Here is a 72,089-nt window from a genome sequence, read left to right as displayed (position 1 = left end):
GTAGTCAAATTATCATAACTGTTGGGTTATGTCTTCTATTCTTGTATATGGGAATGTTGTGGATTTCAAATCGGATCTTTTGATGATCTGTTAATAACTCACATGACTCGTTTAATTGGTAATGTGTGGGGTTTCCCCACCATTATCGGGGGTCCGGGGGCGAAGTCCCCAGACAAATTATTGGGCCCATTTGGTTTGGTTTTGGATCCGACCCGTTTAACCTTTTTATAACCCTAAGTATATAAAGGGTAAGAGATGAATCCCGAAAGGATAGAGAAAGATATACGAGAGACAGAGAGAAATTTTAACCTTATTCTTCTTTGATTAATATAGTGAAATCGTCGTTTTCGCCCGTGGACGTAGTTCGCAATTAGATTAAAAAATATAAAATTGTAAATATGACCAAGTCTAGTTCTAATAAAGACAAATACATATAGAAAACGATATATTGAATTGCTCCAATGAAACAAGGTCAAAATTTTTGAAAAAGTCAATCATTCACACCTGCTCATGAAGAATCTTTGTTTCATAAATATTTTAAGAGGAATGGTAGTCCCATGCATCCTTTCTAGTGGTAACGTCCCTCAACTTGAGGACACGTCTGTGAGGAGAGTAAAATTGAGATTTTGCTTTGATACTTTATAGTTGTTATATTTAAATAACTCCTTTTTTTTTTTTTTTTCTTGGTGGTGGTGGGTGGGGGGGGGGGGGGGGGGGCACCTTCATTGTCATCATCATCATCTTAGTACATTGTCATCATCATCATCTTAGTACAGAGGATGAAGATGACCGGTTTTGAGAAGAAGATTCATGGGTTTTTCGGTCATTTTTATTAGTCTACGAGATAAGACCGAGGTCCAAACGCATGCAAAGAATTAAAAAAATGAGTCGTGCTGGGGTGACGCAGGATTTACTGTGATTCTGACGCGGAGATGCATATATAACCATAGATGATTTTTAATCGGATCGCTAAGAAACACATCTATGGTTATGTAAACATCCCACGTTAGACTTGTAAGAATTGCAGTAAATACCCGTGTCATTCCAGCATTTTCCTAAAAAAAATACACAATCATCGTCATCTTAGTAAATACGTTCAATAAGAGGACAAAGGCAAGAGACATGTAATTAATCCTTTGAAAATATAAAGAGGTATATTAAATGTCGGCAAAGCTAAAGGATCCAAGCAAAATCTCAATTTTTTTTTAAAAACAGAGACGAGTCTTCTGGTTGAGGAAAGTTATCGTCACCCACCCTTCTACCAAGGAGTCTGACTTTGACGAAGCCAGGCCGCTTCGAAATTTTGAAGGAATCCTAGGATTTTTGAATTTATTTCAAGCCCCAACATTTCTGTCAAAATTTGAAATACCTCATTGTAACACATGTAATCCAATGAACAGGGTTCCTTCAAGATTTTAAAGTGGCCTATACACGTCAAAGTTATTTCATCTACAGATGAGCATTGGGGTGTAGGAGCCATAATTAATGACCCTAGTGCATAATTGATAACTAGACCCATAGTTAAATTGGTTGGCATATTATAATATGCAGCTTTGAGGTCGTGTGTTCAAGTTATCATCAATAATAATAATAATAATGAGATTTACCGAATTTCGAAGCAGCCACCCGTAGGTAGAGATCTTGGCTACCTTCAGCATTTCGGAGATCAATCAGATCACCAAACCATACTATACAACCATTTCCTCCTCCATGAACGTCTGACTTCGCATAAGCTGTACATGAGCAATTATTTCTGCATTCTGCTTCACATTCCTTAAGACTCATGCTCTTGTTAAAAATCGAGCTTGAAGTATCAGGCATTTTGATCCCCTTCAAAACCAAGAACTCATCGTCCTCGTTGCATTTTAATTCCGTTTTTCTAACACATCCACCTGACCACTCTCCCGAATTCCAATTCTTTTGGTACTTGGGCTCAAACCCTTTCACACAGTTGCAAACAGGCGAGTTATTCGTGTCGCAAATGCCATGGGGACCACACTCTATAATTGTCACATTGGTCTTTTGGGGCATACCAGAAAACGTTCCAGTTGAAAATAGTCGTGTCATTCCATAGAAGGTGTTGAAGCACACCAGATTCATTGACAATCAACTTTGAAACAATAGATTCACTATTGACATCAAATTTGTAATATATCTCATCCTGATTAACCACAAAACTTAAATTTAACCCATCAAGAGGCCTCATTTCCGGGACACCACTAAATTGAACCCCATTCCAAGGCCCACTTCGATAATTCCGAATCTGTCGGTTCGACAGAAATATTTCTGGAAATCCATGAGGATCTACACTGAAAGTATAGTCACCTGTTGATGGGTCATCAGTATTTTTCCATGATGTAAGATATCGATTCATACCGCTCTTTAAGTCCCACCCTAGCTTCATTCCAGGTAACAATGTATTAGTCGGGAAATCGAAACTCTGCCATAGATAATTCTCAGGATTATCATTGTTTGTTTCTCTAATAACAAAATTTCCTGAGTCTAGGAGCTGTGCAATTGGGTTCTCGGCCTTGGACAGATTCGTGGACCAAATAACTCCGGACCCTTCATTTAGAAGAACAAGCTGTCCGCCTTCATGGATCTTTAAAATTCCGGATGAATCTTCAATTGGGTTGTCTCTGTTTAAGATCCAAACTACTGTTTGAATTGGGATTTTCTTGTACCATATTCCCAAGTATCGATTCTTCGAATCTCTAGGACTGAAGAATCCTAATTCGAAGAGATTTCCCTCCGAAACAAGAGTCTCGCCATCTTTAATGGATTGTTGTGGAGTAAGGATATAAGATGCAATGGAAATACTTGAGAAAAATGTGAGTAAAGTGATGAATAAAATGACGGGAAACTGCATACCAGTGATGCTTCTCATTCTTTCCTAACCACAGTATCTCAAACTTTGGGTTTATTTATTTATTTTTAATTAAGAACGTTGACATTGATGGTTCATTTCCTTAAGTCTTCTTTGTTTTCTTGTTTCTTGGTGTCAATTATTATTCAAATTTCAAAGAAACATTGTGAACGAGGCAGCCAGACTTGACAAGTTCAACACAATTTGGTTGGACGCACTGACAAAAATCAACCAATGACGCAGATTTTGGACATTTGAGCCAAGAAGGAAGACTAGAAATTGATCCTTTTAATTAACCACTCAAAGAAACTTTTCAATCAAAAGAGCCCCTACATCTTCAAGCCAGTATTAATATTGGGCTACCTATAAGTTTGTACTTATCAATGAATAATGTGGCCTCGGCCAACCCATTATTTTAATGGGATTCAAAATAGACTGCTTTACCATCACATGATCTGAAAATGGAAAAATTCCCAAAATAGTAGATTATTCATTTTAATTAATGTGGGGGAAGTTTTTTACCATTTTATGAAGTGGAATTTTTTTTTTGACTGTTTATTGAAATTAAAGCGAGAAAAATACTTACTATTTTTATAAAATTGGTTTACCAATATGTTTCAATTTATCAATTTTGAAATTAAAATGAATAACCTAATGTTTTAGGAATTTCAATTTTCTCCACCTTTTCGAGATTTTCCCCTTTCGTAATATGGTTAAATCCCCAATACACCAAGAAAGAGCACAAATGGCCCAGACATGGAATCCAAAAAAGTTACCCTAACCATCATAATTTTATTTTTACTATTCTTTCAAACAGAATTGCTACCTTGTAGACTTGGGGGCACTTCAAACCCATGGGCCATGGTATTATTCACTTATAATATCTGACAAGAATATCTTTTATTTTTTAGACCAAAAGTAGAGATAGATATAACATAATTATGTAGGGACACATTCAACTGTGAAGCATGTGTTGCTTATGGAGCAGGTCGGTATGACATTAATTGTGCAAAGACGTGACTCGTTACCTTAAGTAATACACAGAATTATATTAGTAGATGTTACTTTGATACCCATTGGATAAGGTTAGTCGTGAAATAGAAAATTCTAATGGTCCTCTTGCCCTATGGGCTTCAATAAAAAATTAAAAAAAGAAACATTTAAAAAAACTATTGATAACAAATTTCACAATCTACCTCGAGATGTGTGAACTAAGAACACAAATAATTTTATTGAATTTTGATGTTGAAATGGCATAGATCTTAATACACTTTATTAACTGAATGTTCTCTTCTAATTAACAGTCAAATACAAATAATAATGGTGTGTAGCTTTCTTCTCTCAGACTTTCACGCTTGATTAGTTGACAAGGATTTTTGCATTTGTGAATAATTTGACTGGGATGCTTGATCTTCAACAGTGGTTTTATGTGGGTCTTCTTCTCCCCGAGCTTCATGCTTGATCGGCTGAGAAAGAACTCTGGATTTTTGAATGATTGCTTAGGGTGTTTGCTTTTCTATAGAGATTTTGTGTAGGTTTTCTTTTCTTCGAGCTCCGTGCTTAATCAGTTAAGAAGGATTTTTGTGTTTATAGAAAAAGACTTTAGTGTTGATCTTCTCTTGGGGTTTTGTATATGTTCATCGTACATATTTTTTTTTCTCTGTGGACTTCGTGTTTTACTAGTTAAGAATGATTTGTTTGCTTTTGAAAAAGGGCTTCTAAGCTTAATCTTCTCTGGAGGCTTGTTGTAGATTTTCTTCTCTTCGTACTTTGCACTTTATCAATTGAGAATAATTCATCGGCTTCCGAAGAAGGAATTTTAGGCATAATCTTCTCTTTAATAGGAGTCCAAATCTCTCTTGAAGAATATTACTTCTTCTTTAAAAGAGGGGCAGATAACGTTTTTCTTATCAAGAGGGTGAGCTTCTATGTTCTTAAAAAAAAGTGATCTAAGGATCCTACCAAATGAGGGGGTCTTTGATATTTACAGTCTCGAGGTAAATTAACTTTTCCAACTATGTCCTTGACTTAAAAGGCTTTGACTAATTGATTTAAAAGTTAAGTTCGTCTGATTTCAATTTTGAGGTCTCTACAAATTCTTGGTGGACCAAGCTCATTTATTTGGATCTTCCAATTTATCTACGAAACCCAAATCTAGGTTGCAGGAAGCTTGTTTTCAATCAATGAGCCCCATTTGGATATATGGGCTTATTTATGACTTTAAAGGGTTTTATTTTGATTTATAAATTTTATAAGGGCCTTACTAAAATTTTGATGCGTACAAGAACATCCATGTATGATTAAAAAAAATGGAATATATACCCATAATATCAAGCAACTAAGGATCTTTAAAGGGATGGCAATGGAAAGAACCCACCAAGTGAAACATACTTGATTTTTTCCTTCCAAAATTTCATCATGTTCTACTTCAAAATCATATTATGCATATGTTCACGAGGTTTGAAGGTTGCAGAAGAAGATAGAATCTTAACATTGAAGAAGCTAAGAAAGTTTTTTGAATATTAAATAAATAAATTCTTAAGATTGATTATTAGGGATTTCAATCCAAAATTCCATCATCTTCTAATTCGAAATCATATTCTACTTATGAGGTTTGGAGGTTAAAAAAGCAGATAGAATCTTTGATTTGAAGAGGATAAGATTTTTTTTTTTGAAGGTTCATTACATAGAATTGAAGATCAGTGTGAAAAAAAGTTATTGGTCAAGCAAGTTTGCCATATAGGGTTGGGTTCAAGAGCCAATAACATAATCAACGTGTTTTGTCTTATATAGTCTAGAAGTTTCGAAATTGGATGATTTTTTGTGAGGATGATCTATATGATGAGGAGATTATCATCACAAAAAAACAGCTCATTCTGAAATTTTGAACCCAATTTACAAGTTGATGAATAGTAGACCATTAATTTTTACCATTATCTTGTAAACCACTTTTTATAGGGCTAGAAGTTTTGGAATTGGATGATTTATTGTGAAGATGATCTCTGATTGATACTTTGTAGATTGCATAAATGTAAAATTGAATAAATAATGAGATAAAACTTTTGGTGAGTAAGATTCGTTCCACAGGGACAATTGTGATTCAATTTTTTTCTTCGAATTAAAATCAAAATAGATTTTTGAAAACAAATTAGAAGAATTACAACTAAGAAGTGAAATAAATTGAAATAAAAACAAGAATAGAGATTGAAAACAATGTAAAAAAGCTTATAGATATCAAATTAACTTTTGCAAGTCATCCTATTGCTGAATAATTCTCATTTAAACTTAATTCATGTAACAAATCATTGTTCGTGAATTGAAAGATAAATCGATTAACACTTGAAGGTAACTAGAAAATATCTATTTGAACTCTGAATTTAGAGGAGATTATCCAACTTATATCTCAAATTCATCATAAAACATTATTAAGCTTGAACTCATATAAACAATAATCATCAAAGTTAGAATTGGAGGTGCAAAGTGGATGATCTCATCCTAAAAGGCTTCACAAGAACACAATTAGAGCAAGAACAATGGAATTAAAACAGCAATATTAAAATGAGTTCACTCTGGCGTCATTGACCTCTCTAAGGAGAGTCTAGCCAATCATTGTGAGGAGCAAGTTACAGTAATAGCAAAATAAAAAATAAAAACATGGTAGAAAAGAGGATGAGATAAGTATATGTTGAAATTCAATTCCCAACTTGATGATCTTACAATAAAATTATAAAGAAAAATTAAAGATGAAAGATGAAAGAAAACACTCTTGAGATCTCACTTCTACAAGGATTCTTTCTCTCAAAGAAAAATCAGAAAAATTGCATAAAAATTAAGAAGAAGAAGAAGAAGGCTCAAAAGGGACACCTTCCTTTAGGGACAACCCCTCAATTTATAGTTTTTCTAATCAGGTTATGGGGTCGGATTTTTTTACTTGAGTTGATTCGAAAAGGGCCTTCAGTTACAACGGTCAAAGTGTCTAGAATGTTCAGCTCGAATCTTGAGGTATAATTTCTCGAGATTACCACGGAGCATTAGGGGTCTACTGTCGCGCAGTGACGTGGCAATGATTTGCTCTGAAATTTGGTTGGATGCTCCCTTTTGGATTGTATAATATTTGCCTCCGAATTTTGTCATTTTTACCTACAAATAGTAAGAAAATATATTAGCTTCAATAATTTGAAAATTTAATACAATTTATATTTATTTGGGATAAATAACAATTAGGTGTCGATAATCCTTGTGTAATTACGATCCCAAAAAATGATTTTATGGGACCTTATCACACCCCAAACCTCGATTTTACTAGTCCCGAGCAAAACTTAAATTAAACTACACCTCTTTCGTGAGGTTCCCGACTGCATTTAGCATATGCAGTAAGCCTTAAACCCCTAGTGGACGAGTTTGACTCGTAAGAATTTGTAGAGAATATACCCACAAAATTTCAATACTTTATAGAAATATCAAAATCAAAATCAAAATCAAAGTATGTAATATGAAAGCTTGACTATTAATTGTAAATTTTGATACTCATCCTTAATATAATTATGTGTATGTGTGTGGAGCCGTTACTACTTCCATTTATCTATATACAATAGTGTGGCCAAAAGTTCTTGGCAACAATAGTTATTTAGCTAAGGTGATGATTAAAAATCTCGTAAAAATAAGGAATCAAGACCTCTTAGTTGAGACAATTTGAAAAAAATGAGAAAAAGGACCATATCTCGGTAAGCAAGTATGATTAAATTATTTCAAGAAAACCTCAATGAATTATGTCTTAACATATTGTATCTCTTGTATAGTTCTTTTAAGTAATGTTTTATGTGTAACAATATTACAAAAGACATTTATCTTAAAGATAACATTTCAATTACTTTAGGTTTTGTATAGACCTTAATATATGGTATACTGTACCTACACAAAATGCAATTTCTCAACCAAGTTCAGATGTTTCCATAATTTTTTATTTCACATTTTTTTAGGTGACAGTTTCCCCACCCATTTTAGAAGTGAGACTAATGCCTACAGATAAGCGTTGCCACCACAAAAAGGTGTATCGGTTCTATGATTTAATAGTGAATAATATTGCAATTGTCTTGGCCTACCTTAATGGTTCACTTTTAAACAATCAATTAGAGCATATAATATATTCAAGTGGGAGAAAAAATTTGAAATTTCTTACAATTTTTGGACTTTGTTGATGTGATGTATCAGTCTTATACTGCCAACTTAGTTTTTGTTCTTCACCATTTGAGATGGACTTTATTTACTAGATGGATTTACTTGGGAAAATACACATTATAGACCATGTGATTGGTAGGAAAAAGATAATGACTGAGATGTGTTACAGGTGCAAATAAAGTGGAGATTATTTTTACTATTTACTTTCCCATTGTAAGTTTGTGTCTTCTCTTAGGCAAACTTTCATTTGATTTTTTAGCATCTAGAGGGTAATCCCTAGCCATCTTATTGTCTCAATCATCAAAGACACACATCTGCAAGTAAAGAAATTCATATAACGATGAATGGATCTATAAAAAAAAATTTGTTTAGTCAACTCTTTAAATAGAAAAATTAAAACAAATATTAAAATCCATAAAAAAGAATTGAAAGTTTTTTGTTCTCAAGTATATCAACATAAAAAATAAAACTTATTGATGTCTCAATCATTAAAGACACATATTTACAAATAATAAGATTTATATAGCGAGGAATGAACAAAAAAAAATACATATATTTAGTTAAATCTTCTAACTAGAGAAATTGAAATGAACATCAAAACCTATGAACTTTTTTAAAAGTTTTATATATCTTAATTTCAATTGCTCATCTCAATTATACATCTTTCTTTGAATTCTTCATTGTTTTAGTCATCTAAATCAACAATTGTGATTGATTTGCAGAATAAAGATGGTGAGAGAAAATATCAAGATCACTGATTTTGTTCTACGTTTTTTCTTTTTTAAATACCTAGATCTCTTGATTGAACTTTTTTTTATATTTGTAATACCCCAGAAGTTTTTACACTATCTCGAAAAAATTCATAGATCAACTAGTAGGAAAACAAATTTAGACTTGGAATTCAATAATTTCCATTGCACCAGTAGATTCGTAATTAAAAATTAACCAAGATAGACTATAAATTTGTAAAAATTGGAGCAGGGGACATTTATGTTCTAATATAAACTGATAAATGATCTTTACATCATTTTGTCCCTTTTAAATACAAAACCTAATAAAAATTTATTAGATTTTTTTTACGCACCATTTTTTTTGGAAAATTAAAATCCTTACCTTCGAAATTTTTTTACTCGCTTTCCAACCACCTAGAAGATTCGTTAGGGCTCGTCATAGGAGAAGAGATAAAGTTTCGAAAAGAACCGTAAAGTTAGAGCTTCTGGTTACTCTTGAGAGGAAAAATTTAGAATTTAACTAAGATTTCTACGTTTTCACGGATTCTTAGCGTTAAACTATATAGAAAATTTCTAAACCTGATTGATAGTTATAATTTTTCATATATCGTACTTTCCACTTTAAAAACATCAAATATTGTTAAACTTTAGGAAAAATATGTTATTTTCATAAAACTCATAATTGATTTTGTCCTATGATGATTTTGGGATAAAATCACGTTTTAATTTTTTTTTAATTAATCATAAAAAAAATTGAGAATTGAGTTTAGAAAATTGCAACTCTATAGAACATTTATTTCTGGAGAAGGTTCTATCGGTGCCATTGATAAATTCCATTGGTACCACTAATAGACCCCTTGGTGCCATCGATTTTTTTTTTTTTTTGCCCTAAGAATTATTTTACATTTTGATCAATTTTAGCCATTTTCTTTCAAATAATTTTAAAATATGATTCCCAACGTTTAAATTTGTTTAAAACTTCAATTTCAACATGTTCAAAACTTTTTAAGAATTTTGAGTGAAATCTCAAAATTTTCAAAAACAAGCGTTTAAATTATTTATAAGTTTGAGAGATCGCACTATAGGTGCGTTGTTCTAGGAAATAGAGTATGAACTCTCATTGTGTGTAAGTGTGTGTTAGCGAGTGGATATTTAGGGTAAATTTTATTTTCTATTATTGCGAGTGATGTTGCATGTATATTTAATTTCTGTTATTACTAAACGATGAGTACTGTTGTTTATTTTGCAGGTTGGGTCATTGCATGGTAGAAAATTGAATATTCATTCCACATACTTGTATACTTTGTTTTATTTTATTTTTAAAATGAAAGTATATATACATAGCTATTTTGGGTTCGTTGAAGAGTTTGTGAAAGCCTTAAGAGATAATCTAACATATCACGTTCAAAGTGACATATTATCTTAAGATGAACGATTGTGATGGTAAACTCTTATGTAGTATGAGATGTATAGGAGAATAACATCACAACTGAGATCCAGGATATTTTCTTTCTATCTTTATCAGTAAATTATGTGATGTAACGGTAGCTTGTGGAGGTATAAAGAAAACTTAGAGCCATATGTTTTCCTGATAAGCATAAATGAAGATGACTAGTCAATGATCATTAATAGTCTAGATTAGTTGAACGTATTGATACTTCGTGAAATGACGTGTACCTTATGGTCATAGTCAATGACCAACCTAAGCTGAATAAATGGTCACCCTAATGTGGTAAATGTTGTGATCGACCATAAAATTAAGAACTAAATATAAGATTCTACATCGGTGAAGTTTAGAACAAATTAAATCTTGATTAGGAGGCATCCACTCATAGTTCTCAACAGTCTTAACAAACATACTACCTCTACTTGTACTTAAAACAGTTTCACATGCTTGTTTGGGTTTTGTTGGGATTATTTTGTAACATGTTTAATACTGCTTTAATTATTTCTCCATATAATTATAATTTTGCCTTACGTTTACTGTTATTTGAAAACTTATATGTTTTTTCAAATGTATTAGCATGATTTGTTCATGTTAGGTGCCTAATAGTTTGGAACAATGGTTTCCTGCTGAGTAACTTCCCCTTTACTTTGTCTATTATTTTTAGTTACAGATCATCTCCCATCAAGGATCATTTAGAAGAAACTATAAAGGAGTTTCAACTTGATAGTAATTATGTTGATGATCAGAGTCCACTTCCAAACGAGCGTTGAGGCTATACCTATTAGTTCGTTTTACAATTTAAATGTTAGGAATTTTTTACTTTTATTTTTATTTGCATTGTGAGAGTAGGGTTTGATGTTAGACCAAGATTTCACCAACGTTTGTTTTTGACAAATTTTGAGTTTTAATTTCTGAGTATTACTTTCCAATTATTTTGTGGATATCAATACTTTTTAATTTTATATTCATTCAATCTTTTTACTACAATATTATAAAATATCATTGTTTTATTTATTATTGTTATCATTGTGGGATTATCATTTTAGTACCTTGGATTTTACCATGGAATAATGAGGATTTGTGTTAGAATTTGGGGGCGTTACATTGTTTCGGATTTTGATTGATTGTTAGAACAAAGTGATTGTTTGACCAGTACTAAGAAAGGTTTAAGGAATCAATCTACGAAACTCAATTTTTTAGTTTTGTTAATTTGATTGATTTTGTTTTTGTTAACTTGATATACGAAACTAGTTTATTTATTGGTGGACTTGCAGAGGAAGTAAGAGAATTTGAACAAACAGTTGGAGATTAATATGAGAGAAATTAGAAAGTTCACACTGATCCAAAATTGAAAAGAAACATACTTGTGAGAGAACGAAGTTGATCAGAGGTTGATTGAAAAAATTTGCAATTGCTTTCAGATCGTCATCCTAATCCTCAAAACTCAACAATTGCTTCTATTGTAAATAGGAACTTATTTTATTGATGATAGGGTTTCTTCTAATGGTGTTAATTTTTTTGGAGATGGTATGGATGCTAATGTCACCCTCGTATATTTTTCAGTTTACAACTTCCCACATGTGCAAAGCACCTCATAAACTGTTTTAGAAAAACACGATTTTTAACTTCCATGAAAAGTCACAAAAGTAGTTGTAGTTATATCAAACGTCCAAGATCGAGTTTTTGTGGCTCAAAGCGCTAAAAGCTTTGAGCCTCAAGTAAAGGAGAATCAACAAGTTATTTTTTGCTACATTACAAAGTTGCATCACGATTCTAGAGACATTTTTTTGGCTTGTTTGGTATGTTGGGGTGTTTTCCAAGTTCTATTCGTGATTTAGGCCGTGTTTGTGTGTTATGATATATTATCCAACCTTAGGGTTGAACTCATTAAACACAAGTTTTAGTGTTTGTTTTACAATCTAATTAAAATAGCGGCTCCTACATAAGGTTAACGTAACACTGCAAATTGAGAAAGTTGAATCCCACTAAAGACACGGGATTCGAGCGTAACTTTTTTCTCTCCATATTACTTCACTTTAATTGAAAAACACTTTCCTTACTAACATAGTAAGATTTCATGAAATCTTACTAAGGGTCCTTAAGCTAACATTATTACCCTTTTGACAATGCAACACCACAGTCTTCTAGATTTCATGAAAAAACTCAGATTAAAAAAAAAAAAAAAAAAAAAACCATAAGTCTATTTTGAGTTTCATCCAAGGTGTTAAAAATGGATGATTATCGAACTCTCAAATTTAAAATTAAAATTCAATGGTGAAAACTAACATATTTAAAAAAATCGAAGTCCTTAAAAGCATGTGTCTACATTCATGTGACATCAGATCATTTTTTTGGATGCGACAACATGAGTTCATCCAAAAACGTGATTGGGTGTGAAAGAAATGTATATATTAAAATTTTAAGAACTTTAAACAAGAAAACAAATATAAAAAACATATTTTTCACCTTTGATCAATCATTTTTTTTTCTAATCCGTGGGTTTAATTAACGAAAGATTTAAAATAATAATAAAAAATCTCTTGCTTATAAAACATACCATAGCTCAAAGAACAATTGCAAAGACCTAATGAAATGATTTTCAAAAACATGAAAATGAAATATTTTTTTTATTTTAATAGATATTTAATTTTTTGCCTTTAAATTTTATTTTCAATAGTTATTTTAAACTAAGTTTTATATAAAATTTAAATATAATTTCTTTATTGTATCATAATAAACTTGCATCAGCGTCAAACAAATATTATATAGACTAAATCTATGTCAGGATCAATGTCAGACAAACAAAATGAAAGTTAATCTATCTCAGGGAGTACCACTATAGGTCAAGGAAATTTTAACTCAGGATATCTAAATAATTTTTGTGTGGCCAAACAACCCTTATTTGAGTCATTTATGCTTTCTGGTTATGCATTCTCAGAGGCTAGGAGGCTCTTGTAGAGTAATACTTCATTTGCAATTTGTTGGAAAATTTGGAAAAAAAAAATAAATAAATAGGTGTGCTATTTAGAGCAAATCACTAGACATTTAAGCAATCATCATTTCTATTTTAGGATTTGTTTTCTTTTAATCAAAGATTTCTGTTGAGTTTAGAGGAGTTGTATTTGATGATTTTGCAACAAATTGGGAGAGGGTTTGCTATTTACAGGTTGTCTAGTCTCTTTATATCTTGTTTCGCTTAGTTGCTTATCTTGTCCGACCTCGCTTTCTCCTTAATATTTTCTTTTTTGCTTATCAAAACAGCAGTAACGAACAAACCTTCAATCAATGTATACTAAAGCACTATTGTGTTGTATATGTAATAATTGTTATAGTATATCATGATACATATGTTGTTAATTTAATGAGATCACACTAACTCTCTAATAACCATATAAATAAATGACCCAATTTCATCCATAATCGTGACAACATTAAATGTAAAAAGTTGATTTACTACAACTTTTGTATTGGCCTTAAGCCAATCACATACTCAATCTATAATACATTTGAGGACATTACGATATCATATTTCACATTGATAAACTCATCAACCAATGAAAAGTTGTCACGAACTCACAATACTCTTAATTACAATTAAACAATAACAATGATATTAATCTCACAAATAAATAATTTAATTCATATTTAGTTATCTTTACATAAGTCCACTTTTTTCAAATGAAATTTTTTAATAGGAAGTTGGTGTCATTAGCAAAAAATCATTGACTTTTTTTTTCTTCTAAAAACCTATCCACTTTGATCTCCGAGGTAAATGTTTTCAATTCAATGTCAATCCCAAGATGAAGTTTTTTTTCCCATACGACCAATTTTCACAAACAATATTAGCTTGATGGGATTTTGATTTTGGCTCATAAATTTAATTTTTAAAAAGAGTCCGGCTATCCCATGCTTGTTCGTGGGAGGGAATCGTGCGAACTACTTTTATAGTCATTGAATTTCATTAGCATGCATCTCGAACTTCACTGCCACATAAGTCATTTGCTACATCAAACTTCTTCTTCCATGCACTCTCAACTAAGAAAAAATAACTAAAAAACTCAATTTTGTGTCTCTCCCAAAACCTTAATAGAAACTATAACTCCATTCATCTTTCTTCGTCACGAACAAACGCCGATCAAGCTCCAACAAACATAATCTAAAATTTGACATCGAAAACGAAGCTCCTAAATCAAGGTTCTCTCATTCATCTGGTTTGGAAACACAGTTGGGTTTAATTGAAGATGATGGATTCTAAATAGTTTTTAAGGGTTGGACATGAAGTTTTGTATAAATTAGTGTTAAGGACCTTTGAAATTTTCTAAGTTTTGTTTTGTTTTATCATTTTTTTCTCATTTTGTTTAAGGGATTATACTTATGTTGGGAAAATTTTGGTTTTCTTTCTCCACTTGATTATGAAAATTATATGGGCCTCATATCGGATTTTATCTGGCTTGTTAGCTCATTATTTAACTCATATACGTTAGATTATGAAAATATTATTTGGAAAATATCAAATATCTTTATTTTTATTTTTCTCTTTGTACATGCTTCTCTATCTAATTTGTTTTCTTTTTTCATTTTTCAATTTTTTAGTCTTGGCAGGCTTGTCATTGATAATGATGTTTGTGAGCGTACCACTGTCATCCTCATAAAGTTTAAAAACCTTGAACATTTTTATTAATTCTTGTTCTAGTTTTTTAGAACACGATCGAATTGTTAAACAGGGTTCATCTATTATTAGCTTCTTTTGTTTTACTTTTTATGCTTCTATGAAGTAAGGTATTCCATGGAAATTATTAAACAACAATTCTCTTAGGTGGATAGTGCAATAAACATGGAATTCTCCTTTTGTTATTATAGACACCTCAGTTTGCACGAACCCCTTTAGAAAAATCCAAATTTTCTCGAATTGATTCCAACTAAGAATTTAAGTCTTTCGACGAGCCCGCATTGTCACTTAGCATCATTTTCATGCATACATACATGCATGCATCATGTCATATAATTTTGCATACTCAACCTTGTCCTAATCAAATCTAATCCCATACCACCTCCATGATCCAATTCAGATCCATATTCGTTTTCCATTAACCGATCCATCACCCACACCTTAACCCAAAATCCATAATACCATTATCTATAAACCAAGTCTATCTCCAAACCCATTATCCATTATCTAAGTCTATTCCCTAAGTTCATTCTAAGCCCAATACTCAGCCCACTCTCTCACACTCTCTCAAGGGATGACACATGTTGATCTCTCATAAGCCCCCAATACCTAATGATTCAATCTAATTGGAAGTCAATTCCCCCTTATGAAAATTCAAAAATATTCTTTCCAAAAAGTGTGGTCAAACCAAAAAGGTGTTATGGTATTTGGTAATAATCCATAAAGTTGAGAGAACTTCCAATCATACCCTCAAAATGTGAGAATCTTCAAGTACATATATGGAGCTCTCTCATTAGCCCATTTAAAAAATACATATCCATCATTGCTTTATGAATTATTTACAAATGAACCAAGGTTTACTTTTAACCTATCATTTCACATTTACACATGACACTCCCCTACTCACTTTTCCAAAAATACTTTTGTTCTCCCATTAATTCATTTAAAAAATATACATTCACCCTTTCCTTATGAGTTATTTACAAATGAACCAATTTAAAATCCTAAGTTTTTGATTCGTATCTCGAGGAAATAATAAAATTTTGATAAAATCCTGAAAGTAGGACTTAGGGTAAAATTATAAAACTTTGTTCTGATCATTTTTAATAAAATCTAATCTTACTATTATATTCAAAATAATTAAAAAAATATACTTTAGCCTGTAAGCATGCTCAAATGCGAGTTTGAACATAAAAGTTGTAAAATCCTTGATTATTGAGTCGGACCAGGTTAAAACAGTAATTTTTTGTTAGAACAATAATTATTAAGATTCGATTACATCATTGGGTTCATAATAAAAAATTATTGAACATGTACTATTTACTTGTCACTTTTAAAGCCTAAAAAGTTGAAATATCGTCAAAAACGAAAACGACGTCAAATTTTAGGGTCCCATTGGGCCAAAAATGTAAATTTTTGCTAGAGATAAAATTTATAGAAATTGACCATACTATTAGATTTAGAACGAAAAATTAGATAAAATAGAATATTCATTCGTCACTTTTGGAGTCCGGATTGTTAAATTATCGTCGATCGAAACAATAGGCAAAATACCGATTTCATCCCAAGATTTATATAAATAAAATAAAATTTTAATTTTTTTTCACTATTCATCGTTTTAAACCAACCAAAACCAGTCGACCTATTTTTTTTAAAAAAAATCATTTTTTTCTCCGATTTTCAACCTCAGATTCAAGGCGAATAGCTCACCGTGGACTTCCAACGTAAAAGGGAGAAACGTCCGCAGTCTCGTTCTCTACAAAATCCACCCAACTTCTTTTCATTTCACATTATTTATTACCTCGTATCATCAAAAATTAGCCGTATTTATATACGGAGGTTTTGAAACTTTGACCTCGGATTTTCCCCGTTTCGGGGTCAAATCATCTTCCGTGGTAGAAAGGAGAAAGTACAACGACGTCGAGATCTTCGAAACTATCAGGTCAAATTCAAAAATTAGCCGTCTCAAAATCCGATTCATCTTGATTTTCGTGCCAATTTCCTTGATTTCTACGCACGTGCTTTAATTCCGTCGCACAGAGATAGTAAGAAATTCTCAATTTCTATTAGTAATCGTAGATTGTGAAAATTACATTTAAGATTTTATTAAAAATTTGTGATATGTTTCCAAAAATATAGAATTCAATCGGTTATTTCAAATTCACGTCAGAACTTGTATATTTGATATGTTTAATTGTATTTTATAATAAATTATACATGAGTATGATATTTCACCGGGTTATTTCTGTCAGTTGGGTCTTGTGCACCGTTCGGACCCCGTTTTGATCTAAGTTTTATATATTTTTCTATGTTATTGATGAAAACAAATTTCATAGTTGGAAAAATATTTTAATATTCAATGAACTCATATTGAGTTGATGAATATCAGAAAGTGGATATTTTGTTTGATAGATTGAAAACTGTAAAAATCAAAAAAAAGAAAAAAGGGTATGAAACGGTAAAATGTCAGAATCATGCCTGATGGGTGATGTCTATATTTTACATTGTTGTGTTGTGTGTAGGTTGGTGAACGGATATCCAGGGATAATGTTACTGGTTGCATGTTTATTTACTTTTTATTAGCGCGAGGCACTGTTTACTTTTCCGTTATGTTATTTATTTTAGGCCGGGTGGCCACAGTTGCATGGTAGAAAACTGAATATCCATTCTCAACCTTGTATTGTTAATTTTTCTTTTGTTTTCAAATGAAAATAATATTTATATGTAGCTATTTTGTGAGCTATTAAGGAGTCTATGAATGCCTGAAGAGATAGTGCATTATATCATCCAGAGTGGTGTACTATCTTGGGATGTACGATAGGGACAACCAAACTCATACGTGGTATGGGACGCGTATGAGAATGGAGTCACAACTGGAATCCGGGCTATTTCTCTCTATCTTTACCAGTGAACTCATAATGTAAAGGTGGTCGTATACGAATGATTTATATATTTGGGAATCACATGCACGCCTGATAGGCATAGACGAAGATGATTAGTCAGTGATCACTAACAATCTATAGTAATCGAACGTTCTGACACATCGAAAAGAGACACATTGCTTACGGTCACGTCAAACGGCTAGCCTGAGACGGATAAATGGTCAACCAAGTGTGATAAGTACAGAAATTGACTACAAAATCAAGAACTAAAAGCCAGTAAAAAATATGAAACATCAAGTCCCTACTGGGAGCAATCCAGTCGTGAATCCCAACTATCCGATTCCATTACTCCACCATTGTGTATTATGTATCTGTTACCTTATTTTGATATATAAAATAAAATGCATGTTTCATGTTTTCATTTGATTAATTTGATTTGTATAAAAAGAAAATATTATAGTGAGTATTGTTGATTGACGAAATGTTAGTTTTAAAATATTTAGTTGCTCATCCCTAACTATATGTACCAATTTATCGTAGTTTTTTCTGTAAAACTTTGTATTGTTAAAATGATTTAGTATACTTATTCATTCATGTTAGGAGGGGTTATTGGCAAAAATTGTTTGTTTTCTTACTGGGTAACCATTGTTACTCACCATTTCCTTCCTATTTTTTTAGTTTCAGAGTCTACTGTAGGTGAAGCGAGCATAAAACCAACAAGTGGGAACCACCTGGTGGGTTAGATAGATGACCAGACTCCGTCACCTGGTGAGTACTGTGATTATTACTCCTACTAGTGTTGATTTGTCCAAGAGTAACATAGATTTTGGTTTTGAGCGATAGGACTTTTGTTAGAGTAAAGAGTTTTGTATAATCCTGTATTTTATTTATCTTTCCGCACTCTGATCTATCATATGTTATTAGATGTATATAGGCTTTCGCTAGTATTATATTTTGTATGTATATATGCAGGATTGTATGTCGTTTATCAAGTGCAGGTTGAACGCCTTGGAATGCTAACATAAATAGAGGAGACTATGCCAAAATTTCAAGGCGCCACCTTGTGCCTCGAGATCTAACATGGGGCTTTGTATTAGTGTTTGGCGGAGCGCCACAACCAAGGTCTACTTTTCACTTACTACTTCACCTTTACACATGTCACTCTCCTATTCACCCTCCCAAAAGTATTTTTTGTTCTATCATATCTATTTACCAAAAAATCAAATATCAAATAATATTTTTTAAGTTTCTTCACAAATGTCATCTTTACCCTCACACAAATGTAAAATCCAAAAGAAATAACATAAATCTCAAGTCCATTCTATTTATTTTTAGGATTGGACCACTTTATCCCCAAAAGTTTTCCAAAAGCTCTATAAATACTCTCACTTTCTATTAACAATTAATGCTTTTAAGCCCCCATTTCTCTACCCTAAACTCTACCCAAATTTCTACTAACTTCAATTTTCTCTCAACCTAAGCTTCTACTTAAGAACTTTTACCTACCTTTCAACCTTCAATCAATAAACTCCCTCATCTCTAATCATCAACCCAAGCACTTAACTCTTAAAGTCATTTCAAGACTCAAGCTCATTTAAGAAACCTCAAGGGACAATGTGGGTATAGTTTAGGCTTATTCTTAAGTTGCATATTCTTCTTCTAACACTCCATTTTATTTTTACTTTTAGAGATCCCTAGGATGTAATGCACACCCTCCCCTATTTCTGATAGGTTGGACTAAGGTTCGATCGAAAGGGTAGGGGTTGAAGCTCACTTTCCCTTTACTATATATCTCATGCATTATGTTGTACATAATGAACACACTCACATATGCATAACAATGATGAAGAAATATATCACCCTCTTGATGAGGTGAAACACTAAGTTTTTAGCTATGCATACATACATTAAGGTTGTGGCCTCAAGGGAACTCCATCATGGAATCTCTCTAATAGCTCAAAACCAACATTCACATACATAAAAATAATGTGGATATATGGGTCATCATTTCTCATAAGATGCCCTTAAGGTCACATTGAAATCAAAGCCCTTTGGTTAAATAAACATTTCACTCAATGCACATACTACTCCTACCATACATCTTCATGCATTTCTATTCATGTTCTTAAATTTTTATAAAAAAGAATGGCCAAGCAAAGTAACCACCTTTGGTGAAGAGGATAGGTGCCTAACCCCTTCTCTACCCTTTTATCGGACCTCCTTACCTAGATCCTAGGTAGACCATGCATTTTCCAATAAATGAGAGTCACTACAATGCAAAAATAATTTTCAAATCATTTCGAGTGCCCATTCACATCCATTTCCAAAAAAGAATGGTGGCGACTCCTAACTATGTAGCATTGATGTTCAAATATGAACTTCTCATGTCTACAGTTATAATTCAAATTTTATCAAATTTGAACGTTATCATCATAAAGGCATACATATCTTCTGATGGGGAATGGTATATGGATGGTATGGTTATTTTATCAAGCTACACAAATAAAAATTGATTAAATATTTTTTTTCTTTGTTTATTATCTTCGTCTCAATCTAAAACTATATATCCCAGTATTCAAAATTTTATGTCCTTGTAAATTATCTAGACTTTAATATTGTATGATTTTTTTTTACTAACCCTTATAAAATTCTTTGCAAAATATTTATGAAGGTGTAGACACCCTATTTTTGCACTCGCCTGATTAATCAACTCATCAACTGGATTACGACGATTCCCAATGATGGATGAATATTCTAAAATTTTATTTGTTACTAGATGTGTTTTCAAAACTTTGATGAGATATTTCAATCAAACTTTAGAAATCACGATACACTAGGAAAATATTATCCAAAACATAGAAATCATCATTTTGAGATTAAAAGAAGTTTTACGAGAAAAATTATCAAAAAATGATCAAATTATCAAAATACCCCTGACACCAAAACATCCCTAGAGACTACGTTACGTTTAGGAAAACCCTTCCAAACACATAAAACATTAAACTAAAATCAAATAAACTGTTTCGCCAATTTTCACAAAATTCAACAAAATTACCAAAAATCCCTCATAGGGTCCACGATCATTTCATGCCAAAAATCTATGAGTGACACAAACCAATATTCTTATTGAATTCCTTATAAAAAAAATTGATTTCTAAATATTCCAAAACGTCAAAAATGTTGATTAATGTAAAGTGAAATCTTAATAAATCAAATTAAAACTTTTGAACAAGTAAACTCAATTAATTAAGCCCAATGGCCAAATTTCAAGTAGTGACTCATTTATTCAAGTGGGCCCACCTGATATTTAATAAAGAATCCTCCATCGGGGGTCCCAAAGAATTCAGAATAATTTAATAAAGAACTCTCCATTTGAGATTTTCCAAAATTTTAAAAATCCATTCTATTTAAGTAAGAAAAAATCAAAATTTAAATAAAACTAATTAAAATCTTATGTAAACCATTTAACAGATTAGTTAGAGATAGATCTTATCTCTAAGAAACCTAATCTTATCATTAAAACTCTTTAAAAAGGAGACTCCACCACCTAATTTCGGAGGACTTGAGAAATCCTACAAAATAAAGATAAAAAAACTCTCCCTAAAAATAAAGGTCAAAATTTTTTCCAAAACCTTAAATTTGAAATCCCAAGTAAATACATAACCCTCAAACCTTAATTTTCAACCTAAAAAATACCCAGAAACCCTAAAAACACTCTAAAAAGTCATAAAACATTTAGATCTACAAGAAAAAAGTCTTATCGATGATTGAAAGCATATCTAATAATAAAGATAAATTGAGAAGATTCACATGAGGAACACTCACTGTCAATTTCTAAGAGAATCGATCGTCATAATCACTCAGGTAAAAGAAAATATAATTTTTTATTTTATTTTTATTTTGAATTTAGGTTATTTTTTACAATATAAATATTTGAGAGGAGTAGAGATCGATTTTCGCTATGCAAGATTGATGCCTAACACCTTCTAATCTCGTAACCTGATCTACGTACCCATAATCTATTCATTACTTAGTGTTTTTTATCTGTTTAGAGTCATATTTGGTTCCTAGAGCATAAAACTAGGTGGCCACTCAAGTAATGGCACTTTCAGAAGGAAATATGTAAGGGATGTGTTCAATGTCCTTGTGAATCATTTAAACCCTGTAAATGATTTCTAGGACTTAACTTTATTGGCCTTTTCACCGTTCTGTTTGGGTTCGAATGAATTTTTCTATGTTAACGCAATGTTTTTCTTATTTTTACTCATTCTTATAGTCTGTGAAAAAAGAATTGTATCAAATAAAGGTTTCTAACATATCTACCTCAAGTTTTGTTTATTTTTTTCACAAATATCATTGTCTTCAAATTAAAGAAGTACCCAATTTTTTTTTTTTCGTAGGATCCATTTGATACATTGTCTTTTTTATTTTTTTTCCTCAATTTTTGAGTCTTGGACTTCATTATAACCAAGGTATTCCATAGTACCCACCATGAATTTCATATTTCCTTTTCTGTTTTTAGTCAACTTAAAATGGAAGTTTTTGTATATGATTATTTCCACTATGCCCACTTATTCTTAGCATGTCTCTACTCAATTTTGAGTATTTTTGACAAATGATAACTACATTTCAAATTTCTTTGTTCACTTGATAACTTTTATAGTTATTGGAAACCAATGCTTGCTTCCTACCCTCTCTGATAGGTTCAGCTGAGTTAATGTCCTCTAAATAACACAATTGAATTGAGCTAACCATCATTGATAGGTCAGGTTTACTGTCTAAAGTGTTCATTGTATAGGCACACCTGCATTGCAATGTGGTAAACACTAAGATCTGGACACACAATTCTAAAGCAACTATGGTTTGTGCCAGACAAGTACATTAGGTGTGGTATCGAAGATCCAAGGGCTTTTCTTCTTTGGATTTAGAAATACTATATCCAACACTTTTATAGACTTCCCATAAGCTCGGAAGCAGAGCAATAACGTGTGACCTAATATCTCTAAGAACCTATTGAAAGACGAGCCTCAAAGGTATTACAAGAACTTAAACTATGACATTATATGTACTTCAAAGTTCAATCACCTCTTGACATTTTTTTTGTTTAAAATGGTAGGGAGTATAACTAGAAATATGCAAAGAGGATATAGTTGGACTCCTCTCATAATATTACCAGGATTTTCCAATTCAAGATAGCAGAGATCTCAACAAAAGGTGGAAAAGCAATAGATATATTCTATGTCCTAGAAGTGTCTGGTATCTCTGTAGACCCCAGTACTGTTAATTTAGTCCACTGACAGATTGGACAAACGGTATTGCGAGACAAATGGAACTTCAGTTTCTCTCTTGAACCTCAATAAGATGACAAAAAATTTCCTCTTGGGGAACCTTTCTAAAGCTTGAATCATCCAAAACTTCAAACTAATCAGATCTTACTCTTAAAATCTTCATGTATATTTGAAGAAACTGTCAGAAATATCACATGTTCTATTTTACATGATAAAAGAGATATCTCATTTTAGTGCTCAGGGGTTAATATTGTACCCCCATACAAAATAGAAGAAAGTCATAAATAGTATTAAATTATTGTAGTGTTTGGTGTTTGTATCTCTTTCAGCTCTGTAATTAAATGGTATATAGAAATATTATACTTGTAAATGGATCTTCATAATACTCGTTCGTGAGAAAGTAGTATACAAAGTACTTTTTATCATGTTGTTATTCATCAATAAACCAACTTTTTTTTTTTGTTCTTTTTATCCACTTTCATATACGCCTTCACAATCTTATCAGCTCACTTTCACCAATAATTTACCCTAAAATCAAGGTGAAATATATTATATGTCATCACTTTAATAAATTCTAAATGGATACAAATGCTTTATTTGCTTTACAAGTAGCATTTAATATTATGTCAAAGTTTTCCAAGTTCTCTTAAGCTTCTAATGTTAAAGGATCTTAAGTATCTAATGTTAAAGAATCAAGAATTTTATTTATCAAATTTGGAAGGTGGTATATGATCCTTTAGCTTACTTTGGCAAAATTTCAATTGTATTCTCTGGTACATATGGTGCCAAAACGAGATAAAGAAAAAGACATTCACTTCAATGTACAAGAGTAAAAAAAGATAGACATAGACATCATATCTTTCATAAACGAGTTATTACCTGTATGTTGAGAAAGTAACAAATGGGTATCTAGATTAGTTAAGAACTAGCTTCATATTATGCCTCGATCATATATTTGTCAGATACAATTTTCACCAGTGGCTTGGCACTCAGAGAGGCAAAAGTCCATGTGTTATATAATATACTATATCACTCCTTCGCACTACATCAAAGGAGCTACAACTTTCATCATTACCAACAAAAATCATAGTTCACAACTGAGTTTACGAACCATTTACAACAAGTGACTAATAAGAAACAAAAAAAATAGTTAAAAGAGTATCACAATGAAGCCTATAACAGCAATCCAGTAGATACCAAAAAAAAGTAAAAGAGATCTATAAGCTCCCTATACCCTATAAAGGCAATCTTCTGCCGACCCAAAAATCAACTAGAGAAATGAAGCGAACATAAAATCTCCACTAACTAGGAAATCTACTATATTCTCGATTTCTCTTGTCGACCACATTGAAATCTTGTCGATATACACCATGACTTGCTTCTAATGATGCATCATTGTTTATAAGAAATATCAAGTTTAGAATTGAAATCTTTGGCACAATAACTAAACTTTATCATTACTCAATTGTATGAAGATCATGTTAATGTCTTGCACATACCAATAAAAAGAGATGAATAAGTACCTAGTTATTAAGATCAAAAAACATATTTTCATGAGGTCAATGTGAATTCAACGCGTGAACTGGATTAGTGGACTTTCCATCATGTCGGGGCTATACAAACACTATTGCCAATCATTGAGGATTCCTATACGACCATTCAACCTCACTATACTCTTTTAAACTAATAATAAGATTTAAAATATCAAAGAATACAAGTTTGTATGGTACTTGACTCAAAGAAGGAAATCCAAAGCCTAATGCATTTGAAGATGATTGCATAACATCAATGTAAGAGTCCGTCAAAATTCATTTATCAATAAATTATAATAAACGTAATAACGAATGAAACCAAGTGAAGATGATCACCACATTTAAAGCTTAAACCAAGATCTAATTTTTAAGTAGTATCTTCAAATTCTTTTTTTTTTCTACCTAGGTCGACACAAATCAAACTAAAATAAAGATCCGGCAATGACCAAAATAGTTAGAGAGAGATAGAGATGTAGTATACCTTAGCATGTTTGTCTTCATTGAATCAAAGACCAGTTGGAATAAAGTACATAAATGATCTAATTGCATCGGCAACTAACCCCTTACTGAAGATTTTAAAGCTTTTACCTTATTTATTCATTTCTTATTTGTGAGTACTAGTTTAGTTCTAACTCACATACTCAAGTTTGTGAAATTTGTGAGGGACTTGGATCAACCAATACTTGAAAAATCCATTTTCTTTAATATTGTAATTCTATGTTCTATATTTTTCTGTAAAATACATTCAATTACAATAACAAGATATGATTTTGGATAAAGAGAATGTTAGAATTTTGTTCTCTTTAGAGATTTTAATGATCTTTATTTTTCTATAAATTACATTGAAATCAAATTTACATTAATTTGTTAAAACTAGTACAAATCTTTTATTTTCCAAATATTGTTTCACATTCATCTCACTAATTAGTTTAGTGGATGATCAAATATATGCTATCCACATCGATATTTGTTTGAATTTCATAGAGAGAGGAAGAGAATTAGACTAACCTAAGGGTTGTAGGAGTTTTTTTTATGTCAGATCTTAGATTATGTTCGTCGAAGCTTGATCGACGTCCGTGACAAGAAATGATGAATGGGGTTATCGTTTCTGCTAAGGTTTTAAGAGAGACACAAAATCTAGTTTTTTAGTTGTTTTCTTGGTTTAGAGTGCGTGGAGGAAGTCTAATGTGGTAATGAAATCGAGATGCGTGTTGATAAAATCCAACAACAATAAAGATAGTTCACACAGTTCTCTCCCACGAACAACTGTGGGAGAGCTGGAGTCTTTTAAAAATATTAAAATCTGAAACCTAGAGCCTATTTGGATTGACTTCTCCAAGTGATTTTGACTCTTGTGGGGAGTCAGAAGCACTAACAGCACCATTTGGATGTTCAGCGCCAAATAGAAGTAAATTTTGCATGGAGCCAAAATAAGTGTTCTCGAAGAAGTACCTGATTTGGTGATTTTAAAAAGAAAGATTGCGGGGAGTCAATTTTACCGTAAAAAAAAACCAATGGTTCCAATTATACCCCTTTCCAAATTGGATATTTTTTGCATTATATCCTAACCCACCAATAGATCATTCGATCTGTTTAGCCCTAAAACCCAACACATCCCCATTGAATCCTTCTCTTCCTACAAGTGTTGCGATAATATTGTCACTCATCTCCAATGATTACAGAGACAAATTTGAAGGATTCCCTTAGGCGAAATCTTTAAGGTAATCCACCTACCACTTTGCAAAATTACAAAATCTTTCTCTCTTATTCTTTTTCTTCTTTTTTGAATTTTTTTGTTTATTTGTATTTTTTATGACAAGTAATTAAAGACTACATATATCCTATGTTAAGATGAAGTCCTCAAGACAATGTTGTCTTACACTAAGAACAAAAGAAGAATTTATCCCCAAATCACGAAAAAAAACTCATAACCTAAAAAAAAATCCAAATTTAAGTGAAATTTTGGAACATGGTCTATGTGGCTGATCCGCTAAACGTGTGGTGAATTGCTCACTTAATATTTCATATAAGAAACTGCAAGCATAGGAACCTCGAAATTTAATAAATAATTTCTAATCATCTTCTTTATTTGATTATATGAATTTTAGAAGTTACAACATTTGTTTAATGACTAATGTAGCATTTGACCTGTTTCAGTATGTTTTATGAATGTTTTGAAACATTCAATTTTGAGTAAAAGATTTTTTTTTCTATACTTACTAATGTGTTTCGAATATATTTTGAAACATTCGAAAATTCTACAATGTCTCGTTGTGGTATGTAAAAAACCTATAATATTTTCGAACATTTTGAAATATTTCAAAATATTTGAACATTTAATCTTTAGCAAAAAATTTTTTTTGTACACTCATGTGTTTTGTGAAACATTCAAAATTCCATAATTTTTCATAAGAATATGTGACGTTTTGTCAAAATATTTCAAAATTGAACAAACTTTAAATCATGATTTTGCACCTATTTTTATAAAGGGTCTGGCTAGTTCCTATGCTTTATTGCAATTCCAACCAGTTTTAGTAATTGTTCACTATTGATGGAAAATCAAGTCCATTCTGAATATTCAAAGATTTTGATTGGAGACACTACCTATATCATCGATGCAAAGATGAGTGCTAAATAGAGAGCGAAAAAGAGCTTTTTTTAGTTCAACATATTGGAGTACCATCATATGTTTTACTTATCCACAAGCAATTATAATTATGTTATCTAACTATGATTTTGACCTTAAAATGTGACCGTATGTTTGTTATCTTCATTATTTAATTATTATATCATTTGATTGTGTTTTACTATTATATTTTCGCAGGCCTTGATTGCTTTGGGATTAAAAATATGTTACTGTTAAGTAATTGTCTGAGAGGCTCCTTTTTACAAAGGTAATTGATTGCACCAGGATTTTTTCTAATTTTTAATTTTTGTGCTAATTTCTTATGTTGGTTAGACGGGGTAAAATACTGTCACTCGTACTTCAATAATATTAGAAATTGCTTATGTACAAAACTAAGTTGCCTGAGTTGTTCCGAGTTCTTTTTTTTATATCATAACTTGACATACATATTGGTTCTCTTAAATTTGAGAAAGCCCCTTAGCTGTTTGTGAGGAATTTGAGATCCAATTGTAATAGGTCACGTCTAGACATACTCTTCAAATCAACTTTAATTCCTTTTACATTATTGTTTCTATCAATTATAGTTGTTGAGCATGGATTGCATGTTAGAATATGTTAGCTTCCTTTTTTTCATTATTTTCCCAATACTTTCATGGATTGCATGAGATTACTATTTTATTAATATTTTTTTAGTTCTTTTTGAGTCCTTTTATACATATTATTTTGATCTATAAATTCTCTCATTTTATGAGATCACCATTTCACTACTATTTATTGATTTTCAAAAAATGTTGAATTTAAGTTTGATACTAAACATATGTTGACTATCATAAAATATGTTTTTTTTTATATATTTTTATTTCAAGATTTCTTTTCAAACAACAAATCTATAAAAGGACAAACAAGCTACAACACAAAATGACAAGGGTAAAGCACATTGGAGCTCGTATTTACACAAGGCTTTTGTTAAAGTATGTGTCAAAGTAGCCGCGCGAAGCCGTAGGAATGGCCCAACCCTACACAAGTTAGGATAGAAGTTTGTTCAAAGTGAATTTATCAAGAGAATGAGATTTCAATTCGAACAAAGACAATTAAAAAATCATTGGAGCAAAAAAAAAATAGATTAAAAAGCTTGGTCCAATCTAATGAGTGTAACTGGAATTGGTTAGAACGGTAATTCCATTAACATGAGTATGAATGGTGGAATGATAGAGAAATGTTAATAAATATTTTTTAATATATTTAATCTCACTTATTTATAGATTGACCTCTATCAATAGTATTCATCATTTTTTATAGCAACATCCTAAAGATAATAAGTATCTTTATAAGGCATTAGAGTACAAAGATGAATTTGACAAGTTATTTGGTGGTACCACAATTATCAGATCTTGTATGCGATCATATACAACGACAAACATGACGAATGAGTCAATTGTTGATGATGTTGATATAAATACCCCTTAATACATTCCATCGACATAGGAAAATGGACTCCCAATTCATCTCATTGACGATGATGATATTGATGAGTCATCAAATCTAAGACTACCACAAAGATAATTGTCAATAAGTGAGGACTTTAGATGAAAACACAAAAAAAGAGGAAAAACTAAGTTCTTCAAGATTAAACGTAGTCGTTTGGTGGATCTATTTAATCAAAGATTCATTGGGAAGTTCTAAACGAACAAAAAAAAAAAAACTTACTCCCGGTGAATGCATGGTACTTCTTAATGAATTACCAATGAAATTTCTCTAGGTAGCGATCGTTATTGTCACATAGTTTTAAAATTCGTAGAGAGTGTAGATTTCAAAAATACCTTCTATAACATGTTGACAAAGGATGTTCGCCTATCGTACATTGATTTCTAATACTGTCGTTATCGTGGTTATCAATAGGGGGTGCAGTAGTTCTAGAAGTTGAGGGGTTAATCTTTTATGAAACTTTTTTTTATGGTTTATGTGGTTGGTACATGTTTATTTCATGGATTATGGTTTGAATTTATTCTGTATGGATTAGGTCTATGTATTTATTTTTGGTTTGTGGATTGTCGATTATGTTTTATGGATTATGGTTTGATTATTAACAATGTTTGTTTAGATATTCTATTTAATTGTTTATATGAAATATTAAATGATATTTATGTGATTGTTCAGACAATGAAATTATACATGGCTGCATTTGCTGCAGTAAATCATTATCGTACGAGTCGTAAAAATAAATTAGTTCGACAATCCAAGACTAATTGTAATTTTACTAAACAGAATTATATAAACTAAATTTTGTTTGGGAATAACACAATATATCACGAACAAGTTCGGATGGAGAAACATATATTCGAGAAATTATGAAAAACTCTACATGAGGTAGTGGGTATCGAAAGAAAATGAACGTTTTTTGGAAGTATCTTTAGGAATGTTCTTAAAGATATTGGGATAAAATGAAAGTATGAGAAGTGTTGGTGATAAATTTCAATGTTCCGAAGAAATCATGAGTAGATATTTTTATAGAATCTTGAAAATTGATTTTGAATTGTGCATCACTCTTTAAATGAGACTCCTCATCAAATTCGCACAAATAAAAAATTCTAACATTTCTTTAAGGTAATTTTAAAGTTAGATTCATAAAAATTTATAATGTTTAATCTTTAATCTAAAATTTTACACAATATGAAGGGTTATGTGAGAGCGATTGACGGAACTCATATTGGGACATGAGTTCTAATAGCGGAGCAACTTTGATATTTAGGTCGAAAGTGTATAGCGCAAAATGTAATGACTGTATGCTCTTTCGATATGTTCTTTACATATGTAGTTGTTGGTTGTGAGGGATAAACAAATGAAGTGAATGTGTACTTGAAAATCATATATAATCTCAATTCGAGATTTTCTCATACTCCGTCAGGTTGGTATTCAAAACTTTACTTATAAGTACATTCAATTATACGTTATACGTTAAGTTTTGAATACCAACCTAGCGGAAGGTGATGAAATCTCAATTTCAATTATACGTTATGTATTTAAAATAATGAAAATATTATTCATTTGTAGGCAAATATTACTTGATTAATTCTAACTACCTATTGATAGATAGGTACATGACACCATATATGGGTGTCTATTATTATTTACAAGATTTCTAAAGGGGTGCATGACAAAATGAGAAGAAAGCTTTTTAATCATCTTCATTTCTCATTGCGCAATGTCATAGAGAGGTGTTTTGAGGTATTAAAAGCAATATAAGCAATTCTTAGGGACATGCACACGTACTCCATTGATATACAGAGGGACATCGTCATCATTTGCATAAGATTGCACAATTTTATTCGAAAGGAAGTTTTGGTAGATGTTAAGTTTGCTCCATACGACAAAATATATTATAGATTAAACCATCCTTAAGAGTATAGATAAACTTGGACCCTCAAGACGTTCACAATAGGAAGAACATAAAGAAATGAAATGCAAGAGAGAAGTCATGACTAAAGCTATAAAAGAAGCTTATGATCGACGTGATATAGTTATATAATTTTATAACTTAGAAGTATTATAAATTAAACAATTTATATATTTGAGTGAATTCAATGTTTCTATTATATGAACATTTTTGTTTATTGGTATGACAATCACATGTATATTTTATTATTTGATGTTTTCTTTTCATTTTACATCTGTTGGTGTGATTATTACAGTTTATTATAACTTTTGATTAGGGGTGCAACTTAATTATGTTCAAATCGAGAATTGAATCAAACCGTGAAATTTGGATTGGTTTGATTCGGTTTAGATTGGTATTGGTTCAGTTTCGAGTTTAAAAAATAAAAAAATCGATGAATTCGATTCAATTCTCGATTCAGATAATATAAAAAATCGAACCAATATTAATTTAAAATAAAATTTATATTTATATTTAATTTTTAATTTTTACAAAACCTCTCTCTCGTCTCTACGACCTGCTACCAGTGGTTGCCATCGACTGATCTCTCTCTCTCTCTCTGCGCGGCTACGACTTGAGGCTGCGACCTGCGACATGTTCATATATATATATATATATATATATCTCTCTCTCTGCGATTGCGATTTATGACCAAACCGTAAATCTCTTGGTAGAAATGAGGGAATCTCTTAGTAACCCATGAAACCGAACCAAACCGAATTAAGGTCAGTTTGGGTTGGTTCGGTTCTAAAACAATTTAGTTCGGTTTGGTTCTGGTTCTCATATGATGTAACCAATCTTGATCGATTCAGTTCTGATTTTACTCTAACCCGAACCAAGTTGCACCCCTACTTTTTATTGCTTTTGTGGACGAGAGATGTGGTTGTATACTTCCAACATAAAAGTAACGAATGTAGATAATTCTATAGGTGTCCATTAATAAATAATTTGCAATAATTTGTATTAGTCATAAATATGATATTACATATTTTAAATAAGTTGTAAATATTTTTTTTTCATTTACATAATCATAAACATGGTTTCATATGATTTGATGAAGCCGAGAAGATTGATTATGACGATAATAAGTATGCGAAAAAAAAGATAAAAATAATTTTTTGGGGATGAGATTGGGTCTTATATGCATTAATATGTTGTAATATATTACAGTCTATAATGATATTAATTTTGTTGTTTTTGATAATTGTAATGTTTTTTTATTAGATAATTATATGTATTATAAAACATGTTATTCTTACTCGAATATAGTTGACTATGACATACAATAGACAATGATTAGTTATTGATGCATATTTTTTTCTTTATATAATTTTATGTACGATGATACAAGTTTTATTTTTCATATATCCAATATTTAAGAGAGGTTCTATAGAATTATTTTATAAAAATAATAAATATATTTTAAATTTAAAATGATAGTATAATGTTTTTAAGAATAAAAATAGTAACAATTATTTTTTTGAAGCATAATTTGTTGAGTTATAATGTTAAAAATAATAATTGATAGACGTAAATATATTTTGATCATTTTAACAGAATTCATAATAATTTTCAAATACAAAATTCTGTCAGAAATATTTTTCAGAACCTATATCCAAATGTATAACACGTATCTAGTTACTTCAGATAATATTTCAAAAAATATTTTTGACATTAGTTGTGTTTTAAGTATTTCAGACTCATGTGTGACTTCAGTGGCCGCTAGTTTCAAAGTCTAACATCTATGATCAAAATTGAGAATCCACTAAGATTATCACCGGTTCCCACTGTTATCCATTTCAATGTAAACAAATAAGGACAAAGGAAAAAAAGAGAAGAAACCGGTTCCCTAGGTTTCCTGACCCTTTATGCACATGTGAGTCAAAAATTTTCTGTCTCGCTCTTTACTCCGAACTCTGAAGCCCTTCTCTCTCCTTAATCCCTAATTCCTTCTCTTTCTCGCCATTGAAGTTTGTCTGCCCATGTCTCCATCTGCATAGTCTCTCTCTCTCTCTCTCTCTCATTCTCATCTGCAACTCTGTCAATCGACTATTTAACCCTAGCAAAACTTTGACCTTCGTAGGAAAGAAACTCTCTATAAACCCTAGCTTCCAACTACTATGATCTGTGCTAGTAAGTCTCTCTCTCTCTCCCTATCTTTCTATCTCTCGTTCTACATATAGGGTTTATACTTATTGTTTGATGCTTGCTGTCTTGGTCTTTGTTTGTACAGTATCCGGCGAAGTGCCGGAAGATCCAGTAGTCTCGAAGAAATCTGGGTTGCTTTTTGAGAAGCGTTTGGTCGAGCGACATGTGAAGGTATCAAGAAATTTCTAGGGTTTACAAGTGTTTCCTTACTTGTTGTAATGTAAGTTGTGATTTTGGAACTGTAAGGGGTGTGTTTCGTTGCAAGTTTCGACATTTAGATTGCACATCGCAAGACCAACCTGTATAACTCACTCTGGGTCTTGGTTGAACAAGTGGTCGGGGTTGGGGCACTTATAATATATCTGTTTATTTATTTAATAGCGAATTTTCTTCTTCAAGTTTTTTATTTAAAGAATATTGTAAATGTTGGTTTTCTCTTTTTTAGGAGTATGGAAAATGCCCAGTTACTGGGGAAGCACTTACTATGGATGACATTGTGTCAGTTAAAACAAATAAGGTGATTTTTTTTAAATTTTTTTAAAATTTTTAATGTTGTTGTTTTTATTAAGATTATGATCTGTAGGCAGGTCTTCTTATTGGCATTGATTTATCGTGCAGGCAGTGAAGCCCAGGCCGTTACAGGCTGCAAGCATCCCCGGGTTACTTGGAATGTTCCAGAATGTATGTTTATGCAATTTCAGTGTTTACTTTCTATTTGAGCTGTGTTTGTTGCTTTAGAAAATCAAGGAATAGAGCAAAATGTAAAAGAAAAATAGAGAATATGACCAGCTACAATGTTTTATTTTTTTTCACTTATATAAAAAAAAAAGGTATAAGAAGAAACTAATGGAAGGGTAGAGTATAGTCACCCAATTCGGCATCTTTTATTGAAAAAGTTGTGATAAATCGTGACATTTTTCCATCACTGATTTTATCGTGACTTTTTCAATATGTTGCGACTTTTACGAAATTCGCAATTCAATAAAAAATGAACAGGGAGATGGCCAGTCCTAGAAGATGACCTTAATGAAGATGCTTGTGACCATTTTACCTATGAAGTGCCAAATAATGCGTATGCAAATGAGGATGACGTTGAAATGATAATGTTGATTGGTTGAGAAATCATAACCTGGTTCATGATTTTAGTCTTCTTATGTTTTTTACAATATAAACCTTTAATGTGTTGTGGTTGTTTTTTGTGGTTGTATGGATGATAGCAACATGGGATTTGGTGAGTTACTATAGAAAGGGGTTTTAGGTTCAAAATATTTTATTGGGCCATTGTAAAAGGTTTCGCAAGGCCAATTGGATATATTTTAAAGGGAGTTACAAAGATATACAATAGGGTCTAAATTTAATTGAGGTAGGTTGAAGAAAGTTGTAGATTGGGGTGCGGACTTTAAATCTGAGTTTTGAAGGGGTTTGGATAGATTTTATATGTATTGGGGTAGGTTTGAGTAGTTTCTCGTGGCCTTAGAAGGGCTTGACTGGACTGTTTTATGGGTTTAAAATAGAAAAGAAAGGAAAAAAAAAAACAAAAGAAAGAGAAGATTAAGGAGGTGAAGATATATATATATATACACCTTTGAATCACCCCAATGATTTTAATGGCATCACTAAGTTGATGGTTTGACATTAAAAAAAAAGCAGAAATTTCTGTAATTTATTTTTATTCACTCGTTCATAGTCTAAAAATAATTCCTTACAATGGTTTAAGTAACTCTTAAGACTTCTAATTTGACTCTACTGTGTACTCCAAAGTACTTTTTGGAAATAGTTGCTTTCATGAAATTGTAAAATTCCAAATTTGTGAAAAACTCTCCTACTAATTTAAAATACCTAATAGTAAACTTTTAAAATAATTAAGACTCAAAAAAACATAAAATAGGTCCATAACTAAAATAAAATAAAACACTAGAACTAACTATGGTCCAAATATGATAGGCCCACAATCTCTGATGTCCCCATCATGTAGTTTCCACTCACATTATTTGATTTACATGGACTTATTGTACCTATTAGTTTGGTCTTCTTTGTGTATTTTTTTATTGTTTTGGTAACCAAACTTTTTACATTTTTTTTAATTATTATCTTAACAGGAATGGGATGCATTGATGCTATCAAATTTTGCATTGGAGCAGCAATTACATACAGCAAGGCAAGAGCTGAGTCATGCTTTATACCAGGTACTGATAATTGGTGTGCATGTGCACAATCTGCACTAAAATTTGGACCTTTTCTAGTATATTTGTCCCCTGGTAGAGATTGTTTAGGATTAAGTTTATTCAATTAGGTAATGTCATTGTTGAGTATGTTATCTTTTAATTTCTGAAACATTTTTCTATCCCAATTATTTTGCAAAATGAGCATATATTTGTCTGTAATTTTTGTGTGTACAATTTTGGGACTACAAAAAGTACCTATCTGATCTGATCTTTGTTGAATACAATCTATTGAGATCTAAGCATATCCTATATACCCCCCTTTCTTTTCCTGACAAATATAAAAATTACTAATCAAAGACATGACAGAGGAGGTTGAGGAGACCTCACTGTCGTTAAATTCTTGTGATGCATAAAGACTTTGAGTTGAGATATGGTCCCTGGTGCGGCACCTGATACTGTCCTACCTCTGGCAGCCTGATTTCTAACACTGAAGCTTTGATGTTTGGATCCTAGTAGCAGCAATATTTTGCTCTATGTGCCACTCTTGATTTGGAATCCCTTTCCTACTCCCAATATAGGGCTGAAGATTTGATGTTTGGATTCACCACAAAGATGGCTCTGGTTGAACTTTGAAGGGAGCACTTAAGATTCGGTTAGTCATTTAGGAAAGCCTCTACTGATGGGACAGGGTTTCCCCACCACTGTTCAAACAATCTCTTTTGGAAATCTTGTATTGTGGAGTTATGTATCTGCATGACCTCACTTCCTCAATCTCATCTTCTAGCTCTCGGAATGAAGGAGTTATCCAGTTGGGAACTTTATGGTTGAAAAGAAGTGCTCCGCGCTGGCATTTTTCTCCATGTCTTCCAAGTGATGGAAATATGTCTTGTTAATCACATTGATGAACTGCTTATGGCATTCTTTCTTTTGTTAAGTAACATATCATATTAAAAATTAGAAGATAATACAAAGAGTTCTGGTTGTCAAGATGACAAAGCAAAGGGAAATACTACATTGACTGAAAAGCAAAACCAAAGTAGCCCAACTACATTTTACACACTATAGAATCCCATCTAAAGACTAAATATTCAATCAGCATTCCAAATCATTCTTAAATCAATGACCAGTAAAAAAAGGAAAAAAAAAAAAGAGCCCCCTTGACCTAGGTTTCTAGAGATTAGTATAAACTGACGTAAATGCCCCTTATCTCCAATACCCCAGAAAATATGCCATCCTCAAGTTGCTAACTTGAAGGGTAAACTATGTTTAACCTATTCAACCTCATCTTTAATCCATCATCTTCAATAAACTGTAGAGAAGCCTTGATTTTTCTATCCTAAAACCCATCTTTTACCTTCTCCAAAACAGTATCTCGTTCTTGACGTCTGAAGATTGAAGGAGATAGCCTATTCATTGTCTTCAATGTTTAGTGTAAATCCTTGATTTTTCTACCCAAAACCCATCCCATGAGTTCTTGAGGTTTGAAGGTTGGAGGAGGTAGAATGCCCATCATCTTTAGTGTCTTGTAGAACCCCCTTGATTCTTAAGGTGAAGATTTCACCCTAAACATCTTTCATCTTCAAGTTGTAACTCTCTAGACTAGGGTAAACTAATTTTTGCCTATTCAATCTCATCTTAACCTCATCTTCTCCAATGTCTTATAGAAACCCTTGGTTTTTCTACCCCAAAATCCGTCATGTACTTCTATGAAAATCGTACATTGTTCTTGTGAAGGTTGAAGAAGATAGAATCTTAAGGTTGAATTTTTATTTGATTTCAGAAAGACATAATTTGTGATAAGGATTTCACTTATTGAAAAAAAGGGTAATAAACCTTACCCTTAGGTTGAAGATGACTAGTTTTGCGGATAAAATCAAGAGGTTCTCTAGAGTAGAAGTTGAAGATGAGCACATTTAGGTCATTTGCATTAGTCTCTCACAGAAAACCCAAGTGAAGGGGCATGTCATGAGTTTGAAAACACAGAAATAAATAAAGGTCATTCTGAGATTGTGATGCCCTGCAATTTCTTGGTTAGACACGTTCAAAATATAGTTTTGTTCAGTCCGTTGATTTATTTTCTATTTATTTCTACCAGTAAATATTTCAGTGTGTTACCAACTAAATATTGGCATTACTAATAAATCGATTCATGTATTGACAGCATGATGCTGCTTGCCGTGTTATAGCAAGATTGAAAAAAGAAAGGGATGAAGCTAGGGCATTATTGGCTCAGATAGAAAGACAGATTCCCATGTCAGCATCAACTGCTGCTACAGCAAATGCTCCAGTGCTTAGTAATGGGAAAAGAGGTTCTTGCTTTGCGAATGTTTAAGTTGAATGGTTTTATATTATGCATCAAAATTCATTTGTATCTTATTGTTTGGTCTATACTTAATTTTTTTCAGTGGCTGAGGATGAAGACTTGGGTCCTGGTGGGAAGAAAATTCGACCGGGTATTTCATCTGAGATCATTGCGGAGCTCACAGACTGTAATGCTACTCTTTCACAACAGAGGAAAAAGCGGCAGGTAAGCTACTCCAATCCGGTTGTTATTATTCAGAAAATCTTGCTTTAAAAAAAAAAAGAAAAAAAGAAGAGTTTTTCACCTTTTTTTGTTATCCTCTTTGATTCATTTATATTTCAGAAGAAAGACCCCTAATGAAGTTCAGGTGTTCTTTGATGATCATGATTGCATACTTTTTTTGTCCATTTGTAGATCTCTCCAACGTTGGCTTCCATTGATGACCTAGAGAGGTACACTCAGCTCTCTAGCCATCCCCTTCACAAGACTAGCAAGCCAGGCATTTTATCTGCCGATATCCATCCAACAAAGGTACAATATTATGACATTCACTGTTCTTTAATACATGTTCATGAATCTGTATGTGTATCTGTTTTTATATGCACTTCCTTATATATATATATGTATCAAAAAGGTGTGTCCCTAGCATATTAGATCCATGGATTGTAGTTTATTTACTGGTAAACCAGAAATGTATTAAGAAAGGTGGTCGAGATGACCGACCACAATTACAAAAACAAAACAAAACAAAACGAAACAAAAAGCTTACAGGAACAAAGGGTCTTCCAATTAAATACAAAATCCTCCAAGAAGACCCCTTTGAAAGCAATATCTACCTTACACCAAAAAAACAAAGGGTCTCCCATGGATTGTAGTTTATGATTTGTTATCAAATCAATTTAGTTTCATTAAGCCCTTCTTTTGGAGCCTTAGTATTGACGACAGACTGCAGTATTCAAACTATTGACTTTAGCTTGCATGTTTATTTCATACTTTTGATCATCAAAGTTAACTTGTTTTTGACTGACAGGATATCATTGCAACTGGAGGGGTTGACACAAATGCTGTTCTATTTGATCGAACATCTGGGCAGATCTTATCTACTCTCAGTGGCCACTCTAAGAAGGTCTTGTCTTGTTTCTTATTTGTTTTTTGTAGCTGGAGTTGTGTTGTGTAATTTGAATCTTAAGCTAATGGGGCTTCATGTTCTCATCTCTCTTTAGGTTACCAGTGTCAAATTTGTACCTCGGGATGAGTTATTTGTGACTGGTTCAGCGGATAAGGTAAGTCTTTTTCACATTTGGAAATGATTCTGTTTATGCTAAAGGCATGACATGACCTCAGACAGAATTGAAGGGTTGAACATGATTCATTCTGCTGGCTCTAAATTTTTGGGACTGACTTTGATGAATTATGATGGCATTTGTAAATTTCCACATATTAGCATTTATGATTCATGTGCTACCACTATCCAGTCTCTTCGCCTCCCTCTCTTCATGGGAAACTGAATTAGATGTCTTCAACTGCATCATAAAAGAGATTCTTTGATCTTTTGGATGATTTTGCAATTTATATACACAAGGTTTATTTATTTATTTATTTATTTTTATTTTAACTTTGAGTTGAGTGAAGTGGTATCATTCAACTCTCTCTAAGTAACCTATATGCTTGTAATATGGATCAAAAGTACACTCATTTTTTTTATAGGTAAAAAAATATATTAAAAAAGTGGGTTAAAAGTACTTTTAAGCCATTACTCACATCCAAGGTTCAAAGTTCTATTTTGAGGGGATGATTTGGTCAGGAAGAAACCAGAGCCTTTATGGAGATGATATGGAACATTGGGAATTTTTCAAAACATAAATCCAAACCAATATTTAGTGATAAATATTGTTTAAGAAGATGTTTTACATTATAAAATGAATCTTACAACCATTTGTATTAAATATATCACACTTTCACATTGATACATACCAATAAACACTGATAAGCCGAGGGCACACTAGTACAGTTGAACAAATTTTTTATTTTGGTGTGTGGGGGGGGGGGGGTTGACATATTAAGAAATTTATTGAAAGAATAAAGGAGGATGAGAGGACCTCCAATGCAAGAAAGCAAAACAAAACTAAATTGACTCCTATGGTCCGTCCCATCTAAACTACAGATCCTCAAAAATACACATAAACTAAAAGAATAACTTGCATAAAAACAGAAAGCCATTAACACTAATAATAACCTCAGGAAGATAGTACTTCTTCCCTTCAAAACTCCTACAATTCTTTTTATTCTAGAAGCTATGGCAAAAGGAATAAGTTTTCTAATAATCATATCTCCGACAGCGAAGGCCTTGATCTGCCAACCATGAAACAAATTACACCTTGAGCTGGAAAAGTACCACAAGGTTTGAAAAAAGATAGAAAATAGGACCGCACCTCATGAGTGAAATCACAATGAATTTAGAGGTGGTTGAAAAATTTATAACTTGATTTGCAAAGGGAACAGAAAATCATTCTCCTAGCTTTGATATGATGTGCAATTATCTAAAGCTGCAGTGTAGACCAAAAAGCTGACTTTGGATGGAATTTACGAACCTCGGTTGTTGACACAAGAATATCAAAATCATCAATAGAATCAAGTGCAGAAATGATTTGACAGACAATTACCATCCCAACTACAAGCTGATGTTGGAAAGTAATGCTTAATCTAAATGACGGGTCTGAGAGCATGAATAAATCAGTAAGAGTAACTAAAAGCGTAAATTTGAATCTCATTCAATCATATAATAGTAGAAAATCTAGTAGGCAATTAGATTAGGTTCTTAGGTACACCTAGAGGATGGGTCAGACCTTTGTTCATACTAGAAGGATCAAGATGGCTGGTGAGAGCTGAGGTTGGCATTAAAGGCAGCGGCTGAACCAGAAGGGAAGATGGCAGAGACGCTGACTGCTAGGAATCCTATTAATCAATCGGGGGAAGAGATTGGAGATCTGGAAGAAAACTCATATAACAATGAATCAGTTGACAAAAAAATTGGGATGTGGAAATGGGTGGTGATCTATGAAGCTGATTTCCCAGATGAAAAATGGAATAACATTTGCAAGGTTGTCACCCCTAGGCTAAAGGAACTCAGGAAGGCGAGATGGTATCCCTGGATGTCAAACAAATGCGCTCTGGTGTTGGCGTGTGTGGAGGATTGGACTATGTTGTGCAAACTCAAACAGATGGCTGTGGATGATTTCACTATCATCTTTCATCAATGGTTTGCAAGAATCAATAGGTTGGAGGAGTCTTGGTTCAGTGAGGACACATGGGTCAAGGTCTATGGGTTACCTTTTCATGTGGGTAGACTCTGCATTCATAAAAATCGAGAATCATTTAGGGAGTCTGTTGGAGGTGGACTCTCGATCGCTGAAGCTTTAGAACTTGTCTATAGCTAGGTTATGAGTGAAGGCTAGCAGATGGAGGATACCAGAGGGGATTGAAATTCTCCTTAATGGTTTCGATTATAGAATAGGATTGGAAATTGATGTGACTTCTGTTTTTAAACATCAGGGTGTTCAAGAAGTTCAAGAAGTTCAAGATTTATGTGGGAGAATTTGGATTATCGGAAAATATGGTGCAAAGGGCCTATGGTGACGGAGACTTGATGGTAGCTAACCAGGTCTTGGGGACATCAAATAACATGGGTATTTCAAATGGTGGTTCAAATTTCAAATTTCTGACGGGTGGGGGCTTTCGTGTTGCAAATCACGAGGAAAGTGTGGTTGAGCTGCCTGAGTGTCATCGCGATGACCACATGGACTATTGTCCTATTCGAGCTGTGGAGGTATCGAATTCAGCTAATGTGGGTTATGTGTATTCAGAAGTTGCGGGGGGAGGTGACATCTGGATCAAATGTGGGATCGGAATCGAAATCGGTAGTTCCTAACTCATTGGTTTCTATGGGCGATTTAGAGTTAGTAGGCGATGTCAACTGAACGAGTGCTAAGTTATTGATTGTGGGCTCTAACGATAAATTTGGGTTGGATTTGGGAGTTGTGCCTGCTATGGATGGTACTAATGGGTTTCTACACTCTAACGGGTTGGACATAGTTTATGAAATATTAGAGGAAGGGCGTGAGCTTTCTGGGGCCGGGCTCAAACTAGTAGAAGGTTTGGACCTATTGCGTTTTAAGTATGAGGATTAGGTTCCAGTTAGTGACTTGAGCCACTCCTTTCAACAGGAGTTAGCCTTCTTTGGTCCACACGCTAGCGAAATAGAGAATCTCGAAGGTAGCCGTGTTGTTTACCTCATTCGACTACTATCCACTTTTTCTATCAACAAGCCTTTTTATTCTTCAGCTTCATTTTTAGAAGGGGTACTATTCAATTTTGGGAGTCGTTTGTAATAGTGAGTATTCGCTTTAGGTATGAGTCTCTTGATATGGAGAGCAAGTGTGTGGGCAACGTAAGAAGTTTGGAGACTTGTTTTTCTCTACTTGGGGGTGGACTAAGAAGGCCATGGGAGTTAGTTTGTCAGCTTCCTTTCTTTTATATTTTTTTTATCGGTAGCTTCCTCTAGTTCCTTGACCTACGTACCTGTTATTTCAATATTCTATGGACTAGTCAAATTCCATGAGTATTGAGATTCGTTTGGAGGTCTCCTCTTTTGGATCTTGTTTATAGCCCATTTTTCCAGCAACAGTCCAGAATGCGGATAGATCCTTGATGAGGTCTGGGGAGAGCACTTTTGATAGGAATGCAGAGTCTTCGAGTACTATTGTGGTAGAACTAGCTAAGGTCGATTTTGTTGGGTGCCAATCCTATCTATGTTTGGTAGAGAAGTTCCCATCCCAGCTAAAAGAATTCATAGAGTCGAGTAGCAGCCCCTACCTCCTTTCTTAGATTGATGCATGATGAGCCACCGCCATCCACCAATCGTTGCCATGAGATAGGAAGTAGCTTCATTCATTCCCCTCCCACTGAGAGGAATGGACCCTGCTCATTACAAGCATAGTCGGCATGCCCCATAGATTGAGCAGCTTCCTGGCTATTCCTGATAAGGCTAAAAGGAGAACCCACTTCCCCTCTATAATCGAATTGAGCTAAGCCCGTATCCTGCTACCAACCTAGCCCATCTGTCCTCGGAAGGTGGGCCACTCACTAAGCGAGAATCAAGATAGAAAGAAGGCCAGATGGAATATGGAGGTCCAAGAACTACACATGGATTTGGAGGAATGCCCTCTAAAATCCACCTATTCGAGGAGGAAGGGGCGAAAGTCAGTGGTGAACAATGCATCCTAAAATCCTCTCTTGAAATGTCCACGGTCTTAATAATAGATCAAAGAGAACAATTATTAAGGCTATGTTACGAATTGAAGCACCATAGTTGGTGGTATTATAGGAGTCTAAATTGGAAGTGGTGAATGATGTGACTATTAGAGAGTTATGGGGTATTAGAGAAAAGGGGTGGAGTTTTCTTCCCTCCATTGGCACAACTGGAGTTATTTTAGTTATGTGGAACTAGAAGTACATTGAGGTGGAGGAAGACTTGGTCGGTGCATTTTCTATTTCTGTTTTATGCAGGCTAGCAGGGGATATTTTTGGTAGGTCTTTACGGGGGTTTATGGTCCATCACATTACGGAGATAGGCTTCAGTTTTGGGAAGAACTGGAGGATGTTAGTTTCCATTGGGAGATGCCTTGGGGTGTGTGTGGAGACTTCAAGGTCATTCATTTTTCTTTCGAAATGTTGGGGGCTCCTGAATTTCTTCACGGATGAGACATTTTGGAGAGGTTGTGAATTCTTGCTTAATAATCTACGTTTCAAGTGCATCTCAGAGGACCAACAAGCTTGGTTAGAGCAACCTTTTGATGAGGAAGAGGTGTCTTCCTCTATTAGGTTATGGCGGATGACAAGGCATCAGGACCAGATGGTCTTTCTATGGCTTTCTCCAAGTGTTGTTGGGATATCATTATGGAGGATCTTTTAGTGCTTGTGGAAGATTTCTTTAGAGAAGGTTCTTTGATCATGGTTCGAATTGTGCTTTTGTGGCTTTGATACTGAAGAAGGAAAGGCAATAGACATTTCTGACTTTTGTCCGATTGGCTTACTTGGGTCGGTTTATAAGATTTTATCGAAAATGTTGGCAATGAGATTACAGGTCTTGCATTGTGTTATTGGGCCGTTTCAAGGGGCTTTTATAGCAATCGTCAAATCTTGGATGGGGTCTTTATTGCGAACGAGTACATTGATCCAAGAAGAAAACTAAATGAAGCAGGTCTTGTTTGTAAGATCGATCTTGAAGAAGCCTAAGACCGTGTTAATTGGTCTTTCCTTGAGTATATTCGTCGTAGCATGGGTTTTGGCATTTTATGGATTAATTGGGTGATGAAATGTGTTATTTCTTCATTTTTTATTTTGGTGAATGGGTCTCCCGAAGGGTATTTCAAGAGTTCTAGAGGCTTAAGGCAAGGGGATTCGTTATCACTGTATATGTGACATTCAAAAGGATCTATTATCATCTTAGGAGAATGATCTTGAAATCAAGGGCATCTCATAACTCACCTTCAATTCACGGATGACACTCTCATTGTCCTAGATTTTTCGGCATCACAATTGAGATTCCTTAGTAGCATTCTTGAGAGTTTTGAGGAAATATCTGACATTCTTGTTAACCTAAATAAGAGTATGGTGATGGGGGTTAATGTTACGCATATGGGTGATGTGATGGCGGTGTTAGTTGGTTTTAAGGTGGGGTATTTGCCTACACTCATCTCGGTTTACCACTTGGTGCAAATTTTAGAAGCAAGGAGATTTGGGATCTAGTTTTGGAGATGATGCTTAGGAGGCCTGAGCACTTGGAAAGCGAGGTATTTATCTAAAGGAGGGAAATTGACTCTAATCAAGTGCACACTTCCTAGCATCCCTAACTACTTGTCTCTTTTCTCTGCCTCACGTAGTGTGGAGGTTAAGATGAATAAAATGTGTAGGGGTTTTTTTTGGCATGACAAGGATAATAATTGAAAGTATCATATGGTGAGTTGGAGCAAGATGTGTTTGCCAAAAGTCAGAGGGGGTTTGGGGTTTTGAAGTTTTGCTATGATGAATTCCACATTATTGTTTAAATGGTTGTGGAGAGTTGGTAAGGAAGAGGGAAGCTTGTGGAGAGAGGTGGTGGCTAACAAGTTCGAGTTGGGAAAAAAAGAAGCGAAAGGGGCATATGGGTGTGGGGTTTGAAAAAATGCATTTTACGTCGTTTTCCTTCATTCTATAAGAAAGTTAAGTTCCAGGTGAGGAGGGAAAATAGGGTTTGCTTTTGGGCATAGTCACCAAGTTGGGGTTTGGGAATAAGTTGGTAAGGGAAAAATAAATAAAAACAAAAAATTTGGGAAAAATCGAGAGAAAATCAAAATAGTGTTAAGACAATGTATTTTTTTTTTTCTACTAGTTGGTGTTATCATTTATATCATCAAATCCTATTTTAAACTACAAGAATAAATGGTCTTTGAAAAAATCCTTTTATAAAGTGACGATTAAATCAATTTTTTTGTTTAAGTCGCAATTTCTTTCAAAAAGTCGGGATTTAATCACCAATCTTTAAAATAACGATTTAAACACGACTTTTTGAAAAAGTCGGAGACTTTGGTGGCTATGTTTTTGGGAAAATAGATGGTGTGGAGATATCCTGTTGAAGAAATTTTTGCCGAATCTTTTTTAGAGGTGTCGGGCAAAAAGGGAATGTCTACTGAAAATTTCTTGGTAGGTAATGGTTTGGAAAGATCGTGGGACTTTAGTTTTAAGAGATACTTTAATAATTGGGAAGTGAGTAGTGTGGAGCGTCTCTTGGAGTAAGTTCATGCGGGTACAACTCTTGGTGAGATCAACAATTGTAGACTATGGAATGGTACAAGTGAAGGGGTTTTTTCCATCCGGTCGATGTATATGGCTGATTTACCAATTTCGATCTCTCTTCCCAGCTACTATGATTTGGGGTACAAAGGTTCCTTCTAAAATTTCAATTTTCTCATGGCAAGCATCTTTGGGAGCTAACCACTTCGGATCAACTTATCATAGGAGACCTTCAAATGCCGAACTGTTGTGCCTTGTGTAGAAGAGACGGTTGATCATCTCCTTATGCATTGTGGGTTGGCGAATCGGTTGTGGTTTCATTACCTTGGTCTATTTGGTTTGGAAGGATGCTTACCGTGAACAATCCGGGAGCTTTTTGATGTGTAGCTGTTTTAGGGTTTCTCTTTTCGACATTCAAAGCGAATCCTATGGAGCCTATTGCCCTTTGTCATTTGTTGGGGTTCATTGAAGGAGGGGAATCATCAAATTTTTGAAGATAAGGAGTTATCTTGTGATGATCTCAAGATTAATGTGTTGGGGTTGCTTTTTTTTTGGGGGGAAAGACTTTTAAAGAGTTTAAGGGGCTATTTTTTGAAGACTTTGTTGTTCGTTGGGATCTCATTTGTAATTTGGGAGATTAGCGCTATCTTTTGTGGTTTCTTGTTTTCTTGTTTTCCTCTTTTGATAAGTTTTTATCCCAGGGACCCTCATCCTGTTTTTTTTAATAAATTTTTTTACTTTTATGAAAAAAATCACACAATATTAGACTTTCAAGTGTTTGAAGGGCGGAATGCCAATGAAAGACTAGCTTTTCTTTAGCTTAGGGTTTAATTCAATAATCATTTTAAATTCCCTTGATCCAATTAAGGATTTCAGGATAGGTTTAGGTTCAAAAGTCAATCCAAGTTATGATAATGTTAGGGGAATTGAATGTATGCATAAATAAGAATACTCATTAAATTTCAGCAATTTTCAATATAGCATTTTCATGTGAACCTGAAGTAAGGTGATGCAGGACGGTGAGGAGAGATAAGAAAATGGAATTTGATTTAAGAAAAATAGGGGATTTAGGGTATTTGGGTATAGGGTAGATTTGGTTTAGGTTTGGGTAAGGATTAAAGATTTGAGATTGGGTTTATGATTGGAGTTAAGATGGGGTAAACCCAAAAGGTAAGATGAAAATTTTATTTCAATTATGGTAGGATAGATAAAATGGTTAAAGGTTTGTAGGGTAGGGAAGTGATTAAAGGTTAAGGTTTATAGGTTTCAAGAATCAAGATTCAAGAAAGGGATTTCAAGATTCAAGAATTAAGAATGGGGTTTCAAGCATCCAAGACTTCAAGGAATCAAGAATCAAGAATTCAAGATTTCTCGAAAAAAAAAATCAAGAAAATAAAATTTATGGGTTGGGTTCTTGAAAGGATTAACGGTTTCTTGATCTCTCACAAATAATAATAAATAATAAAATAGAAAAGATGAATTGAAGAAGAGATAGAGGATAAGAAGAAAATTAAAGAAAGAAAAAATGATATTTACCTTGAAATCATCACAATGATTTTATGGCATTAACCATGTTGAATGCACCAACATTCAAAAGAAAACAGAAACTTCATGTTTATTCCATTCATTCTCTGTAAATAAACCCTAATACAATCTATGTATAAAGAAAATCAACCAAGAGTCCTAATAAAACTAAAATACTTAATTTTCGGAACGTTCTCTCTCCTAATTTTCAAATCCTAAAACAGAAATCTAAAATAAAGCTAAAATCTACTCTTCAAGATCTGGTGTCCCCATCAATTCTCCTCGATTGGGAAGATTTCGCCACTGGCAAACTAAAATTATGGTAATTCTCATCATCAGTTGCGTTCCGCATTATAAGGTCTAGGAGGGTTTTGTTGGATTTTAAGGATAATGGATAGGTTCAATTAGGTTACTAGAGGGGATGAAGCTAGGGTTTATAGCGTAGGTAACAATTGGGGGTGTTGGGAGGGTGGCTGGAATGAGATGCAAGAACACAATTGAGGGCTGGAATAGATGTAGGAGGGGTTATGGAGGGATGTAATTTGGCTGGACAGCAGAAGGGATAGGTTTGTTTGGGCTGTATTGCAGGGGTAACAGGTATGAAGGTATATGAAAGGGCTTGAGGTAAGATTTAGATGTGCTGGATCAGCTTCAGCATGGTTTGTAGGGGTAATGGAAGGTTTTAGAGATGGGTGATAGACCAGCACAAAGGGTGCTGCCCTGGTATTAATGGCAGTAGGTTTTTAGGGGAGGTTCAATAAAAAAATAACGGGGTTTTGGGAGATATCAAGGTTTGACTGCGTTTTTTATGGCTGCGTTTTGTAGAAAACAGAAAATCAAAAGGGAAAGATGAAAGAAAGATGGAGTAGATGACGAGACAGGAGAAGATAGATTTATGTTAGTTACTTGGAATCACACTATGGAAATACAACACGCACCTTGGAATCACACCTAGGAGGTTTGGCATCACCACCACCCAATCACTGGATATAAGAGAAACCTGTAAATTTTTATTCTAGAAGCTGAAAATTTACAGTATAAAATCTTTTTATACTAATAAGAAACAGTAAAACAATTAGAAAATCAGATACCTAAACTAACCTTAGAATTACAGCAATTATTAGTGGGATGTATGATCCCCCATGCGGACCCACATCACTTGGGTGGCTGGTCCACATAATTATTAAAAAAACAAGGCCTTGGTCCACTAGTAAATAAAAGAAAACATAAGAATACGCTCATTAATAAGTTCAACAACTAAAATCTGGAAAATTAACCCAACACATGGAAAATAACCTAAAAACCATCCTTAACCTAACTAATGGCTATGACGTCCTCATCAAAAGTCCCACACCCTTCTTTCCTCTATACAAATTGAGGTAAGGCCGATGAAGATAAGATTGATAAGGTTAGCGACATCTTGGATCTCCCAATATTTGAAAACTCCTAAACCCCAAATCTGTCGATAGCTTCCTTGCTTGGACCATAAAGTTGAACACATAAAACCTTTCATGGAGGACATTGAAAATACAATCAAAAATTTCTTCTTAAGAGGGTTGTCATTGCACCAGATACCCTCTAAAAATTGCACTTGATTTCCTCTCCAACCTTGAAACAGATGCATTTATGAAATTCTGTTTTCATTTTGCAAATATCCTCGGAAGACTATATCAAATGACACTTACATAAAAAAAATACTATATCAAAGGATGACCTCATCGCTCTCCCAACTGGGACACTGTCTTCATGTTTGTCAATGGGTTAGCTTTGTTTGGGTTTTTTCCTTATCTTCTTTTTTGTTTATCTACTAGTTTTCTTGGGTTGGTCCCCTTAACCCCCCTTTCCTTTTTCTTATTAATAAAAGTATCTTTATGATAAAAAATAATAAAAAAAATAGCCTTGGGCTGACAAATAATTTGCGCTAAATGAACAAATAAATAAGACACAAAACTGAGTGTTACATGTCATATAACTGCTAGTTATTATTGAACATTAAACGGTTAATTACATGTATATGATGTTATAAAACTAAACAAATATATACAAATTGTATTGGAAAATGAGTATAAATAACATTTTAGGATAAGGCTTTGATGATGATGAACATGAGTATGAATAATTTTTTAATAGTAAATCTAATATGCTATTGAAAATGAGCAATTTCTGGTTGATAGCATGGATTGGACAAAAATGTCATGTATGGTATTTTTATAATGGACAATTATCTTTGTATTATTGTTATCGAACTCGAATAAAAATCTTTAAGCTCTGAAAATGGAAACTCATGGAAGCTAGGATTCCGTAGGGGTCTTAATGACTGGGAGGTGGATGGAGTTGCTAGGTTGTTATTTCAAAGGTTCTATTCTGATAGTTATCTGAATATGTTTGTTAGAGAGAGCATGTTTATTTAAATGTGTAACTGCAGTAGCCAGACACATGTAGTTGCTTTTACATTTATCTTTCATGACTTCATGAATACTCTCAGATAAAACTCGTGCTATGAGTGTATGCTAACTGTCATATTACAACTCCTCCAACATTGTATTAGAGTTCTGTGTCGATTACAACTCCTCCAACATTGTATTAGAATGTTGTGTTTATATTTTCTATGTTAATCTGTACAAGGTATTTTCATGTTTTTTTTATTTTGTTTTGTTTTTTAAGAGTCTTTGGAGCAATCTATAGTTGGTTTGTTTCTTCACCCTGTTATCCATATTTGATTTAATTATGTACTCTTTCAGACTGTTCGCTTGTGGCAAGGGTATGAAGATGGGAACTTCAATTGTCGGCACATTTTGAAGGATCATACTGCCGAGGTTAACCTAATTTCTTAGACCTTAATTGTTGTGATCTGTTAATTGTTAGGTACCTATATTGTCATGTAGTTGGTTTTTAAGTGTACCATGTTAACAACTTTGATGGTGGTTCTTTCCAAGTAATCTAAAATTAGAATTTTGTTACTCTTGACAAACTCAAGCAAATAGATGCATTGTTGCAGATTGACACTGTTTTGATTGTGGTTCCCTATACATCTCATTCTAGCTTTTTTGGCAAATTTATGGTTTTATTAGTTTACCTTGTTTTATCAAAGTGAACAGTTGTGACACAATGATGCGTATCATGTGGCGCTGGTCTGTTGGACATGTTGCAGGACATATAGATTGGCAGTTGTTGAATGCAATATATTCAATTAGTTATAGCTGATCATATTTATTAATTTAACTTTTGACTAATGAAGCATTGATCTACTCTTGTTAAAATTAATCCATACCTTGGTCGACACAATTTTCAAACAATTTGGACCCAAAACTCGTTTACTACCAATGTTATGTGGGCAAAGACACGTCTGTTAGTGTCCAGTACAAATATGAGGTAACAACATTAGACACCGGGCTCCACGTTTGCAATTCTTAACATGATTGGATATTCTTAGCCTTTCAAAGTTTAGGAGAGTTTGATAAATTGACTGCTTTGTTGGTTGAAATTAGGAGTTCTTTTTGTTTTTACCCCCAAAAATGGAATTTTAATGTCAATTTAGCGTTTATTTGTTATAATTATCGATTAAAGAGGAAAAAATTGAGCTGCAGTAGTGAAATAACTGTAGGATAATGGCTATAAAAGTGTAACCTGAAATCCTTAATGTTGGCACCTGGATAATGGCTGGATTGGTTGATCGATCGATTGATCATTTCTGAAATCTTAAAGCTGGCACCTGAAACCCCTAATAACAGCCTCTGCAGGTTTGTTTTTGTGCAAGTTTGCTTGATTCTCTGTAGGAGAAAGGAGTGCTGATTTAGTAGTGTCGGGATGCATATATACATTGTGAAGACGATATATATTCATGTAGTGATCGAATGCTTATTGAGACCAGCTATATGAATCCATGTAGTCAATCATCTGTCAAGGGGATTCTATTTTCTCTTCTCGAATTCGTTTTTGTTTTGATCCGATGGATTGAAACACTATTCGAACCTTTTTTTTTTGTTTGTCTTTTAATTTTATTATTATTTTCAATTGTAATATTCTAGGATTTTGCTGATGATGTGAGGTGGAGGATACATGTTTCTCCACACATCCAATATTCAGCTTTAGTTTAAGGTTTCCCGTCTTACCCTTTCCCTTGATGATATTGTGACGTAGCAGAAGCATGTGAATCAATAGATTCAATTGATAAATAAGCAATAGGTTGGAAGAAAATAAAGCAAAGAACTTGAAAGTAACTAAGATAGAAAAGATAATTGAATTGATATGATTTTAATTCATTGAATTTCCTTTTTGAAGTTCCTTATATAGATAATTTCTTTTTAATAACTTAGAAACATTCAAAAATACTAAAATGTAACTTTCCTAATCTATTTAGAACATAATAACAAATTTCTAAACCTATTATAACTCAGTTTAGACATTTCTAAGCACTTCGAATTATAGCCTAAAGAATAAAAACGAATTTAAATAGAATAGAAATTTGAAAACAAATTAGAAACTAACAAGGAATATTACTTTTAAAGTAACTATGAATAAAAATCTTACTAGAATTAGAAAATAGAAATCTTACTAGAACTAGAAAATAAAAACAAATCATACTAGAATTAGATATTATTCAAGACTCTTAATAGGTATTGTAGATGTCCTACATCATATTGTCTTGGTTTCTTGAGCATGGTCCCTATCAAGGCTGGGAAATCAGTTTTTAGTTCAGGTTATTTATCATTTAATTCTTTTTTGATTAATTTTTTTGCAATTATTTGAAAAAGTTATTTTAAAATTTTCAAATGGATAATCTTATTTTATGTCATATTTTTTTCATTTATTATATTGTAAGGACTTTTTGTAATTTAAAACATTAACTTAGGCAATTTTGAAGATAACATAATAAACTTATAATTTTAGAAAACTAGCTAACTTGGTTATAGGGGTCTTGAGATTGTAATTTTATATTGTAGGGGTCTTTTTGTAATTTAAAATACTAACTAATGTGATTTAAAACATAACATAATAAAAAGGTATTTTTGTAATTTTTGAAGACTAACGTGGTTGTAGGGTCGTGGGATTATAATTTTATTTGTTTTGACTAAACCGACCTTGATAATAGTAAGGTTAAATGTGAATGTGGGGGCATATTTGGTCTTTCAAATTTTGGCGTCGAATTACTTTACTCCATCTTCTCCCAGTATAATTCTAAAAATGTTGTTTATTGAGCATTTTATTAAATCTAAGTATTGATACCAGATGTAGTCAGGTGTTCACCTTATATAAAGTGGTGTTGACACAGTTACAAATCTGGGATACAAAAGGGGTCCATCGTTGCAGGTATGCTGATATTTTCATGTTCACGTCTGCTCCATTTGGGCCCCACATCATTCTTATGTTCCTGATAGTTAATATTGATTCGCTAGCCTGTCAACTGTGTTGCTCAACAAGTGGGAGCTGATACATTATATGTTTGGAAATGCACGAGAGAAACAGTGGATTATCTTGGTTAATTAAACTGTTTAATGCAATTTTGGAAACTAAGAAAAAGCTAGATGAATGGAGTAGAGGTACGACGGTACTTGTTTATGAAAATGAGGGAGATGTACAAAATTATACATATTATTGTGGCCATTGAACATATGAGTCACTATAATGAGGAAGTAAAGGTTAGAAAGCTTATAAACAATTGCACTGCCCTAGGTAACAAGTTGGCTTCATGAAGTGCAAACTTAGGTAAGTAGTAAGATGTGTGGAGTGTTGTTCCCACGTCCTGGGTTCAAACCCCATTGAACCCAACTTCATTTGCTAACCACTAACCCTATACCGATCAAAGGTTTAAAAAAACAAAAAACAAGTTGGCTTCATGCTTGGGAGATCAAATGATCAATTATCGAGTGTATCTTGTTTAAGGTAGACAATTGATGGAGAAATTTTGAGAAAGAGGAAGAATCTATGAGTAGTCTTTATTGAATTTGACAGATTGCATGATGTTAGGTCCCTAAGAGTTAATTTGGCCAATATTAGTGAAATAGGTATTGCAAGCTAGTATGTTGACATTATTAAAGTCATTTGTACTAGAGCTGTAAATAATATGTGAATAATTGGTGGTGCGATGAGAGGTTCCAGTTACACTAGGGATTGACCCCAAGTTTGCCCTTTTTTCCATTATTGTATCTATTTTCAGATGATGCTATGCTTGTTCCCCTTTTTTCTTTGGTCTCATTTCTTGGCTCTCTTTGACTATAGTTGGGATGTCCCAAAAACACTACCATGTCTTTTTAAAGGTTGGGATCTTTCCTGCTTCTCTGAAAGGAAGCAGATGTTGTAGAGATTACTTCCATTTGCAGTGTGATGGGGGAACCTGGTTGGAGAGGATAGGAGAGTTTTTCAAGTAGTGGAATCCTCTTCTCAGGAGCTCATTTCAAGCATTTTAGGATTGTTATTGTTTATTTTTTGAGTAAACTTTTTTTAAGGTTTTTTTCTCTCAAAGAGTTTGTTTTTAGGTGGGAGTCTGTGTGCTCTAGTTAGTTCCTTTTTGTTTTTCTTAGGGTGGTCACTTTGACCGCTTTCTGTACATTCTCTTTCTCTATTTTGAAATAAAATTTTACGTATCAAAAAAAAAAAAAAACAATGTTCCTTGAACTGTTTCCTACAAATTGCTAGTGTTGCAAAATTCAACATGAACGCCGGCGTTAGTTCTTTTAACCATGTTTAATTCATAACTTTCAGTCTGCTTTCTTGATTTATAACCCTTCAGAAGATGAGTAAATTGCTGCCCACAAGTATACTGACTTGTAATGATGCCAAATGCTCTCCTATTAGTTTCAAAGTATCACATATGTAAACTGTATCTCATCTTTTCTGAAATTAATAGCCTTTTACCTAGTATTATGTATAATTGAGCTCCATCTATATAATTTAACCCATTTCACTATTCATTCCATCGACTTTCAATACCATATGTTACTGTTCAATATTCCAAAAAAAAAAAATTCCTTAATTTTATTTGACAATAAAATCTCTGCTAGGTGCAAGCTGTTACGATCCATGCTACCAACAGCTACTTTGTGACCGCTTCACTTGATAACACATGGTGCTTGTATGATCTTTTGTCTGGGTTGTGCCTCACCCAGGTAAACCCTTCCTCCTTCCCTCCCCTGTGAGTGTGTTTCTGTGAGTTAATTGGTTGTATTCTTTGTAGGTTGGGGAGGCTTCAGGAGCAGAGGGTTATACATCTGCTGCTTTTCATCCTGATGGTCTCATCCTTGGAACTGGCACTTCAGAGGCTCTTGTTAGAATTTGGGACGTAAAAAGTCAGGTATAAATTTACTTTGTGCACGTTTAAAATTTCGTTCATTCTTTTGTATTTTCCTCAGTGCTTTATACTAATGTAATGATGTTGGAAATCAGTCAAATGTTGCAAAGTTCGATGGACATATTGGGCCGGTTACTGCCATATCATTCTCCGAAAATGGCTACTTTCTTGCGGTATGCGTTTCCACACCAACTACTGTAATTGAAGAGAACAAGTCATGCATGTACTTACCTTTCATATGTAAATGAATCAGACTGCAGCTCATGATGGTGTTAAACTGTGGGATCTACGCAAATTGAGGAACTTTCGAACCTTTGCTCCCTATGACTCAAACACACCAACAAATTTCGGTATGTAAACCATCTCACCGGTCCCACTTAAAATTTTTCAGTCCCGAGTAGAGGTCTGAGGTGATCTATTTTTTTCCTGCCTTAATCATGCCCACACATTAAAAAAAATAAAAAGAATGCATATCCTTTGCATAGAAATTGAATTGGAAGACATTAAGAGAGCTTGACGGATGGTGGATTCTTGACCTTGTGTTTAATTTGTTGTTTCCACATTTCTCTTGTTTTTCAAGATACAATAAATAGCCAATTAACTAAACTTTTTTTTTCCTTTTGGTGTGCAGTGGAATTCGACCATAGTGGAAGTTATCTTGCAATTGCAGGTTCAGACGTAAGGTAGGGTTTCCAAAAAATCTCTGGAGTACTGGCAGTTTGGTTTAGAATTAGTAAACAAAAGTAAAACAAGGACTTCTTGGTGATAATACCAGACCTGAGATCAAAACCCCACGTTCACAATTATAAAAGAGGATAGTATGTGCATGCCAAATTGGTAAAGTCAGTGTGGTAACACCATAGATCTATGAACAGAACCTGGCTTTCACACATAAACCTATAAAAAACAACAAAAAATAGTTGGTAAAATCTGCGCTCGGTGCTATAGTTCAGGGTCCAAAACTTTAATTTATAACTCAGTAACCTGCTTTTATTTACTCAGCTTTTTATTGGTAAGTATAATAAGATTGCCCATTTCATATATTTATTTTATTTTATTTTTCCCTTTGAGCCAGCTGTCTACAAACCCAGTAAAACATAAACGATTAAGTTACAGAGGTTACTGGTCGGTTTTAACAGTCACTGCACCAGGAGTGTTTTCCTTTGATAGACATTAGATGTATTAATAAGTGACCTTACATATCTCATCCCTCTAAACTATAGATCTTCAAAGAAATCCCCTTGAACTCATCAAACAACTTGCACCAAAAAAGTGGTAGATCTAACAAGCTTATTATTAGTTCATGCTGTTCCAATTGCTCCTTTCCTACGGATATCCGATTGTTCCACTCCTTCTATAGACCCCAACAAAGAGCAAATGGCAGTTCTCTACCCCAAAAGTTCAATATTGCCAACTCTTAAAAGAGACATCGAATTGTGTAAGGGGAATGAGTATAATAGTGAAAAACTATCATGAAATCAGACCACACACAACCCATGCGACGTTGCATTGGATTAGAATATGATTAGCCTTCTCACCCGAAGATTTTGCACTTTGCAACTTGTTAAAATTGCATATAACCGTGTGATATCTGTTGTTCCTTTTGTGACATTTAATTATCCAAAATATTCTTGGGGTTCACTTTTTACGACCCAGAATTATTTACACTTAGTACTGTTGCAGAGTTTACCAAGTTGCGAATGTAAAGTCAGATTGGAATTGCATCAAAACATTCCCAGATTTGTCAGGCACAGGTATTTTACGGTGACCATTTGTTTCTTGCATATCTAGTACATCATTATACATGCAAACTTTTCAAGTAATCTTGAATTATTTTATTCTCTCTGATTTGTAATTTTTTTACCGTGCCGGATGTAGGGAAAGCAACATGTGTGAAATTTGGCCCAGATGCAAAATACATGGCAGTAGGGTCAATGGACCGGAACCTCCGCATCTTTGGGTTGCCGGAGGATGTTTCAGAAGAGCCTTAGAACACCTACAACTCATGTTGCTTGTGCCATGGATCTCTCGGCTTCACTTTAATCAGTGCCAACAACATTTTTCAAGCCAACAAAGTGAATGCAAACCTGAACTTCAATCTGTAACATGGATTTATTTATGCTGTTTGGGCGTTCTTTTCACTGAATTTAGGAGAGACAAAGGAGGATACCCTTTTATAGTTAATATTGAAGGGAAAAAATGGATGTGTAGGTATTTGCTACTAACTGATGAGCCATGCAAGCTATGTTGAGCATGATGGAACATTTTTTATGTCCTTTTTATATTATGTTCATCACCTTTTTCTTTTTGTTTTATTGTAAGGAGGAAAGTTGAAACCTTAAATGACATTTGTTATGTATTTCATACCTTAATTGCTACTTTTATATGACCTTGTTAGATCCTATAGATTCTTTCACAGAATTTTCAGGACACGACTCATCTCTTGATTGAAAAGTCAATATGCTTATGATCCCATCAAGTGATACAAAGGTAAGAGAATCAACCAAGGACCACCAAAAAGATATCTAAAACTATCGAAAGGTGTACATAGACTTGTCAAATAAAAGTATATTAATTTTATATATATTTAAAAATAATTTTTAATACTATTTATAACAAATATCTTTATTATTTGATAAAAAAATAAATAAACTTTTTGTTCTCCACAGTAGAATTATATATAATCAAATAACTCAGTTAAGTTTCTGACTGAACATGCTGTGTTTTCATGCTGGCATGGTGTTTTGCTTCCTAGTTTGGGGACCCAATCATTTTTGAAGCCATGTTCTAAAAATATCCTCTAAATCATTTTAAACAATTCTTTATTTTTTAGCAACCTTCTCCATTATTGGTCCTTCTAAAAGAAGTGATGAGGATAAAAAATGTCAGAGATGTGTTTACAAATAATGGAGTCAAATAGTGGAGACTTGTGATCTTGTTGAGGAAATGCCCAAAAAGAGTGGCCTTATGAGTCCCTTCTCTTCGGACCACCTTTTAGACTTGAGTCCTGATGATATGACTCTCCAGGTGGTATACTCAGTCGACTCCCTTACGTGACAAGGTCGGGAGCCATAGATCTGTACACCTTGGAATACATTTTTATTTAATGAGGAAGTGCAATCATGTATCTCAAGGCATACAGATCTACTGTACCTGAACTTGTCATGTTAGGGAGCCAATTTAGTATGCCACCTGGCGAGTCATATTATCACAACTCTTTAGACTTGTTGTCATTTATTTCTGAAGATTTTCTACCACAAAAGATGATCATTTTCAGCCATCATGAATTTAACATCCAAATTAAGATTGTTAACAATGTCATTAATCATTTGTCTTTCTTATACCTTACATTGTAAATATTACCGATAATATTGAAGAACATTTGGTAATTTATATTTCGTTCCAATCAATTTTAAAGGCTATAATAGTAAATTCTTCATTCCCGAGAAACAACAAGGATAAGAGATCGAAGATCTCGACCTTGTTCACCATCTTATTCAAAAAGTCATCGTAATCGACCGTAGTAGTACTTAGTAGCAACAACACCACTACCACCACCACCATTAGATCAGCCAGAGTCATGTAAATAAATTGAGTGTAACAAAAATTAGGATGTTGAGACGGACGAGGGGAAGGATTAAAAGAGATAAGATCAAAAACTAACATTTCACGAAAATTGAGGAATGATTCCAATGAACGATAAATAAAGAGAAAATCAATTGAGATGATTTGGGCATATCCAACAAAGACATATTACAATACCAATTAGAAAAAATATTTAAGACGATTGTCTTAAAAGAGCAAGAGGAAGACCCATTGTGAAAACATATATGAACTCAATTTCAGCAACAAAAGACTTCGCTTCAAACATGATGGAATGGGGCAAAAATATTTAATAAGGCTTTGTTATTGTTATTGATTATGATAGTAAAACTAAAGCCCGGCTTGGTATACTGCAAATTATTTGCAAGAGCAAAAAAATAAAATAAAATCAAAAATCAATTTTATGGATGCTTGGTTATGCAATGCAAATGTTTGCATTGCAAGAAATTTGTAGAGAATATAAATTCTTAAGAAATTTCAATAAATGATGTGAAACATAAAAAATATTGCAAATTGGAAAATTATTCTACTCCAACATGTGCATATCAAAATTACAAAATACCATTATTCAAAGAATTAATCAAATTAGAAAAATATCCTCAATATTTGTTACACTAATATGCATGTAAATTTGTGAAAATTTCCTTCGTCAAAGATATATTAACTTGCCATTGAAATTACAAAAATATCTTTCATGAAAGAAAATTTTAAACTATAATAGTGGCCCTTGGTACTTGGTAAGTAATATGCACACAAATTCATAAAAATACCCCTCATGAGTCATGAATGAAACATTTACTTGCATATCAAAATTCCAAAAATACACCTCATCAAAGTTATTATAAAAAAAAAAACCCTCATCATGGGGTTTTTTTTTTTTTTATATATATATTATAAATTCTTATGAATGTTATTATAAGTTGTAACAAGTGATAAAGCATTTTTTTTTTTGTAATTTGAATAATTCTTTTGAAGATGGATATTTTGTAGGGAAAATTATTTAAAGGACCTTCACAGAGAGGGACTTCTTTTTACTGAGTTTTCAAGGTTTGCTAAACATAACATTTAGCAAACTTTTTCTTTCTATATGGTCCCGAAAGATCATTTTCACCATTTTTAGCATGTGAAATGTCAGAATTCCCCTTTTCTCATCTTCTTCACATAGTTAGGTTTTCAAACGGGATTGCCATCATTTTCGATGATCTTTGATCATGAATGACGAATAGAGAATGATATTCTCTTAATTTTTAATATCTAGATCCCCTTTTTTTAATTTTAATTTCGATGATTTATAATAATAAAAAAATTGAAGAATGAAATTGATCTTCAAATTATTTATTTATTATTATTATTTTTATTTATGATTACATCGTAACTTTTGATTTGCAACCATAATAGATACATTTTTAGATATTTCGAGGAGATTAACCAAATATCGAAGTTGAAAAAATTGAAAAACTTAATTGCTTTACAACGTCAAGTTTACCACTAAGTGGTGAATTCATCAGTTTTTAATTTAGTATTGAGTTCACCACTTTTTAACTTATTGTTGAGTTCACCACTTTTTATTGAGGAAAAAATTTGAGATTCAATTTTTTTATATGATTACATCATAAATTTTTATTTGCAATTATAATCTATACATTTTTGGTATTTAAAGGAGATTAAATAAGTATCGAAAATAAAAAAAATGAAAATTTTGATTGCATTACAACATCAAGTTCACCACTTTTTATTTAAATACCATTGAACTTGATGGTAATTAAATACTAAGTGGTGAGTTCATCAATTTTTAACTTAGTGTCGAGTTCACTACTTTTTATTAAAGAACGAATTTGATATTCAAATTTTTTTGATGGTTACATCATAAATTTTGATTTGCAACCATAATTTATACATTTTTGGGTATTTAAAGGAGATTAAACAAATTTTGAAATTAGAAAAATGAAAAAAAAAAAAAAAACTGAAAAATTCGACTGCATTACAATGTCTAGTTCACTAGTTTTTAACTTAGTGTCGAGTTCACTATTTTTTATTTAATTAATGTCGATAGTAATTAAATAAAAAGTGGTGAACTTGACGTTGTAATGCAATTGGATTTTTCATTTTTTTTTTCTATTTTTTTCAACTTCGATACTTGGTTAATCTCCTCGAAATACCCAAAAATGTATCAATTATGATTGCAAATCAAAAGTTAGGATGTAATCATAAAAAAAAATTGAATCTCAATTTTGTTCTTCAATTTTCTTTTTATAAATCATTGAAAAAAAAAAAAGATCTAGATGTTCAAAATTAAGAGAATATCATTATCTATTCGTCATTCATAATCGAAGATTGTTGAAAATAATGACAATCGTTGTTGGAAAACCTAACTATGTGAAGAAGATGAGAAAATTGGTAATTTCGACAATTCACATGCCAAAAAAGGTGAAAATAGTCTTCAAAGAACATTTAGAAAGAAAAAGTTGACTAAAACTCCTATAGCTACCCATGAAAACTTAGGGATTATTTAGAAAGAAGTCCCTCTACGAGGTCCTTTAAGTAATTTTCTTAGTTTGTAATTCCAATATCCGTACTGTACCTTTGATAGTGGTATTTTTTAATGCAACAAGTATTGAGGGTGTTTTTATAATTTTAAAAAATTTCTTTGATGAGGTTAAATAAACTAAAATTGTTAGTGTTTTATTTTAATAAGAAATCATTGCAAATGTCAGTCAAGTATCAAAAATGATTTTGTCGAAGAATTTTCGATGGCTATCAAATAGTAGTAAATTCTCCATCGCAAAACATTTACAAATGGGAATGGTTTATTATCAAAGCCAAAATCATGAATTATTCAAGTAAATAATGTTAAAAAAATTATTAATAACTAATTATTGATAAATTTATTTAAGTGAAAATAAAAGATTTTCACATGCTATGCATTTTACCTATGATGAATAGATATGGTAGGGTTTGCTTTGCCTTTTCTTTGAAGTAGTATTAAAGGCACCCTAATTATTACTAAGGGCACCTCACATCATACCAAATTTAATTTAATTTAATTTTTTTTTTCTTGTCTTATATGGGTTTAAAATTTAGGAATAGACTGATTTTGGATGATGATGATCTACTCATCAAAAATCAGCTCATTCTAAAACTTTTAACTCATGTAAGACAATAATTTGACTATAGTGTGAGGGTGCCCTTAGTAATAATTGGGTGGCTCTAATACTACCTTTCCTTGAAACGTTATCCCTTTTATTTGGAAAAGTAGTATTTCATATTGCAATAAATTTTTTAAAATTTCTCTATAAATTTTTCTCTCATAAGAGCAAGCAATAAAGCTTTTCACAAATTTTCCATGTCTCAGTGTTTGCCACGTGACACATAAATGTTAATTGTTAGAATTTACCAATCAATTTGATTTTTGGTGTAAAATCTAGGGGTGCAACTCGGTTCGGGTTGGTTCGGTTTAGAGTAAAATTAGAACCGAACCGACCAAGATCGGTTCCATTATATGAGAACCAGAACCGAACCGAATTATTCTATAACCGAACCAATCCAAACCGACCTTATTTCGGTTTGGTTCGGTTCGGTTCCATGGGTTATCAAGGAAAGACAGAAATTCTTTAGATTCTTTTGCAGCTTAAGAGAGAGAGGGAGAGAAAGGGGAACCTGTTGCAGCATCAGGTGGCATCGTCGCAGGACACACCATCGCAGCGTCGGAGGATGCACCGTCGCAGCCGCAGGTCTTCCCGTCGTAGGACGCAGCCCCATGTCTCACCGTCGCAGGTCGCAGCCTGAGAGAGAGAGAGCGAGCGAGCGAGAGAGAGAGGTGAGGCAACCGGTGGCAGTCGCAGGCCTCAGGCCGCAGAGACGACAGAGAGAGAGCGAGCGAGCGAGAGAGAGAGAGAGAGGTGAGGCAGCCGATGACAGTCGCAGGCCTCAGGCCGCAGAGACAACAGAGAGAGAACGAGCGAGCGAGAGAGATAGAGAGAGAGAACGAACGAGAGAGAGAGAGGTGAGGCAGCCGGTGGCAGTCGCAGGCCTCAGGCCGAAGAGACTACAAAGAGAGAGAGACGAGAGGGAGAGAGACGAGGGTTTTGTTAGGTTAGGTTTGCTTTCGTAAGAAAATAAAAATATAAATATAAATTGTATTTTTTTATTTTAAATTAATATTATTCGGTTTTCGGGTTGGTTTGGTTTTTTATATTACTTAAACCGAGAACCGAACCGAATTTATCGGTTTTCTATTTTTTAAATCCGAAACCGATCCGATATCAATCTAAACCGAACCAAACCAATCCAAATTACACGGTTTGGTTCGGTTCTCGGTTTAAACCGAATTAAGTTGCACCCCTAGTAAAATCAACAAAAATAGAGCCAACATTTTTGTGGGCCCAAAAAACATGTGACACATGTCAACAAGTAGATATGTTGCTACCTAACTCCTGTTGTACTGGATTTCCTTTAAAATTCAAGTTCGAACCTTAAATTACATGTTTAACCACACACCCACAAAATCAGATTCCCTGCCATATGTATAACAAAACCTTCCTTATTTAGAGAATCTGTCAGAATAATTATATAAACTTCCACCACCATTGTTCTAATTCTCCACATTCCAAAAAAAATTTATAACTAAATAAAATACTATTAATTAGATCAAATATTATTTTTTATAATTTTAAACTTTCCTTCAGAGAGAAGAACTTAACTCTCCCAATCAAACTTGGGTAGGCCACCAGAAAGCCAAAACAACGAAACAGAGAAACCTACAACATAAGATCTCCAAAGAAAACCAACCCATCAAACTTTTGACAAATCTAACCAAAACCCATCTCTCAAAATCACAAAAAAAATCAGAAAAACCAGTCATGATTTGAGAAAAAAAGAAAAAAAACCCACCCTCAGATGGGTTTATACAACAAACCCTTTTTTCTAATGTCTCTAACTCTGGTTTTGTTAACCAGTTTTGGGTTCTTCCCATCTTCCAAAACTGCTTCAGATTACACCAACTTAGTCTACAAGGGTTGTGCAAATCAAACATTTTCAGACACAAATGGGATTTACTCACAAACCCTAACATCTCTGTTTGATTCTCTTATGGCCCAGTCTTCCAAATCCAAGTTCTACAAAACCATCTCAGGTGGAGGCCAAACCTCCATTTCTGGTCTATTTCAATGTAGAGGAGACCTCAGTAACAATGATTGTTACAACTGTTTGAGCAAAATCCCAGATATGTCTAATAGATTGTGTGGAAACACCATTGCAGGAAGGATTCAGCTCTCTGGATGTTATCTTCTTTACGAGCTTTCTGGGTTTCCTCAGGTTTCTGGATTTGAAATGCTTTATAAGACTTGTAGTGTTTCACAGGCTTTGGGGAGTGGGTTTGAAGAGAGGAGAGATACAGCATTTGCAGAAGTAGAGAGTGGGATGACGAGTGGGAATGGGTTTTATGCGACGAGTTATGAATCGGTTTATGTGTTAGGGCAATGTGAGGGAGATTTGGGGGTAGCAGATTGTGGGGAGTGTGTGAAGGCAGCAGTGAAGAGAGCTCAAGTTGAGTGTGGAAGCTCTATATCTGGACAGGTTTATTTGCATAAGTGTTATATGAGTTATAGCTACTACCCAAATGGGATTTCTAAGAGATCTTCTTCAGGTAATGAGATTAAACTTCTTCTATTTGGTTTCTGAGTATGTTGTTTTGCTTGATTTAGATTTGGGGTTTTTATTTTTATTTTTGGGTTCTTGAACATGTTTATTAGTTTCCCTCTGTGTTATTTTCTTTCCTTTGAAGAAATCTTGTTGAGGTAATGTGAAAGAGAGATAATACAATGTTATAGAGAGAGGAGGTGCTTGTGTTTCATCTCAGAACATGTTCTTTTACTTGGTTTAGATTTGGGTTTTTCTTCCTTGTTTGTTTCATTTTGCTCTTACACATGTATATTACTTTCTCTCTCAATATGGGTTTTGTTCAAGTTGGACTTTATCTAATTTAGATTAGTGGGTCTTTTTTGTTTTTCACATATACCCACTTTTCCTTGACCCAGATTTGAGTTTAACTTCTTTGTTAGACTTGAGGCCCCTTAAGCATCTGTGTGTGTGTGTGTTTGTCTGGGGTTCAAGTTAGTGTAATATTTTGTCTAATTTAGATTAGTGGGGTAGTTTCTGTTTTTGAGAGAGATTGATTTTGCTTGGTTTTGGTTTTTCTCCTTTGTTTGTTGCACTTTGGCTCCTCTCTCTCTCGCTCAGGTGTTTTGACTAGTATAGATTAATGGGTCCTTTATGTTTTTAAATGAAAACAATCTATATGTATTTAATGAAGTAATTGTATCTATGGTGTGTTTGATTGATGGTAGGGACAGGGCAAAATACAGGGAAAACCATAGCTATGGTGGTTGGAGGGGTTGCAGCTGTAGGTTTTGGAGTTATTTGTTTGATGTTTCTAAGATCCTTGTTGAAGAAACATGATGGTAAAGAATAATAACATGAAAAGGGCCCCATCTTTCTCAGTTTTTTATTATTATTATTTTTTTTAATTTAATTAATTTTTTTTTTCTAATTAGGGAATATTTGTGATTTTGTGCAGATTACTGAGACCAGAGAAATGGATTTTGCAGAAAGAAAAGCTCTTTTTTTGGAGGTTTTTTTTCCCCTTTAGAAGAAGTGGGGTTTGGAAGGTTGATGGTAGGACTTGGTTTGTTAGAGGAAATTGAGGGAAAGGATGTGATTGGGGGATATAGAAGCATTAAGAGTGTGAAGGAAAGAAAGGATTTTTGGGCTGGTGGGTGAGGGTTGGAAGGAAAGAAAGGGTGTTTTTTTTGTTGTTGTCATTTTTCTCATTGTGCCACGTGGCTATTTATCACTTTTTCACTTTAATCAATCCTTCTTTATTTTCTTTGTTATTAATTTTTTTAACCTTAGTAAAGTTTATTTATTTATTATGGCGGAGTGTCTAGACTCGTAGGTCCGACTAGTAGGACTAAAGTAACTGCCCTCTTAGAGCACCATGTATCGTCAAATCCCTTGAGTTTATGCAATAGCACTCCCCCACCCGGCCTCCATCCTTCCCTTTCTTTCAAACCTTATATGTCAAGTAAGTCGGGATAGATCTTTATGGATGGTCAATAAGGGGGTTTGAACTCAAGACCTTTTCTTTTTTGGAGGGAGATCTTAGTCACTATGCTTAATAGTCATCATTTTGTATATCAAGTATGCAAGAGTAATTATTTTAGATAAGACGACTACTAATTTTCTTAGAAAATATGAATTTACTCTTGTTCTTGTTACAATTATTTTTAAGAAATCGATATTTTTGGAAAAACAATTTCCTAAAGTGAGAGAAAATATGATCCAACTCATAGTTTTAAAACTCGTCAACTTGAATCCAATTCGATTGGATTTCAAGGTGACTTGGCCGCAAAACTTGGTGGAATCAATTCAGCTTGAAAATCTATTGAGTGAGGTAAAAAACTTGATATAGATATTTATTATATTTATATTTTTAGTGAAGAACAGAAATAATAATATATATTTATTTTAAATTATAAATATTTATAAATTTAATATATTTTATTTGACTCGTTTGAGTCTACTCGTGCATTTTTTTTTAGCTTGATTCAACTTTGGTGAATCGTTTAATTCTGAAGTCAACCAAGTTGATTTGAACCATGAGTGCATTTTCATATAAAAGTTATGTTCTTGTGAACAAAGTCACCTTGCTTTACTAGAAAAAGAATTTTCCAAAAGGGGCAAGAAAATGTGAGGTCCACTTTCTAGTCTCTAATGAGAGCAATTCATATTTGATAAAATATTCTTTCCAGAAAATAATTTCTAGACAGAAAAAAAAAAAAAAAGAATCCTTACTTTTTAATGTTTGGGTAAAACCTAAACATTCCTAAAACATTCTTCCAAGAAAGCCCACTAAAGGTAACTTTATGTTGAGGTTGGCGATTGGTTGGCAAGCATGTATTGGTGTGTTTCCTTAGGTGAACACGTTGGCATGTTATGTATGATTTGCGACTTTCGAGGGAAAAAAAAGGATCAGAATCACTTGACTTTTTCCTAGGACCTGAATAATGATATTCAATGGGGCCAACATGCAGAAAGGTTGATTTAAATAATTATATTAAATTTGTCTATCATGGATATACGCGTAATGCTCACGTGGTCTGTCTTTATTTATTTTTTTATTAGAGAAATGTACCGGGCAGACCTAATTGTTGAATTTTTATTACAAAAACTCCCTTAGAGTTCTCTGACCATTCCAAAGGAACCTTAGTTTATGAAGTTTGTTACCTATCAAACCTCACTTTATCAACTTTATTACCAAAAAAAACCCTGGAGTGGGGATCGACATTATAAAATTCAAGTTTGTATGTTAATTTGTTACTTAACATACCTTAGAGTGGTTTCTACTTATGTCAATTTATACCATTTAAAATTATGATATGATGCCATATGGTTATAAAAGATAAAATTCTAAGAATTATTAGAAACAAAATCGAAAGAAAAAGTTAATTTTCATAGTTGAATATCAGTTTTAAATCTGAAAGTTCAGTAACCATCCATTTTCAACACTTACAATGAAGTTTAAAAAGGGCTTTTTATTTTTTATTTTTTTATATATTAAATCTGAGTTTTTTTCATCAAATTTAGAAGGTTGTGTTGTTGAATTGCTAATTTGATCTTCCATGTGGGTCCAATAGCCCTTAGTAAGATTTCAAATCTTACTAAGCTGGTCACGATAACTTGATTCATAAAGTAAGGTTAGCTCAAGTACCAAACTCGATAAAGTAAGCTAGTTTTTGTGATAAAATTGCAACAAATAGGTTTTTCAAATAAATCTCTCTTTTTATTATTATTTTATATGGTATGATTTAAACTACCCTTCCATGGTTTGGTGAATGTTAGTGATACCTGTTTTCGAACTAATAACATGCCCCCTTAACTCGAATCATCTTTAATAGACTAATAAAAAATGACTTGAATGTCATCGTCTTCAACCCTTAACCAAATCCCTCCCCCCCCCCCCCCCCCCCTTCTTTTTTTCTTTAAAAAAAAATAAAAATAAAGCAATCATATTTGTTGAAAAAAAAAAAAAAAACCTCTTATCTTCAATCTTTGTAGCCATTACTTCAATCATCAAGACAGGGATAGGATTAATTTGTTACTTAACTATACCTTAGACTGGATTCTACTCGTGTCAACTTATGCCATTTAAAATCATGATTTGATAGCATAGGGTTATAAAGGATAAGATTCTAAGAATTATTGGGAACAAAATCGAAAGAAAAAGTTAATTTTTAGAGTTGAATATTAGTTTTAAATCTGGGAGTTCAGTAGCCACCCACTTTCAACACTTAAGATGAAGCTCAAAAATGATTTTTTTTTAATTGTTTATATCAAATATGATTTTTTTTTTCATGAAATTTAGAAGACTGTATTGTTGAAAAGCTAATTTGATCATCCATGTGGGTCCAACAACTCTTAGTAAGATTTCAAATCTTACTAAGTTAGTCACGGTAGCTTGATTCATAAAGTAAGGTTGGTTCAAGTAACAAACTTGATAAAATAAGTTAGTTTTTGTAATAAAATTGCAACAAATAGGTTTGTCAAATAAATCTCTCTTTTTATTATTATTTTATATGGTGTGATTTAAACTACCCTCCCATGGTTTGGTGAATATTAGAGATACCTGTTTTCAAACTAATAACATGCCCCCTTAACTCGAATCTTCTTTGATAGACTAATAAAAAATGACCTGAATGGCATTGTCTTCAACACTTAACCAAAATTCCCCCCTTCTTTTTTTTTAATCAAAAAAATAAAAATAAAAATCAAGCCAATCATATTTGTTGAAAAAAAAAATTACTCTCATCTTCAATCTTTGTAGCCACTACTTCAGTCATCGAGACAAGGTAAAGTTTTGCAAAAGTAGACAATGATGAAATTTTGGGTAGAACTATAGTGGATTTTCTACAAAAGGTTAAGGTAAGGTTGAAAATGATAAATTGAAGATAGAGTTGAATAGATTAAATGAAATTTATTTACTAGAAATTGAGAAACACAAGGATAAAGGATTTCGAGAGGAAAAAAATCAAGTTTTTTTTTTAAATATAATTTTTTTGGGGTTAGAGGTTGAAAATTAGGGCATTTAAAGTCATTTTCATTAATCTATATAAGAGAAGACTGTGGTCAAGAGACACATGCTATCAGTTTGAAATATAGGGCATCTCAAATATTTTCACCAAAACGTATAGGATTATGCATAAATTATTATGTTTTATTTATCTCTTTTATTAGATTAATTAAAGCTCTTTTGAGTTATCGAGTACCACTAGAATGCATGTGAGTGAAAAATAGGAATATGAATCAAAATGCAAAAAACAATAAAATAATTAGATGAATCTTACAAGACTTCTTGTTTGTCTCAATTGATGATATTCATAGTTCAATCTAATGAATTTACAACAATATTCATAGTTGGCACTGAGAAATTAGGGATGAAAGAGAGATTTTTGAAAATCCTTTAAGTAAAAGAGTTAGATAACAATGTAACTTTTTCAACTTTTTCATCTCTTATTTTAAAAGACCTTGATGTAAAGATATTTGCTATATTAAGATGTAATGTCATTTTAACTATAATATATATATTTGTTGGCCTCATAAAAAATCCCAAAACCTCAACTTTTTATCTATAGGTAATTTGCCTCGAGCTTTTCTTTATTTATTTATGATGGAATTGTCTAGACCTAACGACCTATAAACTTGACTAGTAGGAACGAGACAACTGGCCTATTAGAACACCATATCTTATCCAAATACCTTGGATACATGGAATACCCCACAAATCACAATACCAGACAAGCCGGGATAAATCCCCGTGAGTGGCCAACGAGGGGGTTTACACTCCAAACCTTTCCCTTTTTGGATGAAGGCTCTAGCTATTGCACCTAATACTCATTCGTTAATTAACACTATTATATCTTTCTAATAAAATTGTTATGAACTAAATACCCTAACAATGTATGTATTTATAGGTTTCATCACTCTATTTAGAAAATTTTCTTCTTTCATGGGTGTCATATTGTTCATGTCTCTTTTCTGGAAAGTTCTCTTCTTGGTGGCATTCTTGCGGTTTCTAATCGGATCATGCTAGTCCATGAGATATCAGAGAGTTGATGTAATCTCTCCCATCTCTGAGATGTCCATAGTAGGAGAATTGTTCCCTTCTTCGTGACTAATCCCAATCACGGGATAGTCTCAAGACCTGCATGAGAGTCAAGTGAAAATCCCTACTCGGATGATAGGGTCATGTATTCTTTTCCCTACCTCTACCTTCTACCTTGAGGTATTTGATAGTAGGATTTGATCTTTTCAATCTTTCTGACATATTTAATTATACTAATCTTGAGGTGATATGCGTTCGATTAATAGATAAAGTTCCCCATAAATATTATATTCAACAAACAAAATATATCGTATTAAATGATGGAAAATATAAGTAGTCATCCTCACCAAGATAATCAATATTGCCAAAAATTCATTCTACTCCAATATCGTTAATCATATGGTAGTAATTTTAATTTTACAGTCTATTTTTTCTTTTTTTTCTTGTGAGGTTAAAAAATTTAGAATGAATCAATCTTTTTGTGAAGATTGCCTCCACAATTTAAATAAATAAAATAGAAGTCTCATTTTACAATTTCAATTCAACATGATATCCATGTGGATCCAACGAATGAGAATAGAAATCAAGTGAATATAATATAATGAAAGAAATATTTATAAAATAATAAAAATAGATACAAACATATTTCAATCTGGGATTTTTTTTTTTTCAAAGGAGAGAAAAAATTTACTCCTTCCGCCTTCTTAATCTCCATTCACCTAAAATGCCACGTCATCCAACCTTTGGGGCAAATTATAGATCATGACAAGTGGGACCAGAACAATAGATTGTGATAATTGGTGGTGGTGGACATCAAGTTTTACTACCACAGTTGGACAACAAAGTTTTCTAGTGTTTAAATTGGCAGGTTAGATAGGGAGTTGTTTCAGAAAATTGAACAAACCCCTTTTATCATGACACGTGTCATAAATCAAATTCAATTAAAGCTTATCTGGTGCTGGTCCAACGGCCCATCCACCCTTTTAAAGTTGATGGAAAATGTTTCTTTTTTAGTGATTAACAATAACACATACCCCTCCAAGACCAAGTACAATAATTCAGATACCCCTGTGTATTTAAACTGATGACATGACCCCCTTACAATGGCTTTGTCTAAGAGACTATAAGATGACCAAAAGGCCATTCAATCTCTAGTAAAAATTAATTACTTTATTTTTCTCTTAGAAAATGTCATCTTCAACATGTTAATCCCCAAGGAAAAATGATTTTAATCTATTCAACATCGTCTTCAATGTATATGATAATCTCCGCTATTCACCGTAAAAATTCTCATCTTCAAGCTAATAAACCCTAGGATGAAACTTTTTTTTATAAATGTATTCAATCTTGCCTCCAATCTATGAACCCTTGATATTTTTACCCAAAAATCCATCTTTGTACTTCTTCGCAAATACCATCTTGTTCTTGAGGTTTGAAGGCTGAGGAAGATAAAATCATAAAATTCAAGATGAGGCTTAATGACTTTACTCTAAGGTGGAAAATGATTAGTTTGTGGGAAAACAATCAATGGGTTTTTGGCGAGAAGTTGAAGATGAGAGCATTTAAGATGACCAACATCATATCTTGGGTTTAAACCTTGTAGGGAGAAACTTGGGGACTCAAAAAGAAGAGTACCAGGGTTAAATCCGCTACAAAATGGGCATCAAGGATGTCAATAGAAAGGGACATTGATAACCTTTCAATGCGCAGTTAAAATCTTTGGTGGTAATGGACACCAAGGATTTCCTCGAAGATGTCCGCCCTCGAGCACGACTGATACACAATTGCTCTAAGGACTGACCAACCAATGTAAATCTGCATGCTTGCATCCTACAATGCTCCCGCACCAGTTGGTGTTGTTTGCCTCCGACTATGACTGATATACAACTACTTTGAAGACTGATCAACCAGCCTATACATGTCTCTCGTCATGCGGTACCTCAATTAAATTAGTGTCGTTCACCCCCGAGCACAACTAATGAATAGTTTCTCTAGATACTGACTAACAAACATAGGTCCATAAGTTCTCGATTTGTGTTTCTTGTTACAATTCATCATGTTTAAAGAGGAAAGAATACTTAAAATGACCAATGCAAATTTGTGATTGTTGTCATTCTTGTTGCTACTAAAATTTTTGGTGCTACACCGTTGAAGGTAAATGAAGATGCTCTTGGATTGTAAAATACCAAACTTTCGTGTGTTGTGATCATGTGAGTGTTAACATCAAGTTTATGTCAATGAATGTGGATTTCTTTTTTTAGCAAGTCTTGACTCTCCACCATTGTACATAACCAACACTAATTTTGTCACCACTGTCTTTGGTCAACCCATTCCAACTATTGTAGCCATTCGATCCTGCCAATAGCACGCATCAATCAAGTTTGTGTAAGGAAGTAACTGCCAATCAACCTCATCACAATAGACCATATATGCTCCAAGATTAAAAAAAAGGAAAAGTAAACTTCTTGCAATAAAGAAGAGAAGAAGAATATGCGATTTGTCAAACACTATTGTCGTTCTTTCAATGTTGTAACTTTATTGAAGATCTACACCAAGTCACCTTGTTGTTTGTTCGGCTTGAGGAATGAGCTTTCAAAAATCTCAACCCCACCACCATGCACTTGATTGGTTAAATAAGTTATTTACCAAGTCCGGTGACAAATTTTTTGCACCAATGACAGTCAAGTCTAAGGTGGTAACCATTGTTGCATTGTAGATTACTACTCCCAACAACACGTTTCTGATCATTGACCACAATTGAAGACTCCCACATAAAGTACTACTTCCAAGCTACCCCTCTAAAGGACCTACTCACCCCCAACTAGGTTACGGGCAACAACAACAAGAGAGATATGATGATTCTTATTGTGCTGGTTACTAACAGACTTCTTTGTATTTAAGTGATGACATTATGGGTGTCAAGGAACATGCGACCTTTAATGTAACTTGGTGTTGGATCCCAAGATGATCTAAGACTTTGATAAATAATATAATTGACTAACATATTAGGTCCGACTTAGTTCTTAGGGAGGAAGCCAATACTTTCCTTCTTAAATACATTGACCAACATACTATGTCAATTGGTTCCTTGGGAGGAAGCCTATACCTTCCTTCTTAAATACACTAACCAACGCAATAGTTTAGGCTTAGTTCCTGAGGAGGAAACGGAGAATTTCCTTCTTAAATGTATCGACCAACGTACTAAGTCGGACTTGGTTCCTTAGGAGGAAGCCAAGACATTACCTCTTATGCATCAACTAACGTATTAGGTCGGGCTTGGTCCATTGGAGGAAATCAAGACTTCCCTTCTTATGCATCAGATGTTGCAAATATATTTAATAAAGTAAAATAACATTTTTATCGATAAACAGGGCTACTTGATTCGACATAGTCCATTTAATCATTTGAGTTCATGATAA

General features: G+C 33.1%; 2 protein-coding genes and 1 pseudogene across 4 annotated transcripts in view; 2 read left to right on the top strand and 1 right to left on the bottom strand.

Moving 5' to 3' along the window:
• LOC147382892 (receptor-like serine/threonine-protein kinase SD1-8) overlaps positions 1–2,889 on the bottom strand; it is an 8,809-nt pseudogene extending 5,920 nt beyond the window's left edge. Inside the window, exon 1 of the transcript XR_015173784.1 lies at positions 1,608–2,889. The product of XR_015173784.1 is annotated as a receptor-like serine/threonine-protein kinase SD1-8 (transcript). The remainder of the gene's footprint in view (positions 1–1,607) is intronic.
• Positions 2,890–32,550: 29,661 nt separating this feature from the next.
• On the top strand, positions 32,551–56,301 carry LOC147382891 (pre-mRNA-processing factor 19-like). The gene is made up of 18 exons (XM_086426984.1): positions 32,551–32,785; positions 32,886–32,971; positions 33,246–33,317; positions 33,419–33,481; positions 34,900–34,986; positions 37,127–37,274; positions 37,371–37,492; positions 37,682–37,798; positions 38,298–38,393; positions 38,491–38,550; positions 49,363–49,437; positions 53,623–53,727; positions 53,796–53,912; positions 54,005–54,082; positions 54,163–54,259; positions 54,541–54,592; positions 55,593–55,663; positions 55,788–56,301. The coding sequence occupies exons 1-18, from the start codon at positions 32,773–32,775 to the stop codon at positions 55,898–55,900; spliced, it is 1,572 nt and encodes a 523-aa protein (XP_086283110.1). The 5' UTR covers positions 32,551–32,772; the 3' UTR covers positions 55,901–56,301.
• Positions 56,302–62,173: 5,872 nt separating this feature from the next.
• LOC147382890 (plasmodesmata-located protein 2-like) lies at positions 62,174–64,294 on the top strand. 2 transcript variants are annotated; one of them, XM_086429553.1, is made up of 3 exons: positions 62,174–63,156; positions 63,863–63,970; positions 64,087–64,294. In XM_086429553.1, exons 1-3 carry the CDS (start codon positions 62,409–62,411, stop codon positions 64,092–64,094), a joined length of 864 nt encoding a protein of 287 aa, XP_086285679.1. In that variant the 5' UTR covers positions 62,174–62,408; the 3' UTR covers positions 64,095–64,294. The 2 variants fall into 2 exon arrangements, with proteins under 2 accessions (XP_086285679.1, XP_086285678.1); XM_086429552.1 differs by having other exon boundaries at positions 62,177–63,156; positions 63,857–63,970; positions 64,087–64,293.
• The last annotated feature ends 7,795 nt before the right edge of the window (positions 64,295–72,089 follow it).

The sequence above is a fragment of the Akebia trifoliata genome, chromosome 16 (assembly GCF_017979445.1).
Source record: "Akebia trifoliata isolate Shusen 1 chromosome 16, ASM1797944v1, whole genome shotgun sequence".
Taxonomy (NCBI): Eukaryota; Viridiplantae; Streptophyta; class Magnoliopsida; order Ranunculales; family Lardizabalaceae; genus Akebia; species Akebia trifoliata.
This window is presented reverse-complemented; position numbering and strand designations above follow the sequence as displayed.

What these genes read in the sequence shown, in the direction of transcription:
- LOC147382891 (XM_086426984.1), top strand. An exon ending in TGTCAGTTAAAACAAATAAG is followed by an intron (nt 33,318 to 33,418) that starts GTGATTTTTTTT and finishes TTTATCGTGCAG; the next exon opens with GCAGTGAAGCCCAGGCCGTT. An exon ending in TGAGTCATGCTTTATACCAG is followed by an intron (nt 34,987 to 37,126) that starts GTACTGATAATT and finishes ATGTATTGACAG; the next exon opens with CATGATGCTGCTTGCCGTGT.
- LOC147382890 (XM_086429552.1), top strand. Translation starts at nt 62,409, where the DNA reads ATGGGTTTATACAACAAACCCTTTTTTCTAATGTCTCTAACTCTGGTT. An exon ending in TTCTAAGAGATCTTCTTCAG is followed by an intron (nt 63,157 to 63,856) that starts GTAATGAGATTA and finishes GATTGATGGTAG; the next exon opens with GGACAGGGCAAAATACAGGG.